At 41.4% G+C, this 72,089-nt stretch overlaps 1 long non-coding RNA gene across 1 annotated transcript; it reads right to left on the reverse strand.

Moving 5' to 3' along the window:
- Positions 1 to 460: 460 nt before the first annotated feature.
- Positions 461 to 58,560, reverse strand: LOC147199494 (uncharacterized). Its single transcript, XR_015102086.1, has 2 exons — positions 58,492 to 58,560; positions 461 to 2,681 (listed from the first exon to the last, which is right to left on the reverse strand). It is a non-coding gene; the product is annotated as an uncharacterized LOC147199494 (long non-coding RNA).
- Positions 58,561 to 72,089: the final 13,529 nt, after the last annotated feature.

The following is a 72,089-nucleotide window of genomic DNA, read 5'->3' on the forward strand; positions in this document are numbered from 1 at the left end:
GATCGTCGTCGTAACCCTGGCGATATTCAGAGCACAATATTGTGGTTTGGAGTTTGAAATCTACCACTAGTGAGTCGTGTGGACAGCTGTACAGCAGGGGAGATCATTTGTGTTTGTCCACGTGCTTTGTACACACCCAACGCACCGGAACATATCGACAAGCCACTGCTGTTGTCTATTGTGGCGTGATTGTCTTTAATCTGTTAGATCATTTTCTTTGATCTCTTAGATACCTTTTCGAACTCTTTTAAAATTCAGTTTACATCTCAGACTTTCATCTTAAAGCTATACAATTTCTCATTGTTCAGTCGGGAATAAAGCCCACATAAAAATTATTTTGTGTCCAGTCTAGTCTTTCCAGAGACTCGGCTACATATATCACATAATGAAGGACAAAGCATAAAACATCATTGCAACTGCATAGCAACTGATACATCAAGATACATCAAGCAACAACCAGTCACAACACATTTTGGGGTTTTATTGAACAGTCAGTCACCATCAGTTATCTCAGGTTCGATAAATCACATCAAGTGTGCTAAATTCATCAAATTACACATACTCCACCCAGAATGACCAAAACAAATTTATGTGTTTGTCCTTTGTGAGCTCAGTGAGTAGATCAGCTTCCACATCTGTTTTCATGAACAATCAAGTTTGAATCCATCTTAGCACAAACAAACCTAAGGACTGGTGCACATGTTACAATTTATAAAATCTTAGAATTATTTTTTTTCTAAATCAGTGACAGACCCGACACATAAAGATAGAATATCATTCATTTCACTGTTTTGGTCATATTACGTGCTGTATGCTCCGATTATCTCAGCCCGGTGCACCGCACACATGAAAAATGTGTCCCACCATTATTCCGTTGACCGCTTCCGAAGAGGACCAAAGGCGAGAAAGTTGAAAGTGGGATTGGGTATCGATAAATGTGAATTGAGTGAAACTGGGACAGTCATTCCGTTTCTCCAAGAATCATGAAGTTCATATTTCAAAATGTCCGTACTAAATATCGATACCTAGTTAGTCACGCGAAATAGGAAAATGTATGGGTGCGGTGCGCAGCCCCACCTGCCGTCAAAGCTGCGGCGTGCGAGCATGCAGCTTGGCCGGCTATCCGCGCCTCTTGGTCGGCCCGGCTGGTCGGGCCGCGGTGGCAATTCTGGATATTCGCCAGGCCATTCCCGCGGATCCACGTTCAGCTGCGCCGTCCGCCAGGACCTCACAATGGCGGCAATCCTTCTGCACCTCTGCACACACACATACAAATATATAAAAATAAACTACCACAACGATATATGCAGTGCGATCCTTTGATATCAAGAGTGGTGTGTGGGTGCCGGTGATTTGTTTATTTATTTATTTCGGTGCGAGACAGTTCAAATGGTTCTTTGAGTATTTCAGTTTGCTGACCTCTGAACAACTGATTCATGTGGATTATTTGTACAGAAAACAGTAATGTCATCATGACATCAATGAAAAGTGTCACAGAAAAATGGAATGTCGTTATTTGACTGTTTGCTTATGTTGAATATGCACATGGTTTAGATGTTCCATCACAAGAGTTGCAGTGATATAAAGTACTTATTTCCTTTTTAATGTTAAGGTCAATAGTTACCAGTGTAGTAGTTATTCCTCCTATGGTCTGGTACATACAAGACCAAATGTACGTACTTTTCTTTCACACTACAGAATGGACGAAAGCTACATTACTGTGACACTGTGAACCTTCCTCTTTGTATTTACTGTTGATGTGTGTGCCTCACTTTGTGCATTTGTCCCATCTTCTCAAAACATTCACAGTTTCTACTAAATGGAGAAATTTGTTAGAAATGAATAAAGGTGAATATGGTGAATGCGCTGACCCAAATGCAATAGTGAGGGCAGCGATGCATTGCCTACAGGGGTCAAACAATATTCTGGTCCTGTACATGCACTGAAAACGTTTTTCTTTTTTTTCTTCTTTTTTTTAATAGCTAGCTAGGTATTTATTGCAGCATTACCTGTTGGACTGAAAGTCATGCAGTAAACGGAAAGAGAGTTTTGCGTTTAAAGGCAATTTGCATTTCCACACAAAGGTTAAACGATATCCATTTAAACATAGCTAAACTGGACTGGATATGAAAGCAAGCCACTGTCAATATCAAACGATGTCAATGAGGAAGCCTTAAGGTAATTTTTCAGGCATTTCCGAAATGATTGGAAAAAAGTATACAGCAGCTGTCATTCCTTTAATGTTATTTGACAAATACAAATTGTGTAAAAACTTGAGTTTGTCTGTTTCAAGTGACTTTTCTCATTTATACTTATGGTTAATTGTATTTTTTTTTAATGTAACGTAAATTTACAGCAGAGCACCAAATTCAATTTTTTTTTTAAAGAGTGTGATTTGCCTGCATCATTTTTAAAACTTTCGATAACACTCTCCAACGGTGTTGCCTACTTAGTGACTTTCTCTCCATGTTTAGCAAGTTTTCAGACCCCTCTAGCGACTCTTTTTCAAAAAAGCTAGTAGTGACAAATCTAGTGAATTTATCTAGTGTTATTGGAGACTCTGATGTGAAAGCACGTATTGTTCTTATTGTTCTCGACATGCAGTGGCTGCTTCCGTCAGTCTCTCCCCTGTCCCAGAGAACTCAGAGACGGCAGCCCTCTCACAGCACTGAAGGGGGTGTCTGAAAAACAAAAAACAAAAAAACAATGAAACTGAATAAGGGCTTAGTATTAGTTACCATCATTTTCTCAACTCCCAATAAGGTGTGTTCTATTGTCTCTTTTTGGTTTGATTGTTCATGTGGACTTTATACAATAAGTAAGGTTAAAATGTTCATGTTTGATTGTGACCAAACCAAACTTAAGAAAGCCAATCTAAAAAATAAATCAATAAAAAATAACTAATAAACAAACAACAACATTAATACAACCCTAAAAATAATCATATTAACAAATAAATAAATAACTCTGCCTGAGTGTCTCTATTGGGTTACTTTTGTCGGGTAGGTAGGTAGCCAATTGACATCCAGTCGTGATAATAGCTGCTGTTATGTTTTTTTTTCTTTATCACACTGTGAGTGTCATGGCTATTATAAAAACTATGAAATGTATTTTGTATTAACACATGAGAAGAAATGAAAACTGTGACTTCTATCCATGCATCCATCCATCCATTTTCTGATCTGCTTTATCCACACAAGGGTCTGGGGAGTGCTGGAGCCTATCCCAGCTGTCTTCGGACAGTAGGCAGGGGACACCCTGAACCGGTTGACAGCCAATAGTGGTGCACACAGAGACGAACAACCATCCGAGCTCACACTAACACCTAGGGACAATTTTGAGTGTTCAATCAGCCTGTCATGCATGTTTTTTGAATGTGGGAAGAAACCGGAGTACCCGGAGAAAACCCATGCAGGCAATGGGAGAACATGCAAACTCCACACAGGAAGGCCGGAGCTGGTATTAAAACACGCCGGAGCTGGAATTGAACCTCTGCACTGTGAGGTCGACGGGCTTGCCACTCGACCACCGGGCCGCCGACTGTGACTTCTAGACATATTTCATTTCCCATTTAACCCTTTGAGGGACAGCAGTTACTACAGTGGACGACTTTTCATGTTATCAGGTTACAGGGTGCTTGAGAGGATTAAATCATTGTCAATAAGTATTTTGTTACACTGCGTTTCCACAAGACAGCTTTCCCCATAAGTTGTAAAAGTTCACTGACAGTGTACTGCATATATTGGATTGGTTCAGGTTTTACTCCTGAATATTTAATCCAAAAGGTATCTGAAAGGGGATTCAGGGGAATTGACCCCAGCATGTGAAGTCACACCAACAAACTCTGTACTAAGTACAATAAAAACACTTATCTCCTGTTGACTTTGTTGCAGAATTCAGGAAAAACTGGAGGCTATATATGTGTTAGTCACATGCACTGAAGACCACACTTCATCTCTCTTCTGCAATTTTAGATGTCATGTGTTAAGAAAAGCACTTGTTGGGAATTTCTTGTGCATCAGCTGAGCCTCACAGAAGGCGGGCAGTCCGGTGGTCAACATTCCCGACTGGAGGACTACTCACAAGTGACCAATTAGGTAAGACCCTGCAAACAGGCACAAGGGCAGATAAAGGCCGATAATTGGCTGTGGAGACCCAGTGTGGCCAGGGTTTTGTTCCTGTAAGGACCTGAGTGGGGACAGCAGGATCATTAATATCAAAGTGTGCCTTGTTTTTTCTCCTCCCCAACTGCTGAACCAAACAAAAATAGAGTAACGAGTTGATAAGTCACAGACAACTCAGATTTGAGCTCTTGGTATACTTAATGCTGTGATATTTAATGTGAAAGTATCATCTAATTTTCGTCATGCAAATGTGCAAATAGTGCAAAGAAAAAAAATACACCCAAGTTGTAATATTTTGCATTGTTATTTGTTCACGCCACACTCCCAAATTCAAGTTTGGGGGCAGAGGGGGGGTCGGTGTTTCAGAACAAATGTAGATTTAATAATGCCTTTTCCATTTAATTTTCATTCGAGATTATTGTCTGTCTTATCAAAGCTATCGTGATAAAAAAGCCATCATGACACCTGTCAGTGTTAATCTAAGATAAAATTGCATGTACATTTAAGGGACTGGGATCATATTTACACCACATTTCATCCCAAATGAGTTTTTATTAAAATGAACGGCTAATTAAATTCCTCAATGAGGCTCTAGTGAACAATGCAAGACAGTGGCTACTTTGATCCCCCCCACCCACACCCTCTTGTTTAAAGTAATTACGTTGGCCTGACATGAGTGAGCACACTGTCTGAGACCCTTCTAATGAGTTAAGCAAGAAAAATCGCCACCGTTGCCTTTGGTGGCAGCAGCTAATTGCCTGGACACATCAAGCCACGACTAACGCTAAAATGTGGATTTCTTTCTCCTAATTTTTATATCATGCCAGTTAATTTCATGTTAGATCGTGCTCCCGTTTGAAATACAGGTAAGAGGTGAAGGCCGCTATATTTTAACTTTTTAAATTCCATTGATGGTCTCAGTTTTTTTTAAACCATGCTGTAGTATGCTGATAATGGCCACAATAGTGGATCAAATAAAAAGCAGCTGCTGACAATACAAGGGATTATTGATTGGATGCTTGAGTTAATTGAAGTAGCCTCCAAAACAAAGTCATACCAATAAATGCATGGGATGGTACGTGAAACTAAAAGCCAATATATATTTCAAAATGTAATATTAATTGTCTGAAAAAAAAGGTAACTTGGCTAATATGCTATGATTCAGCAAGGATATTTCATCTTGCCGATAAATACTTCTAATTTCTATTGAAAAAAAAAACAAACAAAAAAACTGAACAACAGAACACTGAATTGGTTGACTTCTACAGTTCTGTTGAAAGGGGAAGATAAGTGTACTACAATTCATGATGAATGGAGTACTTTGACCCAAGCATGCCAGAGGCTTTTTCGTAACACACACACACACACACACACACACACGCACACACACACGCACGCACACACAACAACATAATAATCAGACTAAAAATGTCACGGCAGCCATGCGTGTCACTCATCCCAACTTGCACACATGCATGCACATAGGCAGTCGATATAGACCTACCCTATTGTATCTACAACTATATCTACATCGAGAAAATGTAGCATTTGAAAATGTTTCTGGACCTCCAAACAAGAAAATCAGTGAGACAGGACATCATTATTCATATGTTTCACTTAACCTTTAACATGCAGTCCCATACAGTGCCCCAGTGGTTGTCTGCATATTGCGAGCAGATTATCATGAGAACGGATAGGCATTTGTCCTTGTTTACGTGCCCTGTTGAAGCATCCTTGGCCACGCTTGCTTACACTCCACATGAATAGCATTCCCTGGACCCCGGAGGCTCCCAACTTCTCCTGAGACCTTTAAGTGTTTGTTGACAGAGTAACAGACTTTGGTTTGTTTAGCCTTCTCCACTGTCTAAAATTTAAAAGGTCATTCACAATTTTGTCTGCCAGTCATACCCCCATGAAAAAGAGAGGGGAAAAAAAAACACGACCTCAGGAAAATGCCCCTTACAAGCGGACACTGAGAGCTCTTAGTGGAAAAAAATAGAATCCCTGCTGCCGCAGTTACCAAGTTTACCAACATGTCTCTATGGCTAGAAATTACAAAATTGCAAGAAATGTGTGCCCTCCTTGGCTAGTGAGGCAAACAAAAAAGTCGTGGCCAAACATGGTTTACCTTGCTGGGTAGATTAAAGCAAGGATAATCACCATAAATGGATTTGGTTGAAATATAAAGAGCCTACAAATTTAAAAAACATTCTCTAGTCTGTATGGTGGCTGATGTCATTATCACACTGTGAGGGTATTGTTACACAATAGAATTAACCTGTACGACATGCATAATTCCCCTTGTTACTGCAATCGAGCAGTGGGCAGCCCTTGATTTGTGGTGCCCATTGTTTCTGTGGTGCTGCTCATTATTATGGGGTGTCTGGTTCAGGCCATCAGAGAGGATCTTGCCACTGGGGTCTCTGTGGAAATCGGCAAGCGCATCTCACTGCTTAGCAACCAAGCCCCTAGGGTCTGCTTTGCAAAGCTTAATTCCGATGAGAGTGGCATGCGCAGGATTGGCTAGACTCGCCGCAGCCTCCCCTTCTCCCCTTTTTTTTTTGATTCACTAAGACAAACATTCACGATGCCACCCTCTTTTGCTGTTGTCTCTGGATTGCTGCGTTACCTGTTTTCTTGATATCGTTATCTGAAATGCCCCTCCACGAAACAGTTATCTTGTATGTCATAAGTTTTTCTAAAACTTTGCGTCCAGTGTTTTCCTGTGAGGAATTTCCTTTTATTACAGTAATTATCTAAACAGGGAAACATTGCTATTGGGCAGTGATCTCTGACGGTATTGATACATGATCATCAAACATTTTCATTGTCCGATGAAATGAATGTAATGATGAATGGATTAATGAATATTGTTTGACTGCTTTTTATTAGGCGGGCCAGTGGGCCACTGGTTAGCGTGTCAACCTCACAGTGCAGAGATCGTGGGTTTGATCCCAGCTCCGGCCTTCCTGTGTGGAGTTTGCATGTTCTCCCCGGGCCTGCGTGGATTTTCTCCGGGTACTCCGGTTTCCTCGCACATTCCAAAAACATGCATGGCAGGCTGATTGAACACTCTAACCTGTCCCTTGGTGTGAGTGTGAGCATGGATGGTTGTTCGTCTGTGTGTGCCCTGTGATTGGCAGGCAACCGGTTCAGGGTGCCCCCTGCCTACTGCCCGAAGACAGTTGGGATAGGCTCCAGCACCTACCACGACCCTTGTGAGCATAAGCAGATTGGAAAATGGATTGATGATATCCTATGTGTGTGTGTGTGTATATATATACTGTATATATATATATATACAATCTCAATTGTGAGACGAATAAACATTTTCTTATCTTATCTTATATAAAATACTTTCCAGCAGACTACTGCATACACAAACAGATTAGTGGAATTAAAAATACTGTTGTTACAGTAACTGTGATGAGCATTTTAATGGGCCAGTCACTTGAATGAACTCGTCTTGTTTGTACTAGACCTGGTGACACTCTGGTGCTCACTGCAAACATATTTTGCATTCGAGTGATAAGGTAGGATTGAAGTGCTTCAGTGAGAAGTCTTTGTTGCACACAACCATGTTCTTCAGCACACTTCCATGAGATAGCTTTTTTTCGAAAATAACCTTTCCATTTAGTGGGCAAAGCAATGCAGCCTTCCCTGATGTTCTGGTGAACTGGAGTCACTTGTGCCTCAATGCTATCAGTGTGCCAGGTGTTAGCTCTTCCTGCTTGAGGCTTCTGACCATAGTTGAGAGCACAACTCCGGCTACTCCGAGGCTGAAGTTAGGGATACCTGGGATTGAGGGATAACAAACATTTTCCCTCCTGTGCGGGAATAAGTAGTCAGACTCCAGTTGTACTTTTCAGTATGAAGTCAACTCTTTTAGTATTCATTTGAAACATGCACACCCTTCATACTTGCGCTCACACTTTGCCCACTCTTTTCCTTCATAAAAGGGCCGTACACACTGAAATAAAGGCAAAAGCATAAATGTGTGTACTTTCTGGACTTCAGAAACAGTCCCTCAATTAAATAAGCGAGAGATTATTTTTGTATGTACCATATTGATCAAAATGTATATGGTAAAGTCCCAGCTGGGGAATGGAGACAAAAAAAACACCATGAAAAAAAATGGGGGGAAAAATGTAATTCTAGAAAAATATATATGTAAAGGAAACAAAAGAAAAATAAATCACGAATATACAAATCAGCAGGTGCCAAATTATTTTCTCCACATTTTTCAGAGGTTGAGTGTAGTTTTAAGTTGATATATCACCACTGACCACTAGAGGTCATGATCCAGTCCTGTTTGTTTTTCCAGTCTTGGGCGGGATTGGAGGGTGTTCCCTCCAGACCCGCACCTGTCTCTTTTTCAAAGACACTCCAATCTGTGTAGTGCATGCAGACGAATGATAAAAAATAATAATAGTGAGAGAAAGACCTCCTTTTGCAAGGCGCTTATAGATAAGATGTATTATTATTATTATTATCCCATGGCTGCTAAAACAGGTATTGGTAGTTTTGGCTTTGTAGGCCAGTGCTACATGATGCTTGAAAATAAAAGCATTTCCTCCAAAAAGCCTGTAGGCAGCAAGAATCATTAGGTGTTCTAAAATGTCCTGGTCGACAGCTGTGTTGACTGTAGTCTTGATAAAAGACAATGGAGCCACACCAGCAAATGACATGGCTCTCCAAACAATTCCGCTGACTTTGGAAACTTCACTCTGGACTTAAAGTTTGAGATTTGCGCTTCTCCAGATTCTGGGATCTTGATTTCCGAATGAAATACAAAATTGACTCATCTGAAACGAGGACTCGGGACCACTGGGCAACAGACCAGTACTTTTCCTACTTAGCCCAGCGCAGACGCTTTTGGTGTTGTTTTTCATTCAGGAATGGCTTGAGTCATGGAATTCTATAGCTGTAGCCCATGTCATGCAGTCTGTATGTGGTGGTTCTTGATGCATTGACACCAGGCTCAGCAGTCTCCTTAAGATGCTGCCTCAGATTTCTGAACCTCTATTGCTTGACAATCCTCTCAAAGCTGCAGTCATCCCTGTCACTTGGGCCCCTTTCTTTTCCCCTTCCACTTAACACTCTGTTCATGTATTTTCTTGTACATGCAGCTTCTTTTGCAATTCCTTTTTCAGACTTTTTTCTCCTTATGGGGCGTGTCAATTATGTTTTTTTTTTTGCACAGCCGTCAAGTCAGCAGTCTTCCATGCTTCTGAAGCAAACTAAACAAGACTGACCATTTAAAGGCTGAGGAAAATCTTTGCAATTTTCTGTTTACTATCTGACAAAATTGGGACACAGGAAGCCTATAATGTTGAATTTTGTCATTCTAATTTTGGGATTTTTTTTTCATTTTTGTGCCTTTCTGCGATAATCATCAAAATTGAAACAAAGGTTTGAAATATTTCATTTTCTGTGTTGTGAAATAATATAACATAAAACATTTTTAAAATAAATTATGAAATAAATGGACTTTCGCACAATGTACAAATTTTCGCGCACCCATCTGTAGTCCTGTAAATCCAGCCTCATTTGTACGTTGCGATTCATCCCAATGGAGGATCAATCCCATCATAAAGGAACCCAGCCAGGGGGAAATAAGTATGTCCATACCTGTTCGCCACCAAGCCGCATGTCAAGGCAAATTCAACTATATCTCGACCCCATACACAACTCGGACTCCTTCCCTGCCAGAGAGGTTCCACATCCCTGGAGACTGCCTCTATGACTGGGGATTGCACCCCAAAAGCCCTTCAACTGCTATCCAACTAACATTGCACCCAACTCCATTGGCCCCTCCACAGGTGGTGAGCCCTTGAGAAGGGGGACCCCTGTCAACTTTTCAGACTCAGGCCCAGCCACCAGTTGGTCATCACTGAACTCCACCTCCAAGTCTGGCTCCAGAAGGCAGCACCGGCGACCCCCCTCCAGGCAAAGAAAAAAAAAAGATCCATGTATAGATACCAACATCGGAGGACATTTGAGCCGTGCTTTGTCTGGTCCCTCATGTCGGACCTGTTTATCCAAAGTTACCCTTCCTGGGGCATAAAGCCACAGACAGCTTAGCTCCTAGAATCAGTGGGGCACACAAACCCCTCCATCACGATAAAGTCAGGGTTTGGGAAGGCAGGCTTTATATTACAAGAGAATTGCCCATTTACTTTTGGCCAAGGATATTTGAGTTTTTCAACTGTCCAAAAAGCTTGAATCTTACGCCCGCTTAAATATATGAATTGACCCAATGCATTTTATTGATTTATTTATTGAAGAAAAAAAAGCTTAATGAAAGGGAACTCATTTACATATTTAATCAAGTCATGTCATTATGTTTACAAAATCCATACTCACCAGTGGCCCGTCATTATATGGATCCGGCCAATCAAACTGACACAGGGCCGCCCTCTCGAAACAGGCTAATTTCAGCAAGACAAAAAAAAAAAAAGTTGGGTGTGTAAAGTATTTTACAAAGAATGCTCCCGTGGGGAAAACAAAGAAATGGAAACAGACTCATGACATGGGCTCCCACTTTAGACACAGCATTTAACATCTTCACCCATGGCAGTTCAATTACCTGAATGTAATTGCAATAACTCCATAGCACTGCAGTCTTGCGTGACAGTTTCCAGACCAGGTTCAGTAATTGCAGGTTGATATATGCAACAGCAAAGAATGCGAGCATAACAGGTAGGCTATGACTTTCACAGCGGAACAGTGAATTGCTAATGCAGTAAAAGGCCGCAGTTATTAGAGGAGTTGTGGATGGCAAATTGGTGTAAATGCCAGCTAGCCAGGCACAGCATTGCATAGTAGATAGTGCATTGAAATGGAAAGAGGGAGTTGAGAAGGGATTACATATTGAACGGAATTCATGTCAGAAATGACAATTTCTCATCATAATAGCAGGATGTAACGATCTATCAAAATACAATTGGTTAAGCCTCTGGCTCAGTCATTATTCTGCCCCCAGTTATTGTAGTACAGTGCAGTGTAGTGCCCCTAGTGGTGGAAATAGTTAAAACCATCCAAAATTGCATGCCAGTGCAGTAAAGTGCCCCGAGTGGTGGAAGTAGTTAAAACCACCCAAAAAGTCAGTGGGGTAGCCATTTTGATTCACAACAGTCAAGAGGTGTGCTCACATCCACTTCCATCCTTTCTTTTGACAAGTTCCGGCACAATCTTTTTACAAGATAGACTTCTATAAAAATACCAAACGGTGGATTTTTGTGTTTTTATTGGAGGATTGTTTTGCTTGCTGTCTACGCCATGCTCTCATGTCAAACACATGGTTAGGGCAGAAGAGTCATCAATATGGCTCCTGGTAATCATCACCAACTAAACATGTCACGGAAACACATCGTTTAATGCTGAACATAAATATTAGAACACTGCCGTAGTCTTTGTTGCTAAGAATGAATGAGTCAGCTTATAAACATGTGGAAATGTCCGGTGGATCTGAATTTTTTATCACCGTTGTCCTTTCAGAAATCTCACGAAAAAGGCAAAGTAAAAAGGCGCAAAAGTGTTTTGACCTTTGGATGATATTTTTCACCAATATTTTGTTTGTATTACATTTGGAGTGTTGGAACTTGGAGACACTAACATAGTTCAATAATTACATGTTTCCTGAGTGTGAGCGATCAACACACTATGCATTATAGCGGCGTGACCTAACCTGTTTTTGGGCGACATGTCCACTTTTTAGAGAGGATAAAAAGTGCTGTGCCGGGATTCTAAAGAAAACTGTGTTTTGTGACCACATTTTTTTCTCTTTTTTCCAAATAAATGAATTTAAAATTGAACTGGGATTTCAGCAGGCTGAATTGATTCCTCTCCAGAAATGACTTTGTAGTCCTGATCTCACTCGGTTTGTGTGTACGTTAATCATTGCCAATTTTATATGAAGTATCTAAGGTATACTTTAATATTGGCTCAGTGAAAAAAGTACGACACCCGTCTGTCTGTTGTTCGTTGGGCTCCCGACTTCTAACATTGCTGGTAACGGACAACAAGTGGGACCCTACAGTGTAACTATCTGCATTCAGCCAAAAGTCTAAAAGTGTTTCTCGCAAATAAAAGTGTAAAATATCCATCTGTATGACCTCTTTCTTTCCATTTTATAACGTGAGGGCCCAAGGCTATTAAAATGAAGAGGCCAATGTGTGTACAAATGTTTTTTTATGGCTAGATTTAGCTGTTGTGGCTTTTAATAAGGTGGGTTTTGTTGTCCGGAAATTACGGTAGGTATAATGTGCACACAAAACTTTAACGTGTGGGATTTTCATCATTCCCATTAACAACTAAGCAAAAGGGGCCTACGTAAGCATCATCTCCTACGTTGTTTAAGAAGCCTGCAGCAGACAGAGCAGGAGCACCCTCGTCACTCCAACACAACAGCACACATCAACAACAACAAAAACCCACACCAAACAAGACTGTACATTTAATATCTTCTGGTTGTACCTGTGCGGTGCATGGCTTTTGGTCTATCCACCTTAAATCCAAACCATATAGTCCCTCTCATTGGAGGCTTTGCTCTACCACCTGCTGAGCTCCATTTAATCAAAACCTCCAGTTTAGAATGTAGGATTGCTCAGTTTGAGGCAGATTTTGAGCTAGAACTGGATCTGTCTTCTTAACATCGCTAAACTTACATCCAGCCCTCCTCACATACCCTCCCTAAATACAGATTATACAGATTTGTCTGTCAAGGGTGCACTACTGCCACAAGACAAGCATGGCAACTTTTGCCTGATTTAACTTTCAAAAACTTCAAACCTGTTGCATTACATTACCGAGGAAGATTCTGAAGGTCAGGACAAGATCACACACAGGAAAAGCAGGTCCCACACACACGCGGTAGCATACAGATGACGTATGTGTTTAATTCTGAAGGCCAAGTTTCCTGCCGGACATTTTTATGTTGTGAGAGTGTACACTCTGTCCATCGGCGGAGTTGTATGGCTGAAGGGGTTTGTCCCTTTTGAAATGATAACTAGAATCTTCGTACAAGGAGGGAGTGTCATTGAAGTCTTTGTTTGCCCCTCGATGGCTCGGAGGTGTCTCTGAACTTGAGGGCTGGCACAGAATAGAAATGACCATGTAACCTATTTCGAGGTCACTTCATAATTGAAACTGTATTCATAAAACTTTCTTCATTGGATTACTTTGTGTAATACATTTTCCTTTGACAGCAAAGGTTGCGGGTTATTTATTTATTTATTTTGTGTTTTCCAACCATCCCTTTGCATTGGATTATTTATTTATTTTAATTATTTATTTTCGTGTTCAGAAACTGGGCTTTACTACTATACTGGTACTGGATACTGTCACAATCCTGTTTTGTTCCTGCTCTGCTTAGTTTTTTTGTTGTTGTTGCTGTTGTTGTTTTTCCTTTCTGTTTGCAGCTCCATGGTGTGTGTCAGTGGGCGGAGTCTCCTGAATGACACCTGCTGGAGATTATTGTTAGCCGGATATCTAGGAGAGACGGAAATGAAGACAATGAGTTTTTTTTCCTTGCTTGTTGCCACTGTCGCAGCAGTTTGACCCTCATTTTTCTTCTTCTGCCAGTCGTCACTTTTTGCTTGTAATTTTACTTGTAATTACCGTATTTTCACGACTATAATGCGCCATAAAAAGTCTTACATTTTCTCCAAAATGGACAGGACGCCTTATAATGCGGAGCGTCTAGGGTATGCGCCAAGTTCCAAAGCCTGACTGAGAGCACTTCTGGCCGACACGCTGTTTATACAGAGAAAAGGCGGACGTGAGTGACGACAGGCAATGTGGACGCTAAAGGCACTTCCCTAGCAGGTACCAGTCGCCAATGAGTGAAGGGTGGGCGTGTAAGAGGACACTAAAGGCACTTCCCTAGCAGGTACCAGTCGCCAATGAGTGAAGGGTGGGCATGTAAGAGGACGCTAAAGGCACGCCCCTAGCAGGTACCAGTCGCCAATGAGTGAAGGGTGGGAGTGTAAGAGGACGCTAAAGGCACCTCCCTAGCAGGTACCAGTCGCCAATGAGTGAAGGGTGGGCGTGTAAGAGGACGCTCAAGGCACGCTCCTGGCTGGTACGAGTCACGTGAGTACATTGTAAAATGGCTAAATAAAGTACAAACGAACTCAGTTTTGCTTCCGTTGCCTTTTTAAAAATGTGTTTTTAGTGTGTGTCCGTATGTCTTAGCTGCTACCGTATGCTTTAAGCTAACATACCTGGTATGTTTTAGCGTGCATGCATGCTACCGTATCTTCAAGCTAACGTGTTTTTAGCGTGTGTGCATGCATGCCGTATGTTTAAGCTGGCGTATGTTTTACCATGCCTGGCTGCGCCCAATAATACAGTGCGTTTTGTGTATGTGTCAAATACAGAAATAGCACCCGTTACTGAGACTGCGCCCAACAATACGGTGCGCTGAATGGTCGTGAAATTACAGTAGTCATGGGTAAATGATGCCTTGTGAAGCGTGTGGCACTTTCTCCCAGTTGTATCGACACCGTGAGTTGGTGTGTCGCTAAATAGTGACATTTGGTGGACCTTTAAAAAATTGTTGAAGGCTGACTGGATAAAGTGGAATGTGGTGTGAGAGTGAACGTGAAATGTATAATCGAAGCGTTTACTGAATGGTATCCAGGTGGATGTATTCCAATTAATTTGAATGAAACGAAAAAGACTAATACAGTGTTCCAAATGCATAATCAACAAACGTATTTTTGCAAAGAAGTTTAAGTGAAAATGTGAAATTAAAGTTGAAGTTTGGTGCAAATCATTTAAAACATTGGAGTGCTTGTGAACATTGGGGTGCTGGTGCGAGGTTTATGTGCAGTGGTGAGTTACCGCTGTGGAAATGTACCGTATTTTCACGACCATTCGGCGCACCGTATTGTTGGGCGCAGTCTCAGTAACGGGTGCTATTTCTGTATTTGACATACACAAAACACACTGTATTATTGGGCGCGGACAGGCATGGTAAAACATACGCCAGCTTAAACATACGGCTTGCATGCACACACGCTAAAAACACGTTAGCTTGAAGATACGGTAGCATGCATGCACGCTAAAACATACCAGGTATGTTAGCTTAAAGCATACGGTAGCAGCTAAGACATACGGACACACACTAAAAACACATTTTTAAAAAGGCAACGGAAGCAAAACTGAGTTCGGTTGTACTTCATTTAGCCATTTTACAATATACTCACTCGACTGGTACCTGCTAGGGACGTGCCTTTAGCGTCCTCTTACACGCCCACCCTTCACTCAATGGCGGACTTCCGCATGCCTGTCGTCACTCACGTCCGCCTTTTCTCTGTATAAACAGCGTGTCGGCCAGAAGTGCTCTCAGTCAGGCTTTGGAACTTGGCGCTTACACTAGACGCTCCGCATTATAAGGCGTCCTGTCTATTTTGGAGAAAATTTAAGACTTTTAATGGCGCCTAATAGTCGTGAAAATACGGTAGTAGGGACTGCGTGACTCGACTTTCAACCTATATAACCATATTTATTTGAGCATTGATACTTGCTCCGCATGCTCCACAACTCTACTTCTGCCACCATGGAAAATTACATCATCACAATGCATGCAGAACAGGACTTTTGAGGGATAAGCCAACAACAAGTCAAAGTGGAGAAGGGGAAAGAAACATTTACCTTATTTGGCATATCAAAATACTCCCAGACTGCAGAAACTTTCCTTCCTGTTGCCATCTTATGCACAAAGTGACAATCGGGATCCAAAAACGGCACACAATCAAAGTCTCCTTTCCTCTGTCTGTGTGCCACAAGTTCCACATTCTGATGAACACAGCCACTGTGTGGGTCACGTGATTTTTTTCCCCCTTTTTTTTAAGCGATACACGCACTGACATGGGGTTTTGCTCTATGAGCTCGACAAATGCGCTGATGGATCAGTGTTGCCGACCCCACCACAACATGTAATGACTGTAAATTTCTTTTTCTCGTACTATATAGGTTTTTAGGTCAGGGTTCTAGTGGTAGCAGTTGTCTTCCTTCCATTGTACTGAATCCACCACTTTTGGTGTTTTACCAAGTTAGGTTTCCATGTCAGTCTTTTGTTACATCGCTTTTTGTTAATTGAATTTTCCTCATGTTTGTGTGTTCTTTCGGTTGAAGTACCTTCAAAACAAAAAGTGGTGTTTGTTCGCTTTGGGATTCACTATGAGCATCCTTATTCACTGTATTACTTTCTGGGAATTATATTTGTAGAAATGTTTCATAGTCGACCGTTTACAAAGAATGCAATATTTCTTTGAAGTGTCATAGCACAGAACTGCTTTATTGTCCATAAAGGGCAAAAAATCCCAAGGAATTAATATAAACTATATATGTATGGATAGCACAGATGCCGCTGAACATTTTGAGTGTTTGAAAAAAAAAATAGTTTGTATAACACGACATACATAATTTACGAAATTGTAAAACGCGTAGGTTCGGTATCAGTTTTATTCGAAGGGCATAAGGGTTAACCTGAGCAGTAATACAATGCCCTTCTGACTTACAAGTGCACCTGTACCAACATGGCTTATATTACAGACCCAGTTCATGCTTCGGGTGGCACGGTTTGTCCGGACATGCTACATCGAGTTACCACAAGCAATTTTTTCCTCCATCATCACCTGTATTAAACACTCTCACACACCCCACCCCATCCCAATGACATGGCACCCCCGATGTCCTGCCACTATCCGCAGCACCCCTACCACCCTCCGCCTCTCCCCAGCACAGAGCCATTTCATCAGATTTTGAAGGCTCATCCTGGCTGGACCCCCTGTTTGGACTCACAGCAGGACTCCCTCCAGCCCGTCAAAGAAGTAATTCACACTCTACCTCATTTGAGTTATTTACTCTATTACCACCCTGGCTGGCCCATTCCCCATTGCTACCCACTGAGACTGGGGGCTCTGGATGGGTACCTAGGCTTTTTAGTAGATTTGGCAATGCCCTCCAACTCCCCTGTTCTTTCCCTTCTTTCACCACATTATAATGGTTCTGATGGGCGTTGCCACCTCAATCTGCAGCTGACACAGATTTTTGGATGGTTGGGGACAGGATGAGTGCGGGGATCGGACAGTTTTCTTTGAGTGGAGAGGTGTGGATAGCACACCAATGAATGTGTACGCGTACGGCTGAATGTGTGTCATTGGTTCGCTCCTGTAAGTCATTATCACACCCAAAGCCTGTGCTTCTCTCAGATGACTTGCTGGATTTACATGAGACTGTCTGGGGATCTGTGAAAAAGGCAGAGTCCAGTGAAGAGATGAGAGAGGGGACCACTCTATCATCCACTCAAAATAAGGAACGGGACGACAAAGTCACACCTTAATAAAAGATGTCCTTTTTTGGTGAGAGAGAAGGGATGGCACTCCACATACATCACACAATAGCTACATGTATCCATCTCTTCCATTGTAAAATTGAAATCATATTTTCATCAAAGTTTCTCTTCAGCTCATATGCAAGGGCAAAAAAAAAAGAGGAATTTTACTTTGTTATCTAATTTCTACCACAAATCATGTTACTTGACGTACTTCTATCCTCTATTATTCGGCCTGTGAAGGATTTACTTTTATTTTGCGTGAATCATTGAATACCATGTTTGGAAGCAGTCTCAGAAACAAAGCATATTCACGGATGGTCATCTGGCTACATTCTGAGTAGTTCCTGGACTAAATGCTCCCCAATATTTTTTTTTGGGGGGGGGGGGGGGGTTAAAAGCCCAAATAAATTCTTCAGAAGACACAGATTTCATATACAAATCTTATTGACCAACCCTCTTTAAAGTCTGAAATATGTAAGTGTGCTGTTGAAATTGGTGACTTTGCATGGTGTGATCAAGGTCTTAATCTTGTCAATAGATGATGTAAATGCGCAGAAAGTGCAAGTTTATGTCGCTTTTGCAAATTAAAAATACCGGTACTTATTTCCCAGCAGTAAGTGTCATTTATTATCTTGTGCTTTGTAACAGCCATTCAGCAGAGCAAAAACATGTCAGGAAGGCTCTCCCAAGCCTCGTTCAATGCAACTCCTCCATATTTTGCTTCCCCCCAAGGTTTGAAGTTCATATTCTCTACATTGATATTTCACTTTAACTTACTTCCTGTAATGCTACTTACTACTTTGCTATCATCCATTGGTATGCTGGCATACCAGAAATGGAAAGAATAGAAAGGTGCAAGCTGAAAGGAAAATATCATGACCATCCTGAAATGGTGATTTTTTTATGAGCTAAGAATACATACTGATATGCAAAAACACTAATAGGTGGATTCATAACGAGCAAATCTCAATCAGGCGCCATTCACTGTACGTTGAAAATATTAGTGAGTAAACCAGTATGTAGAAAAGCTTGAACTTAAATGTTTCTATTGATTGTCATTTATGTACTTGCATACCTCAACAAAAAAATAGGTTTAGTGGATTATTATTTTGCAGGATTACTTTCTGACTTCTCAGAATTTGGCTATGAATATCCAGCCATCAATTTTCTGATCCGCTTGATCCTCACCAGGGTCGCGGGGGGTGCTGGAGCCTATCCCAGGTGTCTTCGGGCAGTAGGCGGGGGACACCCTGAACCGGTTGCCAGCCAATCGCAGAGCACACAGAAACGTGCAACCATTCGCGCTCACACTCACAACGAGGGACAATCTAGAGTGTTCATTCAGTCTGCCATGCATGTTTTTGGAATGTGGGAGGAAACCGGACTACCCGGAGAAAACCCACGCAGGCCCGGGGGAGAACATGCAAACTCCACACAGGGAGGCCGGAGCTGGAATTGAACCCGGCCGGTACCTCTGCACTGTGAGGTCGACGCGCTAACCACTGGACCACGGGGCCACTATGACACTATGACACGGGGCCACTAATTTTACTTCATTAAATTACAAATCAAGTGCTGAGGAAACACGGCAAACAAATTCAAACACTTGTACTCTATGCAGACTTCTCATTTGTATGACAGGTGGTCACTAACATTTTGTAAGTACTGTCTATTTTTTAAAAATCTGTAATTCATTCCATAACTTCATTCTTTTTACACTTACAAATATCCACTGTATAGTTATGTCCTCCGTCAGCAGTTACTCTTCTTCAAAGAGGGTGAGAAATCACAAATGATAAACGGGATTTTCAACAAAACAAAAGGGATGTCATGTTTGAAATGACAATTGAAGAGCTCTGACCTCGAAAAAGACACAGGTGATATTTACAACCAAGATTATTGGAAGAGTGTGTGTGTGTGTGTGTGTTTGGGTGCTACAATTGATGTTTGCCATTTTGACTCCCCATCTCTCCTTGGTCGAAATGCAGCAGAAGGTGTTGATGCTGCCTCTATTCAAAGTGTCGGTCACACCATTTAAAAAGTGAGGACACACTTGGCTGTTTTGCGTGTATTGAGGTTTCAGTTCTGTGCGCACTATTTGACCTGTCATATTGCCTCCCTGCATGTTTTTTTTTTTGTCTCTGCATGGTTTTTTTTCTGTATCAATAATGAAGCCAATGCCGTGAATCCCTGAGGGAAAAAAATGCAGGGACACATTTAGGCATGCACACTAACGTGACTCAAGCATAAGCCAAGAATGACTTCCTTAAGACAAAGTTGATCACAGTCGGCCTGATTTTACACGATTCTAAATAGCGGGGGCACAGCGTGATCACGGAAATGCGGTGAAAATAACGATGATGGATTGACGATAACAGATTGGTTTGCCTTTAAATAACGAATTGACGATGACGGATGGAGCGGGAAAGAAACAAACTCAATTGTCCAGGTACAAATGTGAATCTTGTGAATGAGTGGTGACCACTAATTAGGCTGAATGGTCTCACACCCAAATGTCAGCTGGGGTAAGCTCCACTTACCCATCACCTTGACAAGCGGCAAAGAAAAGTCTTCAACTAAAGTCAAGTTATTAAGGTGGGAGAGTAGCTCTGTGCTGTGTTTAGGCATTGATATTCAAAGACACACACACACACACACACACACACACACACACACACACACACACACGCACACGCACACGCACACACACAGAGCCAGGGATATACAGCCATTGACACTTCAATACAAATACTCATGGTTTACACTCACTCAGGCCAAGACATATATGACATACAGTATATGATCTGCAAAACACACTTGCATTTCCGCAAGTAAATAATAATCACGGACACAGAAGAACAGCAGTAGCATGCATTTACATTATAAAATGGGCATGACACAAATCACCACACACATTCACTCCGTGATACTGTAAGCTATTGAGACAGACGAGTCAAAGAATTTCAAAGTTAGTATGTGTGTCTGTGACTGTGTGTAATAATCCATTGGTTCTGTTCTGTGCTGATTCCAGGCACTAAGCCCTGCCACAATTATTCAAATCCAGGCTTTTAGTTGCAGCACACCTCTCTCCATGGGTCTATGAGCCGGTAATCTTGCCTTTGGCCCTGCATATCAAATGGCCTTAACTCCCATAAGGAATGCATATGAAGAGGAACCACTAGTGGCTTAATCCGCCCTGTTTAAGTTGCTGAAACGTACACCTGTCACGCCGTCTCGCACCGAAGCTTGTGGCTACTGATAGCTGGGATGTAATTCCAAAGCCGTGTAGCTTTTTAGTCATTTATAAAAGTATTATCACACTGTTTAGAGTGAGAGGTGTGGTGGGGGGAAGGGGGGTGTTGAAGACCTCCCTCCTGTCCTGACTTGATGTCATCTTTTCTTCGTACTTTCTGATGGCTGCTCTCTCCCAGCCCTTGCTGTAGTTGTGGCTTGTTCAGCTCTTTATATCAGCTTGCTCATATTGTTTCTGTTGTGTCATGTCAAAGTTGAAAATTAATCATGACTCATTAAGTCAAGTCAAGTCAAGTCAACAGTATTTATAGAGCACTTTCAAACAGCCATCGCTGCATACAAAGTGCTGTACATGGAGCAATTTAACATGCACAATAAACAGTAAGACAAATCGGTAATAAAGGCGGTAGAAAGCACCAAACAGTAAAACCAAGAACAAATCTAAGTCATGCTGAGTCGAATGCCAAAGAATACAAGTGAGTTTTGAGGAGGGTTTTGAAGATGGGCAGCGAGGAGGCTTGCCGAATGTTCAGTGGGAGGTCATTCCAGAGAGAGGGACCAGCAACAGAAAAGGCTCGATCCCCTCTGAGCCTCAGTTTAGTTCTTGGTACTTCTAATAAAGTCTGGTCCACAGACCTGAGGCGCCGGGCAGGTGTGTAGGGGCGGATGAGCTCAGAGAGGTAAGGTGGCGCGAGATTATTCAGAGATTTGAAAACAAATAAGAGGATCTTGAAAACAACTCTAAAATGAATGGGGAGCCAGTGAAGGGATGCCAGAGTAGGAGTTATGTGCTCCCTCTTACGAGTACCAGTCAAGAGGCGAGCGGCGGCATTCTGGACCAGCTGAAGGCGCTTAATGGAGGACTGGCTGACTCCAAAGTAAAGGGCATTGCAGTAATCGAGCCGGGATGTTATTAGTTGAATTGTATTCAAGTAAAAAATTGCACAGCTGTTGGTTTTTTTTTCCATATACTATATACCCTTAGTCCATCTTAACCCTTTCAGGGACAGTGGTTACAACAGTTGACAGCCTATCAGGTGACAGGTTATCATTATTTGTGCATGAAAGAGTTAATTTTCATCTTTTATACCACTGATTGTGACTAGTGAACATATAACAACCAACTTCCGGTAAGAGACGGGGTACACTAAGGGCCAGTTGCAGGGTACATACGGGCAAGCAACCATTCACACGCACCAGAACAGGAATAAAGAGTCTTCACTGAAATCAAAATGCATGTTTTTGGCATACGGGAGGAAGCAAGATGACATGAAGAAAAAATGTTCAATCAAAACATGAAACATGAAAAAAATTCATGGTTAAAACATGTTTTCTCCCTGGGAAATAAGAATGCATAATATATTGTTGATTTTATTTTTATTTTTATATAAAACGGTGTTGTTTGTGGTACACAATTTTCTGTATGTTTTTGTCAGCTTTTGATAATGTGTTTGAAACAATGGTGTTATTTATAATTGAATCCGTTGGTAAAGATACAGTATTTCAGTCAATAAATGTCATGATCCTGTCCTGTTTTTGTTTCAGTCTCTGGCGGGGTTCGAGGGCGTTCCCTCCAGAGCCACACCTGTCTTGAATCATCATCATCATTATCCAGCTGCCTTTAAAAGACAACTGGCTGTCAGACTAGTCAGCCTTAATCACGACTCTCCTTTCAAAGTGCCTGTATTTTCTAGATGGTTTTACCTCCTTCTCTCGCCACGTGTTTCTACTATTTACATGTCACTAGTTCTTGTATATGTTATTCTCGGTTGGTATTATACGTGTATTGGATTTTCTTGTCCGTTGTGTGACAAGCGATTTAAGTTTATTGTTCTTTGCCTTTTGCAAACGTTTTTTTTTGTTGTTCCCGTTTTATCCTGGGCCTTTGTGAACCAGCGTCTTTCGCTGTATTGTCGTTCTTGCGTTTTTGAGAATAAACATTTAGTCAAACTTTTATCTGTGTCTACGCTTTTGTAATCTGATTCTCTTCCAGAGCACTCCACAACTCTTGACAATAACCATGTTAGAAATAATTGTAAAGTAGGAAAAAAGGATGTGTTATCTTTACAGAGATGCCAGACATGATTTAAATGACCCATCATCTCCTCCACAAGGAACTTGGTTTGTATAAGAAGTAAAAATAGATGCAGACACACGATGCCTTCACACTCACAAACAAATATACGTGGTATCTGTGGATGAGAGAGTGATCAGCTTAAGGGACATCTGCACGGCAGCCTCAGGTAAAACAGATACTCGAAACCACTTTCTCAAGGGACTAGCATACGCTCGACATCTGTCGACACATACACTTTTTTGGGCCAGCAGCAAGCTTTTGTTTTGAGCTGGGCATGCATGTGATGCTTTGTCGAGGATTTTTCTACTCTCACAAGCACCGATTGAGCATGTGGTGCCCAAAGTAAGGAGAGACCTCACACAAGCCGAGTGCAACAACACTACCGCATAGACAACAACACACGCACACTCCCTTTCAGGCTCCCACAGCTCTTCAGCTGGCATCTGTGAGGCCCCAACAGCCACATGCTGGCAGGCTGTCTGAGCCTGGACCTTCACCCAAAGAGGGACATTGCCAGCGGGGCAAATGTTCTACCAGTGGCCCAGGACTGAAATAAGGCCTGCAGAGGTTTAGTCCCACTAAAGTGTGTCTGTTTGTGTGTGTGTGTGTGTGTGTGTACTGTATATTAACTGTGTTGACGTGGATGCCATCTGGTTATTTGGTCAGTCTTGCACCACACATAACATTATCGTGAGTCTGTCAAATGTATTTACAGCAAGGATCAGGAGAAACACACACATGCTGTCGACTGATTTGTCTTGTCGATGGTTTCCTTTGCCCATTAGGCCAATACACTTGGGTTCACACACACACACACACACACACACACACACACACACACACACACACACACACACACACACGCCTACAAGCATACTTACTGGACAATTCATAAGGTAGCCTTGTGCACAATCCATATATCCAACATCCTTCCATTTTCTATAACGCCGGAACTCATTCGGGGTAAGGTGAAGTGCCATCCCAGCAGACTTTGAATGAGACGTGGGGTACACTCTGGTCAACAGAAATGATGCAGGTACTGTATGGACAGCGAAGCATTCCCACTCACCGTCACAATTTACAGTCCTCAATTGAACCAACATGTCTGTTTTTCAATTGGGGATGAAGCCGGGGTATGCAGTGAAAACCTCTCATGAGCACGGCAAGAGCATGCAAACTTTATACATGAACGCCAGTTTCTGCTGTGCAAAGTGCACTGAATCACAATGCGCAGTTAATATTTTGAGCGCCGCGTTTATCAACATACCAGAGGAGAAATATTTGTTATGCCTTTCCAAAATTAAAGTATCATGAAATGCAATCAGTTTAAATGCAACTCTTGTGTTGGATCTGGCTAGACTGCAGGTGTAAGTGTGAAAGTGTAGAGAGCATGTACTCGAGACTGGATATAAAAACACAGATGCAAGCAGACTGAGTTCCTGACACTCCACATAATCACACATTCTGTTCATTTTGTCCATGTTCTTGTGTAATTCATGAAACCGTAATGTACCATGTGTGCTGCTCTGCGATCTATGGCCACCCAATGTTCCTTGCCACCTGCTTGGTGTTTGGGCAACCCTGGACAAGCTAAGAGAAAAACAGCCTTCTCTCATCAGGCCTCAAAAAAAGCAAACTGAAGAAAACATTATTTAAGATTATAGCTACCTGCAGCAGTATTTCATGGCTCACTTTGTTGATATTTTTCTCTTTTGTGTCAAGTAACTTTATTCCAACTTATCATTCGAAGAGATGATGCTCTCACAACCGCATTGGGCAGTGACTCTGGGCTCTATTCCAGTGTGCGTAAATCAGAAAAATTGCGCAACTGACTGCTTTTGTGGCTGCGCCCATTCTCCCATCCACTCAAATCTGTTATTCACGCTTCCTCGTACCAAATGTGGATGCTGTCAGTCAGATCTGACCCTGCATGCAAAGTATGCGCATTCCCCTTCCATTTTTCCTCTTCTGCACTTTCACAGGAAAAGTCCAGCGCCCCATGAAGATGGGACATCTTGTGTTTTGATGAAGGCCCATGCGATGGCTAACTCTTGCTGACAGTGTGGGACACACCTGGCCCATAACTCTCACCGTTGGTCACTGACTGACTGCCCACCGGCCGATATGTGTCAATGGCAAAATGTATGATATTAAATGCAGAAGATATATATATATATAAATAATAAAAAATTTAACAAATCCTCGGCTCACCTCTTGGATGGTGCCGTCCCCCACATTCAGCTCGGGTCCTCTACCAGAGGCCAGGAAGCTTGTGGGTTCTGCACAGTATCCTTGCTGTTCCCAGCACTGCGTTTTTTCTGGATTGAGATGTCCGATGTTCCCCGGATCTCTTGCAGCCATTCATCCAGTTTGGGGGTCACTGCTCCGAATGCTCCAACCACCACAGGCACGACTGTCACCTTTACCTTCCAGGCTCTCTCCAGCTCCTCACTGTGCCCTTGGTATTTCTCTAGTTTCTTCACCATTACCATCTTGTCAGTCTGTGTATATATATATCTATCTATATATATATATTTTTTTCTTTTTATATTTACTGTATATATTTATATATATATATGTGTGTGTGTGTGTATGGATGGATGTATGGATGTGTTTTTTCACCCCAAAATGGTGCCTTGGAGTTTTTTTGTTTGCTTTTTGAAAGTGAGGGGCTTCCACTATTATCTTGTAAAAGAAACACGCTCATCATAATACAGCGGCGAGTTGTACACTGAATCATTTCTTTGATTTGCTTCTATGTGGGTTGTCGGGTATCCAACAATTTAAGTGACTCGGTTAGGCACCATTAATCTATAGAATGGCAGGCACATCTACTTTTTTTTTTTTATCGATGGAGCTCCAAACATGAGTTCAACCCTAAACACATATTTCTGATTAGATAACTTTTGTTGAATTCATTTCATAGAGACTAAAAAAACACACATACTTTCCTTCGAAGTGGAGTGTAGTGGCTGAGCCAAACACGCAACTGTCAACTACACATTCACATGTAAGATATTTTCATTTTTAAACTGCGCTATATTTATCAAATGGATTTGTATGAAATTCACACGTTTCATACAAATTCCACACTCCATGACTTACAGCCAAGCCTCACACCTCAATAAGTCACGCGTTTTTTGGTGGTTGCACACAAATTCTCAGCTTAAGCACGGTGAGTTTGTCAGACGTGTGTGTGTGTGTAGGCTTAAACGGGAGAATATGGCCATATGTGAAAAGTAACCTCAATTGCATATTTTAGGATGAGATTGATTGTGATTTAGTCATTTCGAGAAAACTAATATTTAACATTTATTCGGCGGAAGTGTACATATGGTCACACGCTGGATCCGGGCCAGGCAGGGGATTCTCATTCGACTGTTCAGGGTTATTTTGAAGTACCTGTATATATCAAGCTTAATTTTGCCATGAATTAACGTGTTCTGTGACACACTTATTTTCTGACCCTTGACTCAGAGTATAATACAACTTTTAAGGCCTTCCTTCTTGCTCAAATGCTTTGCCTCTCTGTAATGTGGTGTGCTGTACAATTAAAATGTGACAAGCCCTACACTCATCTTACTGTGGACACTGAATTTAGGCATTGTCAATTTCACAGTTGAAATTGGCAAACCTCTTTACACATCCTTCCGTGATACTAGAATGCCAGTGCCTTAAATCAGTCTTTGTTTTTGTAGCTGTGGTTCGTCGCCAACTGCATGTACGATGTTGCCACAATGAAATTTTACATGATGGTTGCACCCTCGCATCATGACTGAACACCCAAGTGACTCAATCGTCACTCTTCCCAAGGATAAACATCTCCATGATGAGAGTAGGAATGCATGCTGACCGGAGAATAACAAGCTAAACAAGGGATTCCGCATACTAAATAAAATGCAACATCTCATGTGCTCTGTTATAAGAAATGCAATGGCCCTATGGATTTTTCCCATATCATATCCCTAAATCTTTTTTTTTTTTTTTTCCTTGCTCCAAAGCTGTCAAATGTCTTCCAGGTCCATAAACAGCAGTCTCTAGAATCATCCCCCAATCTATCCATCCATATATGCTAATAACAAACAGTACTATCCATATGCTTATTTTCACACCAACTATCGAGCCAGTCGGATTTGTGGATTTCAAACCTCCCCCACGGTCCTCGCAACACACACTTACAGGCACACATGCCACACTTCTCTGTCCATACTATTATCTATTTTTCACGTACAATTGCTCTGTTATGGTAATCGCTGAAGACTCGCCATGGGCTGATTACTCACAGCTGACTTCAGAAGCTTCTCCCTCCGCTCTCCTGCCATTCCCCTGCTGGCTCTTAATGCACTATTAACCCATTCCTTCTTATTAATTCCTTCCCAGTCATTGCGAGTATTCCACTCCATGATATCTGTCATCATTTCATGCCTATTAGCTGCATGGACAACAGTTACTGCGAGCGCACTGCCATCCACACACCCTCTTCTTTTAACAGCGCAGTTTTATGAAGCACAATCGTCATGTTGAGAAGAATTTTAGGATAACATTATATTCACGCGGCTGCGGTTGTCTGAACAGTTGATTTATTTTTTCTTTGTTTCATAAAATGAAACAAAAATCAACATTTAAAACCAACATTTCTAAAACAGAGTGCCGGGTCAACTTCATATGGGTTTTGGCCTTTATAGAACAGTTGTCTCAGAGCACTTTCCTATGCTCGAAATCCTAGTGGAACACACTTGGATTGAAAACAGAAATATTGCTCACGTTGGATCTTGGCAGTCAGCTTTGGAACTGACGCTTATGTCAAGGCCTGCGGTTTTGGACCATCCCAAGACATACGGAGCGATGCCGAATTACACAAAGCCCCTCAGCTCTCCGGGCTCAACCAGACATCGGCTTGGGTTTCCTTAAACCCACATTAAAGTGCAGCGGTAGCACTAAGTGTGGTCTTTTTGATGGAACTTTTACTGATATTTCTGCAGGCTGCTTACATAAGATTCCGCATGTGTCAATCAATCAAAAGCAGTGTTTATTCTATATTTTTCATTTAAATGCAACGTGTCCAAAGCTCACTTAATCATGAATGGCCAAAGAAAGGAAAATATGTTTTGAAGACAGCTGTTTCAGCAAATGATCCCAGAAAAGGAAAAAAAACGCAGCTATGGCACAATGACTAATTGTGTGTTGAACCAAATAATAAGAATAATAATACTGCTGCTGTTTGACCTCATAAAAGAAAAAAAAACATGGCCAAAGGGAAAGATCCAAACGCCAACTTAAGGCAGCAAAATAATCTTTGGGCAAGATTTTATGTTTTGGATAAATCTTTAACATTTTAATAAAATCATACTTAGAAGAAACAAGGCGTCCTCCCATTGCTCGTCTCATTAGTTTGGCACAATCATCAGAAAACATTGTGTATATGATATCATAGTATATTTTGTAGTCTACACTACTATCAAAGATTTAGGTGTATTCTGCTTTGGGGTGATGTTACAGGTTGAACATAAAATGCACAATGAACTTAATTTGAACATTTTTACAAAATCTATAAAATGCATATACATGTCCAACTGTTCAATGTTTGAGCACTTTTTGCACATAGTGCAGCTCTCTAACTAGAAAGTGAATGCAAAATTCACAAGAGGTGTTTGATTGAAGAATTGATGTATTGGGGAGGGGTTACATCTTCATTTTGTGATGTTATGGCGTTATTAAGAGGTGGATTAGATCACTAAATACCCACTGAAGGCCCATTCTTGTACGTTTGTGTGAATGAATATGCAAGATGCAGTATTTCCACACTATTTGCCACAATACTAGGAAGGGAGAATATGTTAACAGATAAAAACAGCCCACGAGCAGTGATCTTTCTAAACCTGGAGATTACACCTGTTTTTCATCAATTAAATTAAAGGTTAAAAGTCAAAGAAATGAATGTATCAGTTTATTGAGAAAGTATTAATGATATCACTCTCAACATACAACATTTCCCAAGGAAATACACAATCCCACACATTTTTGCACTGCTCAATTTCTGTTCCGCTGCTGTGCAGATATGCGCGCTTAATTAAATGAGCAACTTCAAACTTTCGACAATCTTTTTTTTTTTCATAACACAGTAGAAAAACTCAATGTTGGTGGTATTAGTGTGGTTGAACTCCCTTTTTTTATCACGGCATTCAAGTCTGGCGTTAGTTTTGTTGTGGCAATTCTCAGGATAGATCTGAGATTTTGGTCAGTTAAGTTGGAAATGTGATGGGTTTTGTTGGTGTTCAGGACGTTGAATGTCTGATCACATATGTAAGTCGAGCCAAGCAACCACCAGCATCTTCTGTGCCGTTTTCGGGAGATTTGAAAACGTGGCTACGTGAAGTGATGTGTAAAAGTCATTCAGAGACTTTAAGGTCTCCTTTGAGGCAGAGTCAGACGAGAGATCGATCGGTTCCAATTGCAGCTATGGCGGTGCAGTTTCAGAGTCTTATGATGGGGACACAGGATATCAGCTCAAGTGACTTGAAGTTTTTTGCGTTTTTTTTTTCGAAATCAGAGAACCAACGGCAGAATTCTCTGTTATGGTTGTCCAGTTCTTCATGTTTCAAGTGGCTTCTTTCCACAAGCCTCTTTCACGAAAAAACTTTTTAGAACTGGTTCTACGTCTTGAGTTGGCTGCAATGCAGACTTACACAGAAACTCCTGATGGATGATGCAGTGAAGGAAAATCCTCCTCAGGATTTTGTTCTTTCATTTTATTCTAGATTATTTTCAGCAGTGTGGCACTTTTTTTTTTTCGAGTTTAAATTGATGATCCATCTGTGGTGACACTGGCATGTTTACAGCAAGGTAGCTTCATTCTCTCGATGGCAGAGGACGCCTGTTCATACAACTCCTCAAGTCCTCTCCTTGCATTTTCCCCTTCAGGGACTCCGTGTTTAAAAGCTACTCAGGTATATCAAAACTGTCGCTTGTCCCTCGGATAAAAATTAGGAGCTGAACGGTGTCCTTTATACCTTATTTTCATCTAATGCCGGTGAATATAACTTACAGGACTCCACCTTTTTGTTTAACCGCTAAATATATCTTCATCAATCAGTTCCTCATGGCAAGGCACTGTCCTGCATTCTAAATAATTTTTTTCAAACTTGCCCTTGCTCTCTGGACAAAAGAGTCTTGCTGTCTTTACCATGTGTTCTTTCAAAAACTCATATTCGGAGAATGGCTTTCAATTTAAACACCAACAAAGTATGTTTGTCGGTGGGAAAAAAAAATCTGCTCTGTAAATTAGCCGCCAACCTCTGTGTCGCTGCCCATTCTCAGCACTCATTGTCCACTTTCCTTTTCGTTGGTTCGCTCATTTTTACATGAGGGCTCATATGGTAATAGATAGATCAAAGCGGATTAAAGATCATCTTCTTTATACAAGGCAAAGAGAACATGAAAGAAGGAAGGGACACGTCGAAGATGAAAGAAGTAACAGCAATTGAGCCCGTTTGCCGCCGAAGAGTGATGTCACCCATGACAAATTCGTCAAATTGTACGTATTTGTCTGCACTGTTCGTTGTGAACCGGCCCGAGCCGCGGTCGTGGGCGGGCTGAGAAGACCCATTTCTTTCGTGCAGAATGACAGTGGGTGTGGCTTGCCAGACTAATACACTGTGCACCCACAAATGATCCACCAATGGTCATTGTACCATCTATTTGGTAAACACGGGTATTTTAGGGAAAAGATGAAATGATTGTCTTCAAAAGACGGCTCATGTCTAACATCCTTGATGCAATTTTTTGTTTGATCGGGTTCCCTGCTTATAAATACAATGTAGCTAACTAAATGTATTGAAGTAGTGAAATTTCCCCTCACTGGTGTACAGAGGGGGCATTTTCTATTTAAACGTTTCAGTTGGGCGGTCTGTCTCATGTCAAGGCAAAAGGAAATGAAAAAGTAACAAGTTTCCACATGACAGGGCTGCCTTGGAGAAAAGGACATTCATCAAGGACACAGGTATACAATCAGTCCCACTTTTTTTTTTCCATGAAGCGAAAGGTCACATGTGGACTGTATTTACCGACCAACACTCCCTCGAAATGGCTGCCTCTCTAATGAATTTGCAGTTGTTTGCTCACCATTGTATCTGTGTGAAATGTCGACTTGTGACTGGTGCTTTCTGTGCACACTAACGCCAAATATCCTCTGCTTAATGGTGATTGAAATAGGGATGCTGCCTGTCTTGGAAACCACTTAATGTCAACATGTCAGAGGTATCAGGGGGGAACTAAGTCCAAAACTACTGGACTGTCAAATCATAAACGCCGTGGGGAACAGATTTCTCAGGGATCTGCAGGCGATGAAAAGAAGCAGCAGAGGTTTTGACAGGGATTTCATTTGGCATGGCTCATGTCTCCAAATTAATCCCGTGACAAAATTATGGTTTTCTTTTATCCCCATAGTCCCATTTCGTGGGCTTCAATGTTGCAGATCTCAGGGAGGGACCGGTGATCAAAATTAACGAGCAACAGAAAGGGGTTGGGGAAGGATTCATTTTTATTTGATTTCGTGGATTGAGTTGGAAACAGGTTTGCCATATTGGTTGGACTGTTTTATGCAGAGTACCAAATTAAACGTATTCTCACAATGCTGCAAATTAAAAAATGTGAAATGTGCGCCTGGTTTGTGTTGTTTTTGTTGTTCCACAAAATTCATTAGTTGCCATCTGAACACAAGCTCAGAGAGACATAATAAGACTGTCCCTCTTGTCCACAAAAAATAAAAAACAACTCAACCTTTGGCCAGAGTTGGGGGACAGCCTGCCCTCTCCATCAGTTAATCTCAGGGCACATATAAACAATCATTGACTCAGATTCAAACTTCTGCACAAAGTGGGAAAAAAAGGCAATGATATCTCGATACAGAGTTTGGGAATGTAGTCATTTAGGATCCCAAACATAAATCTTTTTGTGCAGTAAAGTCCTGTTTGTTAGTATCCACACACACGTTCTCTGCCATAAATGCACAAAAGCCTACACCTGCCTGAGTCTCTTCCCCAGAATAAAGTCAACGACTCGCGCAGGGGAGGCAAGGCAAGCAGACGGGAACAAACACAATGGGGAAAGGGTGACAAATAGAACATTGAGAAAAAGATAGAGCATAAGATATGATATGCGCTGTGATGCATACTAATAACATCATTATATTCCCCTCTTAAAATGTTTACTTCCCAGATAGTTTCCCCTCGTCACCCAAACAGCACCCTGACCAACTTCTGCCATCACTCCATGTGCATGGATCTTTTTGTTTCCACGAGCCCTTCTTCTGCAATTGAAATGCAAAATGAGGCTAATTTTAGTACATTTACCCAAAATCCTGAGGCAGACAGTGATTCATGCTCTTTCTACTGCATTGTGGCATGTGTGTGATTGTGTGCACGAGTGTGTTTGTGTTTTGCTTGAGTGTTTGTCTGGTGCTCCCTTCAGAGTAAGCGCTCTTTTTCACTGGCATTGAACTTGACCCTGCGCAACCCCTCTATAATGAGTGGATTGAAAACATCTCACTTTGGAATGCTGTGTGAGGAAGCGGGAGACCATAGTTGCCCTCACTCCCTGAGCATGGACTGTGTGTGTGTGTGTGCGTGTGCGCTGGAGCCAAACCACCTCTCTTAGGACATTGGCGGGGGACACCCTGAACTGGTTGCCAGACAATTGCAGGGCACAAACAACCATTCACACTCATAATCACAGCGAGGGACACTGTACAGTGTTACCTCTACTTTCAAACGTCTCTTCAGACGAAATGTTCAAGTTACGAAACATCTCAACAGGTCAATATTGCCTCTTGTTAGGAAAGAATTTCAAATACTGTACACGAAAGGTAAAAATACAGTATGGCTATGCTAGTCGCAGCTCCGAGTTTCCTCAACGCAACATACGTATACCTGCTCTGCCATTGGCTATTACCGAGCATCATCCTGGCATCCCATTTGCTAAGAGGGACCTCTACAGAATGTGTTTTTGTGTGTCGATAGATAAATAGGTAGATATGTGTCTATGCAGTGTCCTCGTCATTCGCCCCACGGGTCATGAGGTGTTCCGTTAGTTTTACGTACATGTGAATCACCCAGTTCTTTCCAAAACGCCATGCAAAAACCACTTCTGAGAGAGAACATGAACTAAAGAGGGCAAAAAACGATGAGGATCCACTTAAAAATTAAATGACCATCATTTTTATTTTTTTACTCGATTCTTTGTTTTTTTACATTATGCAGAACTCTCATTTATTGTGCAATAATGTCATTGTAATATGTATTTGTTACACATGTTGATGCATTTTTATGCTTTTGGAAACATTTATGTCTGAATTTTGGGGCGTGGGGGGCTTGGAACGAATTACGGCATTTACATGGAAAACGCGTCTTTACTTACATTTTTTCGTTAAGAAATTTTGTAAGTAGAGTTACTGTAGAGTGTTCATTTAACCGACCGTGCAAGTTTTTGGAATATATATAAAATATGGTTTTGGAAACCGGAGTACCTGTCGAAAACCCACACAGGCATGGGGAAAACACGCAAATTCAGGACAGAAAGGCCAGAGCCCAGAATCAAATCAATTCTTCCAGGGTATCTCAAGGACTTGGTCTTGGTTTTTGGTCTTCTCTGTGACTTTTGCCAATGGAATGTGTCCAGAACACCTCACCGTTAATGTTATGTGAAAAAAATTGACATCAAGTACCTAGTACTGCATTCAACAGCAAAAATAAATATTTTTATGAGGTCCAACAGCGTGACTGTGATCACCGTGCGCTATAGCCAGCCATGGTTGAATTGTGAATCTCTATCGGCAGTCTCACAAAGGAGTTTTTGAGCTGGTTGGTGAAGCAGGTCACCGATTGAAGCCTGGTGCTGAACATACCCATTGCTTGATTGAAAGTCTGTGACAGAGGGTGCTGTCTGGTGGGATTTCAGTTTTTGAACTTTCTTCTTTTTTTAAGCCCAGCTACACAGTACCTTTGTTTGCCTTTTTTGGTAAGAATTTCTGATTTTTTTTGTCTTGGGACCTTGAACTCCTCCCTTGCTTTGCCTGGTTCCTTGTGCTTGGATCTACCCTTGTACCGCCTTTTACCTGCATTCCACCACGACAAACAGCCATCGTGACAGAATGATCAAAGCAATCTAAGACCCAGTGGGAAATGCGCGGCATCAGCCTGCATACCGTCGCTCGGCTTGCCTTCATCATCAGCCTGCCGAGCAAGCCACTCCTCAGCCAGTAAGGTCTCTTATCAATTTCTCTCTGTTTTACATCTTCCTTGTGATACTTTTTCCGTCCGTCCATCCATGTCAGCTTCCACTTGACACATTTTAGTAGACTGATTATCCAGATTTTGTACACGATGGCCCCAAATTATAACACCAGATTCTAACGTGACTCAGATGTGGATTTCCCTTTCACTCTCCTGTGGTTTGTCTGGATCAGAGGTACTCATTTTTTGACCCATAATATGTTATTTTTCAAGCAGCCAGCCTCCCACTGTCAATATATAGTTTGTTTGTCGACGGGGGTTCTGGTGGATCGAATCCTGCAGATGCACATTTGTACAATCTCGGTGGTGCATATGTTTAACCGGTGGTGTTTTACTTTTTTTTACTCTTGAGGCATCCATCCAACTCTAGGATCAAACCTGGCGACCTACAGAGATGTCCAAGTGAAGGTCATTGACGTTCTGTTGTGTTCTTTACAAATGGCATGATGAATCAATTAATTATGTAACTGCAGCATCCATCCACTGGCTTCACTGTGTTTGTTTGTTTTGTTTTGTTTTGTTTTTTTCCTGACATCAGCACTTTTTGTTTTCGCTACAGCTGCATATACCGCCCCCAAAACACAGTGCTGCTTTGTGATTGGTCCTTCTCACCAGTGGTGCCGCTCAGAGATAATCAGTGGGCTACAGACAAGATGGATTTCTGGGATGGGGTATCAGCAATGCATTTGCACCAATGAAGCAGGGTTGAAAGGTGGCCAGAGGACATGTGCCACCGGAAAGTGGAAAGGTGACTGGTGCAACAGTGTAGGTCTGCCTTTTCAAAATGAGAAAAGGTGACTGTTGTGATAGTTCCAAACGCTCTTTCTGTACTGTAGCCATGACCAGCTGTGAAGGTAGTTCTCAAGCACCGTTGGGCCGGTATAGTGTCAGTGAGAAGCCACGCACAAACATGAACGTTGAGCTGCCGCAGAGCCAAAGATGGGAGCCAGAAGTGAGACCTTGAGCTGCCACAGAGATGGAAATGGTGCTGCATCAGTCCGATCGGCTTGACACCATAGTTCATGGTCACCAGAAACAAAGAGGGCAGGCACTACAAAAATTGAAGTAGAATTAACGGTTGAGCACACTTCATCCGTTGTCATGATTGCTCAAAACAAAAGTTTCATAGGCGTGTACAAGTTGCCGCATTTCCCAATCAACTCAAAGTATTGAACTGAATGCTCTGCCTTTCCCAAGCACATCACAATGGAGCAGTTCCAGATTGATACTGTGGAGAACTCCTAAGTGATTTACATATCAATCTTGCCAGATTGATAGGGGATTATTGATTTACTGTTTCCTGGGCGGTGCACGCAGCAATTGCCTTAAGGGTGACGTAATGAAAGGGACATGGCAGCCACACGGGGAGGGAGGAGGTTTTAGTGAGCCAGGTGTCTTACTTCCGGGTTGGAAAAATAGCCACCAAAATAACTCCCATTTCAAAAGAAATTAGATCGCAATTTTGCCAGTCATATATCATCATGTATATGCCAATAGTTAATGGCTAGGTTTAAAATCTTAAAATAGCATGAATATTCCCTTCAATTCACGAAGTGCAGTATATCATGAAAACATTGTTGTAATATTATATAAATTGGGGTTTTAATAGGATCCCTATTCCCTTGTGATAAACAATAGTGCTTGCTCTTTTACCATGACCTGAATCACTGACATGAAAATGCATGAAATGGTTTGCAAAGCAAACTGAAACGGGGCTTGGTGTGTTTCTCAAATCATTTCATTTGATCTCGACAAGGGCCAAAATTAGTTGGCACAGCGCCTTCTTATCTGCTTTCCTGTGTGTACTTGTCTCCTGATGTCTTTGTCTCCACCTGGTCCCGTCATCTGTGGTAGCAAGTGTAGCCTGTGTTTGGTCCCTTTGTTTCTTTGTTTTGGAACTTGTAAATTAGGGTTCTAAATATATTATTGAGCTTTGCCTGCTTCCCTGAGCTTTTGTCCCTCAGCCTTTCACCTGCTCTCTGCCACAACAAACCCTGATATTGACATTATAGGTGATAAACATATGTAGAAACTACAGAATTAAATTCAAACATTGGGATCGTCAAGTTTCTTTATTCTGCTACTTATATTTTTTCTTATTTGTGTTAGATAAAACAGAATATGATAAAACATTGAAATGGCAATAATGGAGATTGTGATTGTGTGTGGGCAAACATGTCCAGTGGACCTGGCAGAGTATGACGTTGAGCTGTGTTTGATCTTAATCCTGATCTAGCTGTCACCATCCATCACACAAACAACACACAAGCACGCACACACATGAACTCTCATATCAGAGGGAGGGGCTAGTGACAGCTTTCTGAGGGGAGGGCTCATGAATAATAAAGAAATACGGACTGGTCCAGGTAGGGCGGTACACACACACGGACACACACGCACGCTTCCCATGTAACCTCACCCCAGTGCTACCCCTCACCCTTCTTTTCCTGCAGCCGCCATGTTTATGCATCACACGCTGTTTCATATGTATTGACCGCATTATTCCCTCTGTTGTCACGGGAACTGATGACACAGGCTGCATTAAGAATCATGGTACTCCTTCAGTTTACTGTGCTTTTGGTGTGTGTATACAAAAACATTCCTGCTTACAGAAACAACCCAGTCACTAGTCTCTTTCACTCACACATGCATACATATGTAAAAAGTGAGGGATGTTACGCACATTTCCCTTTGGGAATTAATATCATAAGCAGCCTGACACAGAAGATGTGAGAAAAAAAAAATCTAACATACAGTGACCAATTCACCGACTCAATGGGACAATGCAGGTTTGTGAAAACTACACACATATCTAAAATAGCGGGTGTCCGTCAGCAAACCCCCCCCCCCAAAAAAAAGAACTCGCTATGGTCACTAATATGACCTTCAACTCAACTACATTATACAGCACTTTAAAACAACCACCCTTTGATACAAAATGCTATTTATGTAGCAAAAATTGGTTACTTAACAACAAACAATAAAACAATGAATTTACAAAAAAGCCTAACTTTTGCATCACCTAAAATGAACTCTAAAATGCACAGGCAGAGAGTGAAAAGACACCAGAGTAGGAGTTACAGTATATGCTTTCTCTTACAAATACCAGTCAAAAGGCGAAAATAATTTTATATTTTGTTGCAGAAGCTAAAAAGGAATGCTGCAATCAAATAAATAAAATGTATTATTATTATTATTATTATTATTATTATAATAAATGATCATCATCTGCTGTGGAGACACCAGGTCAAGCCAATGACCGGCAGAAGAATGGGGTGGGGGGCGCTTGAGAGAGGGCATGCCAATAGATAATTCACCACCAATAACCCCGGGACCCATGGCTGCCGTGTACTTGACCGATACCCTGAACTGCTCCCCGGGCGCTTAGGTAGCCCCGTGAGCCATTGTGTGCCACTAACTGTTTGCTGTGTCGTGACTGTGATGGCTTAAATGCAAAGTAAAGACGTTGTGTTCTGTATGCACATGACAAGGAAGATGATTGTTTTCCTTTTTAAAATTATTTTTGAAAAGATTTGGTCAATGAATTGTTTAGTATTTCGTGATTCCGTCCACATTCAATCGACAACACTTTGACTTACAGAGGGCCATAGTGTTTTTACAGACCATTGTGCACAGTCATTCGTGACTCTTAAGTCTTTGAGGCAATACATGCGTACTTCACGGTGAACGTGAGTCCTCTTGATTTAATACTATGCCGTTTACTGAATATTGTAAATTTGTAAAGGTGGGAACATGTAAAACTAACACTTAGCCTCTTTCAACATACCTGTAGAAATCAAACAATTATTTTGGGGGAATCTGAGTCACCCTTCACCCGGTCGTCCTCAAACGCAGAGTATGACATTTTGGCTTGCATTACCATAGTGAGTAGGGGGTGAGCTATTCTAGGCCCCGAATCTGAATTTAACTTTTGAAGAAGTGTGTCCACATGAAGCCGCATCAACATGGTAAAAGCAGCGATGATATTTTTACTCGTGGAAGCAGCACTTCAAGCAGCAAGCTGCCACATTGCATGTCAGCGTGCAGATCCAAGAATGTGGCACATGCAGCTGAGGCGAGAATCTGATGAGTTGCTTCCAGACACGTTTTCAGAAAGCAAAAGCTGACGTAAAAAAAAAAATAATAATTTTAGTTCACGTCAATAATTTTACACTTGGTGTTTGGATACTGCAGAGTCCCACAAATGTACAGAAATTCAAGTCAGTTGTTTTTCGTTGATGCCGCTGTGATATGGAAGTATCTTTGTTATGTTTCTTGTCTGTGAGTTACAAAAAAATGGAGTGTACAATGAATCTACTCTTCAAATGTGTTTTGTTTCTGTATTCAAAACCTGAAGCTGTTTTGCATAAATGCATCAATCACTCATGAACGACAACACAGTCGAACCTGGGATGTCGAATTTTCAGTTTGATTGCATTATTTTCACATTTTGCAAACACAGATGAGTGCAATGCTCGCAGACGCCACACAGAGACTTGTTTGTGTGAAATATCCCCTTAAATGAGTCTGATTGCAGCAGATATAAATGAAACAAAAGAAAATTTTGTCACAAGACGGCAACACACACAATTTTAAATCACCAGCTCGATGCAAGTACAGATTTTGATGTAATTTAAATTTGTGCCGCATCATTTTCTTTCTCAAAAATGTAAACATTGATGAAAGGTGGCCATTACCTTATTTGCATATAAATGTATTAGTCTATTCCTGACTGATGCTCAAATATGAGAACTCAGGCAGAACAAAGATTCAACCTTCATTGTTCCCACAACATATTCTCTTCCATGCCTGTATTTTTTCTCGTTTTCACCTTCTCCGTGTTGCCTTCTCAAAGCCATCAAAAGTGGATGCTGGAAATCAAACTGCCCCACTTCAAGTGTCTCCTGGATGCTTTTTACTTTGTGTCCAGCCTCGCTCAAACTGATGTATTTCACTCGCTCCGCTACAGTCATTACAGTTCTTCTACGTTTCGATGCTATGATCTACAGGACGCAAGTGAATAAAGTTAAAATCTTTCGCAATTAGAGTAAAACGCACGGCAATAAAAAGTCACTTACACGTCGTCGTTTCGGATCTGATGATAGAAAAAGGCAAAGTGAAAACGTGTCTTCCGTCGTGTCTTTCCGTCGCATCGGGTGGCCGTTGTGTGTATTTAAGCTGCCGCGGCCTTCTGTCTCCATCCGGGTTACGGCTAGTGGAATTTCCGCTTACGGAAGTTCCGATAACATGTAATATCGTAGACAAAATGTTAATGCATAGGTTTTTATTCCGGGTGAAGGGAATTCCTTTTCATAGAATTCCGGGGATGGGAATGTTTACTGTACATTCACATCACAGTGGCTTGCTTCAAGGCCTTCTTTGAAGGCCTAAACCGACCTGGATATATACATTTATTTTCACCAATCTTTTGTCTTCATTCAATATTGTATGTCTTGGCAGCGCAGTTGTTGGTGGGATATTATTAGTATTGATTCGTAACTTTATTTATTTATTTTTTTAAGGATCTGATCAATTCCAAATTTAGTACAGGACGGCCTGCAGAAGATAAGATAAGAAACCCTTTATTTGTCTCACAATGAAGAAATTCGCAATTTACAGCAGCAAAATTTGGAGGGAAAAAAGTTGAAAAAACAAAGTATTTGCATGCACAAAATGAATTTAAAAATGAACTGTACACAGTACAGAATGCAACATAAAATATAAGATATAAGCATATGTGCTGCATAAGGTGTCTCCTTCTTGCAGTGCGGGTGTATCAGTCTCTGGCTGAAGGAGCTTCCCAATGCTGTAAGGGTGGCCTGGAGGGTGACGAGCTCATCAGCAGTTGCAGGTAGGTGAGGACGAGTCTCTCTAGTGTCTTCATCAGGTAAGACATCAGCGCCACCCGTCTGTCACTGTTGAGCTCTTTTGGGTGGGGAGTCTTGGGCACTGTGACCAGGCACAAAGTTTTCCACAGCTGTGGAACTCTGCCCAGCCTCAGGCTCAGGTTGACATGTGCTGGACAATGTCACACAGCTGGTCGGAGCAGGTCCATGATTCCCAGGTACGTAGGTCAGCACTTTTCCATCCTCTGAATGAAGCCAGGAGTACATGAAAATTCATTTTCAAGCCGTACTTTAAAAAGAAAAGAAAAAAAAAAACCTTGACATTGTGAGGCTAAGTTGGAGAACGCATGTAGCTGGCTAACTTGGTGGTAAAGGATTTATTTATTTGCCACTTTCACCATGTCTCTCCCTATCAACACTGCTACTTACAAAAGATGGTGGAATTTATCGATATAATAAGCATCGATAGTGACTGATGTATTTTATTTAAAGTTTTACATTTTGAAGACGTTACTGTTTTTGATCGAGTAAGAGTGAACCATGTTCTGTGCTGTTTTCTTGTCAGCATTCATTCAAGGTCGCATATGTTTGCCAGATGTTAGTGTGTACTTTTTTTGTCCCAAGGCAAGTTTGAACATGTTCAAAATTTCCGTGCAACGACAAAAACTGGTGGCGAATGTCTAGCGACCGTTTGGCGAACATTTGCGACCTTGAACGAAGACCGTCGAGAATGCAATATTGGCAGCCCTATTTAAGTACAGAAAGCTGATAGCTATACATAGAGTAGAGTAAGAAAGTACAATAATTTACTCATACTTATTTGATTCCCATCACAATCTAAAATGTGTTCAGTGGACAAAATCATACCATCTCAATTCACTCAGGTAGTGGAATACATAAAATATCACCGTTCAACCTTTGAGCTTGTGACAGAATCTTCACGACTTGGATGAGTAATGGCTGTGTTTTATCTATTTTTGAAGAGAATGATAAGCAAGGTTCTCAAAGTCGCCAAATTGACTTTTAGTTTTCAATCCACCTGATAAGCACATCCAACACACATCTTTCCTCGGATGGACTTTTTCTGCGAAGTGACCCTCCCAATCATAAATAAAATCAATCAAGTGTATTGTAACGGTGAGGAACCTAGCCACTGAAGTGAACTATTAAAGAGTCATCAAAAGCAATGTATGTTTAGAAAAGGAGTGTTTTTCGTCACGTGGTTACTGTTGGGGGAAGAGTGGCCTCCTCATCCCCGCGTGTTCGTTGAATTTCGGACGAGGAGAATGTTGGTAATCCAAATAAAGGCTGGAGGCGATGAACAGTTCCTTCGAAGGGTTAACTTTATTTTTCTGCAGTTTACGAATCGATTCAGGCTCCTGAGGGGACCAGATTTGAATCAGGAAGCGTAAAAGAAACACATTCATGAGATTATATAGAGACAATATGATAATGAGAGCCGGGGAGGTACCCCTCTCATGCAAATCCCACAAACAAAGAAAGTAACATGTCATCTGACCCGGTGTGGCTGAAAGAAGTTGGGAGTGGTGAGGTGAGACCAGACCACCACTACCGACCATTTGGTGTGATGGCAGGAACACAGATACTTGAGATAACAGTTCCTCTTTTGATGTTAAACATGTCCTGTGGAGGGGGGCCCTAAAAGTGGTGGGGGTCGAGGGGCACTAAAGGTGATTGTAAACCCAGTGAGCAGGAAATACCTTCAACAACATTCTACATTACTTTCAAGTGTCTGAACAAACACAACTAACAGAGAGGAATAACACCGTAACCATCAAACCTAACTAAGAAGAGAGGAATAATACAAGGCTATTCCATTTCTAGGAGATGATTGTTACAAGGACGCCAAGCTACGCTGTGGGCATGGGAAGGTTATACAGCATGACTAAATATGAGCAGAATACAGACATCATTACCTACTATACTATTCATTCATTTTCCGATCCGCTTTATCCTCATAAGGTTCGCGGGGTGCTGGAGCCTATCCCAGCCCTGTTTTTGGACTGTGAGAGGAAACCGGAGTACCCGGAGAAAACCCACGCAAGCCAGGGGAGAACATGCAAACGCCACTCAGGGAGGCCAGAGCGGGGATTGAAACAAAGACCTCTGCACTGTGAGGTCGACTTGCTAACTACTGGACCCATCGGGCCACACCTACTATACTATATAACTGTAAATATCCATGAAGTGTAAGCCACCATAATGACATTATTTTACTACTTTATTCTAATTCAATTCATAGCCTTGTTGAATGAAAGTGATGAAGTTGTGCTGTGTGTGTGCTGTGTGTTTTTTTTTTATCTGTCTCTGTCTGTGAGAGATTTTTATTTTTTACCCCCTCAAAATCTTTTACTGCTTCAGCCACTCCCCCCCTTTTCTCTGCAAGCCGACAACCCAGCAGTAATTCTTTGTTTATCAACTCTTTATTATGGCCCCTCGCATCATCATTTACAATGCAAGCATCTGCTCATTGCCGAGCCCAAGCATGGGGCAAATTGCTTTTATAGGGAAAAAACAGCTCGTGAGAGAACACACATGGACACCCTCAGCAGCAACTGTGCACAAATCAAGACATCAAGCCATGTACGATTTACAGTGGTCGTTAACTCTCCTGGCAGAAAGACACACAAGCATACAAACACTACACAAGTAATAACAGAAATAAATGATTATCTGGCCACTATCAACACACTCACATTGTGTCCCAAATCCAATAAAGGAGCTTTTTCTAATTTTGATGTATTTTAGTTTTCCAGCAACTTGATGCTGCAATGAGAGAAAGAAACACTTTCTTCGCGTGGCTCGCTCCGACTCAGCCACCATTGCAATGTGAGATCAGTGGGGAATAAGAAAATATCAAGACAGCCAGCAGTTGTTTTCATGTTGAAGACATAAACATTCACGAAATGACAAGGACCAGTTGATGAATTGAACTTGTAGATATGGCGAAATGAAAACTTGTTCAAGTTTTCATCCTGTGGGGCATGAGAAGGTCACCACATATATTTTGTATCACTGGTGCTATGACTAAAAATGGCAGTTTCTTTTTAGCTTCATTGATTTTTAAACCGTTCTCTCATTTGTTTATTATAGGGTAAGGACATGGGCATGGATATATATGTAAATCCATCCATCCATCCATTTTCAACACTCCTGAACAGGGCCACGGGGAGTTGCTGGAGCTTATCCCAGCTGACTTCGGACGGAAGGCAGACCACACCCTGAAATGGTTGCCAGCCAGTCACAGGGCACATAGAGACAAATGATCATCCACACCCACATGCATATTGTCACTGAGTGGGAACCAATCCCACACTGTCTGTCGAGCATACCACTATACCATATATGTCCATCCATTTTCTGATCTGCTTTATCCTCGCAAGGGTTGCGGGGCATGCTGGAGCCTATCCCAGTTGTCAACGGGCTATAGGCGGGGGAACACCCTGAACCGGTTGCCAGCCAGTCGCAGGGCACTCATTGACAAACAGCCATTTACACTCACAATCACACCTAGGGACAATTTAGAGTGTTCAATCAACCTGCCATGCATGTTTTTGGAATGTGGGAGGAAACCGGAGTACCCGGAGAAAACCCACGCAGGCCCGGGGAGAACATGCAAACTCCACACAGGGAGGCCGGAGCTGGAATTGAACCCGGTACCTCTGCACTGTGAGGTCAACACGCTAACCACTGGACACCGGGCTGCCCGATACCATATATGTAAATAATTGAATATTAAAGTGAATGAAAGATTATTCAGCTGACCTTGCTGTGCCCCTTAATTGCATATTTATTGTTCCTGCTCGGTAGCAATAAGTTCCATTTCTCTGGCTCCACAGTCTTTATCAGACATTTCCTTTCCTCATGCATCATTGCTATCTAATGGTGTGGTGGCAAATAAAATAAAATAGAAATAAGTCTGTAAATGTTCACATGATATGCTGTACTCTGAGGTTTTGTAAGCACAATGACTGATTCGGATCTACGGTACTCTTGTGCAACTCCAGTTTCGTATTTTTCAAGTACCGGTAAATGTTGGTCAGTTCCAAATTGTACACCTTCAGGGCCATTTCACTTTAGCATGATCACTGAATACTCTTGAAGTTGTCTTCACTGCTATGCCAATATCCATAATGTAATATAATAATTTACTTAAATTTATGGTAATTTATATTAAATTCCACTGCTTAAGTCTTGATTGTCAGGGAATGGGCAAATATTCTATGTGTACATATAAAGAGCTATTACAGTGATCAGATCAAAATTTAGAAGCTAATATTTAGGGCTATACTTTCATGACCAGCGCAAGTCAAGCGCAAAGCATCATCCGTATTTGCGCTATTGTGGGCGTGAACACAGCCGACTAGCTGCCGAGGCAAAATCGTTTTTAAAAAGTCAGTGCACGAGAGGTCTTTGACATTACAGAAGCAGAAATAGGCTCACTGGAGTCCATGCTGAAGATCGGAGCAAGCAAAGTCAGCTTCTTAGGAACTGGAAGCAGACCCCCATGGGTGGATGATGTAAAGTTGAGCAGGGTGATCACAGATCACCCCTGTGAAGGAGGCACTTCAAGACTGCCTTCCAAGCCGATCGTTCTGTCCATTTGTGAACCCCCTCTTGCCTCCACCAGTTGCTGTGGCGTGGCCGAGAGTGATTTTAAAAATATATTTGACACAATGCAGTGAAATGATCCAGAATTGCAGAGTTGAAAGAGTTTTGCCACAGGTCATTTAGCATAATTAACTCAGCACTTAGAATTAGAAAAACTGCATTGCTGAATCAACGAAAGGTTGTGATAGGTTGTGTTTATAAATGTTTCCACGAGGGGAAAAGTTCTCCCACCTGCTCTCATTTTGCCTGTGCTACGTTGGCACTGCTTTGCTTGCTGGTTCGCAATTGCCTATAAAGATGTAAAATCCACCAATGCAATTTGTCTCAGGTTTGATCCAATCATATCTTTTGAGCTAAATCCATCTATTTACCTATATACATCTATTTAGCATGGTTGGTAGATGCAATCCTGAGTGCAGCCACTCTGCAGATCAGCTTCCACCTCTGTTTGCATGTGCAAGCCTTTTGTGAATCAGGCCCTGTGTTTGTCTCAATCATGTCTGTGTGCTGATGGTGGCAAAAATATCTGACATTTCTAGTAAGCATGGAGACACACATACACCTTACAGTGTTGTTGTTATGCTGTCCTCAATCAAGCCATTGAGTACAAGCACACACACACACACACACACACACACACACACACACACACACACACTCACACACACGCACACACGCGCGCACAGCGGTCACTGTCATGTCAGGAGGCAAATTAGTAGTGTCACCTTGTATTATACGTCCACAGACACAACACAGTAAAGGCTCTACAGTAAGTTATCTCTCTTTCATTGACATTTCAGACACCATCCTGTACTTCATCATGTAACATAGAAGCAAGCCCCAGTTTAATGTCGGAATATAGTGCCCAAATAAACCTGCGTGAGATTTACTGTGCATCAATAAAGTCTTTTGACCTCTCAGGTGATATATACTGCTAGCTTTACTTATGACTAGCCTGCATCATATTCATAAAAGCAATCTCTGAATGGTGTGTATTTTCACATTGAGGCTTACCTTTACAGCAGGAGGCTCTGTGTTGTGGATATTACTTTTGAGACTCCATCTGTTGTATGGGCCAGATTTTCCAGGTACCAGCCCGCATGTCTCTATTATGTGCTTTAAAGAAAATGGTTTCCGAATGCAAAAAAATGAAAATCTATGAAGGCAAGCCATAGCAACATAACATTAGTTATACTCTCTTGCAAGGATATTTATTGATCTGGGAGGGGGAAACAAACCTTATATCACTTAGATAGATATTTCTTATCTATCTATCGATAGATAGATAGATAGATAGATAGATAGAGAAATAGATAGATAGATAGATAGATCAGAAATGGTGGATCCAGCTGAAGGGAGTTAGTTATAACTTAATAGTTAATGGCCATGCATGGCTGATAAACACTCTTACTGGTATTTATTGAAGACGTGAAGTCAGAAAGTAACTGTGAGGTGTAAATGACTTAATTCTCTGTTCCCCTTCAGCCAAATGCTACAAAATTGATGCCAAGTTTAAATGCATCACCATTTACACTGCAAAGGGCACTGTCATGTTCCGTATTTGGCAGCAGGTGGCAGACGTTAATTTCTGCCGCCTGCACACCTGCTGCCTATTTGTCGGTGATTGCAGCTGCTATATCTAGGCGCTCCGGCGGTCGACTCATTGCCGGAGTATTGCATGCCGTGCCACTGCTGTTGCCCATGCTTCGTAAATATCATTCGATAACTATTTGCTGTTGGTTGCATTTTCTTCTTCCCAAGGGGATTATTATAAGCGCATACGTGAACTAGTAATTGTTTAGACATATTTTCCTTGCCGTTTTTAGCAAGCGTTTTCTGTTGTCGCGTTTCCTTATTTCCTGGTTCTCGTTTTTTCCAGCGCTTTCTGTTGTTTAGTTGGCGGGGTTTTGTTTGTAATAAATATTTTTGTTTTGACGAAGTCCTTGTCGGTATCTGCTATTTCGGGGATCCACTTATTCTCGTTTGCTCTGTTATGTACCAAGCAGTTCCTTTTCCTGCTTCGTGCGTAACGTGACAGGCACGATAATTGTCAGGATGTCCAGAAGGTTCAGGACAGAATTGGGCTCTACAAACGTCGACTCAGATAAAGGTATTGATCAAAAAATGCATTTACAGAAAAATCCGCGAGGCCGACAAATTATGACGTTGGGACAATAAACAAGGATAAAATGAGAGGAACAAAAAGTTTTTGCAAAAGGCAAGGAGAATATAAATGGAAATCGCTTGTCTCAAGAGAACAAGAGGACCCAAAACGTGTATGGTACAAATCGTGAATAAAAGTAATATTACAAATTATCATTGCATAATTTACTGGAGGGTACGGTTGATTCTGGGATGGCAAGCTATCTTGGAACTGTGCCCCCACTGTAATACCTCCCAAGAGCACTTGGCCAGAACCAAAGTCTCTTCCTGAGGCTCCTTAATTCTTTGCTCTATCTCCCACCTTGGCGCCCCCACGATGCAAAGGTCTGGTAGGATGGTGTCTGAGGTATCCTTTACTTCGTTCGGATCGTAAATTCGTGACCGCAGAGCCCTGCTGTCACACCACTTGTCCTTGGCTGGCCAGTGCATTCAAAACTTTATCTGAGTCTATTCGAGTCCATGGTTAGATAATTCTGTTATTGTAGACTCAGATAAATACTGTATATACAAAAAATATTTATTTTCCGGCAAAAATGGCGCTGTACAAATAATGACGCTGGTAGGAAACACCAGGAGAAAATGAGAGAAACCAAAAGCGCTTGCAGAAGGCAAGGAAAAAATACAAACGAAAATAGCTTTTCAACAAAGGACAAGACGACCCAATCGCAAAAATACCAAAACCGAGAGTCATATCAAGCACAACCAAACTACTTTCAGAAAAATACTGAGAACTAAGAACGGAGAACGAAAATACGGATCAATATCGAGAACGTCTAGAAAACTGTACTCGAACAAATGGCATGAGCAAGGTGATTTATCCGACAGTCAGTTGTCTTCTAGGCTGTACTTAAATAGTTCAGGAACAACCGGATCACCTCTGCCACCTGCTGGAGACTAAACAGAACAGAATCATGACACATGCCAGCCACAACCATCTGCTTGTTGATGTAAACGACTCGCATTCTACTGTACATTTCACGTTTGTGCATGTTTTGTGTGTCTGACCATGACATTGTTAATTGCATGCCACAATGACAGTCCAGACTCTGGGGAGTGCCCTCATATGGTCTTCATCATAGACAAAGGAGAGAGGAGTCCAGGGAAACCAAGAATGGCTGAGAAAGCAGGACCAACGCAATAGCACACATTCTGGTATACAAATTCATAAACACTGTATGTATCCTTTTGGAAATGGTAGCTAAACCATCTCCCACTCAGTTTTTTTATTTTATTTTGTTTTTTACCGAGAGCAGGGTCCTCCTATGAAATTATTCAAACCCCAAACGAGGTTCCATCCACTACATCTTGTACAAGTATTACATATACTGTATTGGAATTGTGTGAGCGGTAAAGTTACAATCAACAGCATTTCATGGTCCCTGAGCACTTTCACTGAGTTTCACTACCGCTCGCAAGTTAAAGAACATATTTGAGATGACAGGTTGAATATTTCACACAGTTTTTCCCCACAGTATAACTAACGTGACTGGCAACACAGATGGCAAAGTCCTGTAGATTTGATTAAAGATTCACAAATAAATGATCCTTTGTCAAGATTTGATCTAAGTGTCCCAAAACTATTGCAGACAACATTTCAGCATTATTGTTTTGTGTATATTTGTGTGTGTGTGTGTGTGTGTGTGTTTTTACCTTTAATGTCAATTAATGCAGAGATTAAAATATACACGAGCTTGAAGTGTTTTGCTGCTTATTATGATATATTTTAAAGCTGCGCACCACTCCGTTAATCAGATTAGCCATGTAACATGCACCTGACACACGGAGATCAATGTAAACATTGCAGGATTTTTCAAATTGGAGTTCATTCATCTATTTAGCACAGTAGTTGTGATCGTATTTCCATTTTTTCAAAGCAACATCTTGATAAAACAAATTACAAGTGCAGTACTTCAAAACATGCACGGCATGTGCATTTACGTCATGAGCTTGGCTATTCTGATTGAAGTGTTGACATGACGCTCGTACGGATCGGCATATAATGTTTCAACCTTGTGAATGCGAATAAAATTGCATTGGGATTCAGCCTTTTTAATTCTGATTGAGCTGTTTTTATGGAGCATTTTCATTCATGTGGTCATTTGGATTCATTCTAATTGGAATACTCACATTGGCTCAATGCAAACCCGGTCACTGACTGATTGATTTTAAAAGTCAGTGCTTGTGTTTGTTGTCTTTGGTAGAAAAAGTTTGTACTCCTCTGATCAACCTGTGCCAAACTTTGGTTTTGACAGGAAGTTCATGATGCAGGTACAGTAGATAGATACAGTAGCTACTGTTATGTTTTGGTCTTGTTACATTTGGTTTTGATTGCTCATGTCCCCTTTTTTTTTTCTCGCCACCTGTTCTCGTTATCAGTGTTCCTTGTGTGTAACCAATTAGCTCCCTCAACCCTTTGTGTGTTGTCCAGGTGTTTCTCGTTGTCTTGTCACTTAGCTTGTATTTAGTTCCCTGAGTTTCTGTCAGTCTTTGTTGGGTCACTGTGAGCTGTGATTATGTGAGCATACGTGTGCTCCTGTCATGTTTTGTTTCCTGTTATAGTTTGGTTTGATACTTGTGATTTCCAGGCATTTTTTTTTTGAATATTTCGACTTAGTGTTTTTTCCATTGTACTCCTGTGTGTATTTTTTGTTCATTACATTTTGGTCAATCCACCCTGCTCCTCCCTGCCTCCCTGCTTTTAGGGGTCCTCCAACTACCACCACGCAAAACGTGACAGCTACAGTATGTAGGTAAGTGGACAATTACCTTCAGCGATGCTTGCAGGGCTGTCAAACTTATTTGTATGAAATAATTGATTGTAAATATTTGTAGGATTTTGACAGTTTGCAGCTTTTTCACTGAACGACAGTGTTATACAACCTAAATAATTATGCTTTATGTAAATATTCATTGCTGTCTTAATTCATGATACACATTTGTGTGTCTCCTGGTCGGCTTCCATAATTTCTTAGCCATCCATATGACTTGAAGGAAGCCAGACATACTTCACGTCAACAACTATCTCGCTATCATACGTTGAATTATATTTAGATAATTTATAGACTTTGAAAACAAACCATTACAATCCCGTCATTGCTTTGAAGCAGTTTTTGACCTAGATGCAATGGAATTTTGTCACAGGAGGTAATCAGAAATTTGGCTCTCTTGCATGCCAGTGGAAAAGGGAATATATTCATCCAGGCATTAGCATTAGAAAGGAAGAAACGGTAGAAGTGAGAGGAGAGATTGTTTGGCTGCCATCTTAACTGAGTGTGCCTAGCCAAGCCCGGCCTGGAGAAAATATAAACCCCTGAGAATAAGGCTCATTTTGACTGGTGGCCAGTTCGCGGATAAGCTACGGAGGTGTGCATGTATGCATGAATATTTATACACGTGTGACTGAGCATGCCTGCCATTTAACTGGCCAATCGTTTGATGTCTTGCCAGTCCAAGACAGTGTATCTATATATCTTCCTCTGAATGTACATGTATTTGTATCCAAATGTGAATCAGAAGCCTGCTCCCTCTCCTACTTTTCCAATTGTTTCCAAATGTCATTAGCCAAACAGCAAGCGGCAAGACACTTCTTTCACTCGGCACATATGCAAAGGGTGACTTTGTATTAGTAAGTGAGAGAGGGTCTGATACATGGACCAGACAGAAATCCTCTTAGCAAAAAGAGAGAGAGAGAGAGAGAGAGAGAGAAGGGGAAAAAAAAGGAATTCGGATGGCAGCTTAAATCTTCGGATGCTTTTTTCCTGAATACTAAATGTAAATAAATGAGCCTCAGTGAGAAATGAGTCAGGAAAAGAAGGCCATCGGTAGTTCACCATGATGATAGCTGCATATCTTTTCATGGGTGAGATGGGTTAGTTACGAGGTGGTTGGTCTCTATTGGGTGTCAATGGAGAAAGACAAATAAGAAAGATATGTTTGCATTTGGATTGGGAAAAAAAAATCTGATCAGTGAAAGAAAATTTATATGGCACTCCCTTCTGTCTCCAAGTGGTCGCGCAGATAATGTGACACTTGACTAGGCCTTGGCCATCCTTGAGCTGGATGGGCGAACTGGTCCGCCTTAATAAATACCCTAAAAGTAATTCCATCAAAATCCTGTGCTTGTGACTGAATGCGTGTGCATCAGTAGTGAGCCAGCATTGCCTAGCAAAGCGTCACGTTACACACGACGGTGAGCCGCTCCTATGATTTCATGATTGGTTTGAATGATACATCCATCCATTTTTTTATCCGCATATCCTCACAAGGGCCGCGGGCGTGCTGGAGCCTATTCCAGCTGTCTTTGGGCAGTAGGCGGGAGACACCCTGAACTGGTTGCCAGCCAATTGCAGGGCACACGTAGACAAACAACCATTCGCGCTCACAATCACACGGGGACAATTTAGAGTGTTTTATTAACCTTCCACACGTATTTGGAATGTGGGAGGAAAGAGGAATACCCGGAGAAAACCCACACAGGCACAAGGAGAACATGCAAACTCCACACAGGAAGGCCGGAGCTGGAATCAAACCCTGCACCTCTGCACTGTGAGGCCGATGTGCTCAGCAGTCAACCACCCTGGCTTAGATAAAATAAAATATAATGTTTACGAAATGTACGGTAACTCACAATGACTGCAGTTGTTGCGAACTGCAAGCTGCCGGCATGAGTCAGCAGCCGCGTTGTCCGTCACCAGCGGAGCACGGAAGCAGGTAATTGAATCAAAAGGTGCATTATGATGTTTCACCTTCAAGGAGCACTGGACTTCACTCTCAGGAGTGCACCTTTGGAGAATGCACGCTCCACCAGATTTGACAGGAAACGTCCTCAGTTCAGGGTCGCTCCACCCATAATTCGTCCATTTTCATGAAAGTGGCAAAGAGTCAGTGGTGGGATTCATAATCATTTATTTTGAAAATAATCTCGTATTTTGCATCATTAACCTAGTTCAAAACAATTATTTGGAAACTCTGAGTTGATTTTCTCCCAACCTTTTTGCCTCTTGAACATATACAATTACATACAGTTTAAAAAAAAATATATTAGTGAGTCAATATTGACAAAGATTGCGAGAACACTGGGTCTATTCGTACTGAACATGAAACACCAGATGCCGAAGGATGAGGGTGGGCAGACCAAGAGTGCAGTTATTTCACACTGTTATGCAAATAGAAAAACCAAATCACTGTCATGTTGATTCAGTGTAAACAATGGCAGAAAGAGAGGGGGTTTTTTTTTCAAATCAAAACTACAATAATTGTAATTTCAAAATCCCCCAAAAATGTGATAATTCCAAACTACTGAATGCACACATCATGCCATCCTTCCATGCCTACAATGTAATAATTGAAGATGACTAAGAGCAAATGTCTGTGTGCTCATTAAGTGATGCAACATGATACTGTCCACTGCAGTGACCGAATCAGATCATACGGTATTCATTTGGAAGACATTTCTGCTTATCCTTTGGTGCAATTGCCACATAAACAGACCAATCAGAACCACAGTCAACATAACTGTAGCTGGAGGGGCTACCTCGGCGAACACACACAGATACCATAATGTCGTGTAATCATACCATATTCATATTACAGACACATACACTGATCCACTATGATCAGCCACATGCCGCAGACAGGGAGCGAGGATCAATGATCATAATAGAAAGTGACAGAAAACAATACCAGATGGCCAATCAGCATTCCGAGAGGTTGAAATGTTACCGTGGGAACCCTGCAGAACACTGCTGTCTTCATTTGTGCTACATTGTATATTAGCTCATACTAGCTGAACCATTAAAAAGCCATCGCACGACACCTAAAACGTATGCCTTCCAGTGAACAACAGATCATTTGAATAATGTTACCCAGTAATGCCGTTTCTCTCCAAAATGGGCCGGTTTGTAGTCGCCTCACCTCTTACCCCCACTGAGCTGCAGCCCATTGTGTGTGTGTTGCCTACTATTGGGGCTCTCTCTGAGGCACATAGATGAGACAGTAACATTGAAACAATTAACACTTTTTCTAAATATATTATGTTGTCTGGTGGAGATTAAAAAAAAAATCATGCATATCTAATCTTGTTATTAGCTGGCAGCCAGTAGGGTGAAACATTGAGAAATTCATGATTTAATTCAGTTTTTAAAATAATTATAATAACAAATAATGTTGACTGGTTTGCTGAATTTAAAGTCTGAAGACATTTTACATCATTTAATTGGATAACCATATTTATGTGTTTCAGCATTCACATTTCATTAACTATTTATATATAATTTTGTATTGCATTCTTCTTTTATGCTTTAATATTACATGCTGTAGAAAAATGTGATGTGGTTCTATAAAATACATTTTAAATGTCTTTTAAGAAAGTTTAAAAGACATTCAAAATGTTGGGGGGGTTTTGTTGGATTTTTTATTTTTTATTTTCCACTAATAGATGCTCATGCATGTTCTCTCCGTATCTGCCTCCATCAAACTCCATTTTCCTCTAACATTCCAAAAGCATGCCTGTTAGGTTGACTGGACACTCTAAATCAGTGATTCTTAACCTTGTTTGAGGTACTGAACCCAACCAGTTCATATCCACCGAACCCTGAGTGAAAATAAAAATATTATTCGAGAAGTGTTCCTTTTGTTTTGCCTGTGCGAGATGAGAGTTGCTCAACTTGGCATGACAAATCATGCAGATAAGATGCTGAGTCCCATCATGTTTCATGATGCATGTTGTACATATTCGTCTGACCACATGCTGACAACTGAGCAAACTAAATATCCCGCAGCACCGATTGGACAAGCAATGCAATGTGATCATCCGCAGCCACTGATGGCCAAGTGGGTGTGTCATAACTAATTGACATGTTGGGTGGGCTGTGTCTAAACCTCAATGGCAGAGGCTCCGTCGAACCCCTGAGACCGATTCAGCGAACCCCTAGGGGTCAATCGAACCCAGGTTAAGAACCACTGCTCTAAATTGTCCCTTGGTGTGACTGTGGGTGTGAATAGTTGTTCATCTTGGTATGCTCCGCCATTGGCTGTCAGCAGGGATGGGCTCCAGCATACTTTGGATCCAAGTGAGGATAAGCAGAGAAATGGATGGGCATTATAGATGCTTGATGAATGCTTTTGAGAACAGATGTCGAATTCAAGCCCTGAGGTCCAGAACCGGCCCGCCACGTCATTTCATGTGGCCCGCAAAAGCAAATCAAGTGTGTCAACATGCATGATTCTTGCTAAAATTTGTACCGAAATTGTCATGTGTAATAAATAACGTTGATATTTTGCAGGAATTTTGTAACCCTCTTTACACTCACTTAAACAATAATCGAACAAACTATTATTGTAGACTTGACTGTTTTCCAAACTATCAATCTATTCATTTGTTTTGTACAAGTAATAATGCCATGAGACGATTAAACATTTTAGTTGTTTCACTGTCATAACGCCCCTCCGAGGGAAGACGTAATTCCAAAGTGGCCGGCGATAAAAATGAGTTTGACACACCTGCTGTGGAGGATTCTGAGAATGTATTTGTATCTGATTCATTGTTTTGTGCCTATAAGAGATTTGAAAAAGATTTCCAAGGGTGTCCTTCAAGTGTCAAAATTATTTGGGCTATGGTATTCAAACATTCAGAGTGCATGAACTTTTCCCTTATTTGATGTGGTGGAAATAAATGCAAACAGGCCGCTAACGCTGAGCTACACAGTGATCATTCTGCGTGGCAAAGCCCCTTCACTATTCTTAACCCTGCGGAATGTATCCTCTTACAGCTTATTGCTAAAGTACGCATCAAGAAGAGGAGGTGCCAAGCGATACGGCTGCGAGGCAGGTGGGACTTGGTGTTACTGAAGATGTGTGCCACATGAATGCCATCGGATGAGCCAAAGTTTCTCCGAGATTTTCCACGTTCATAAAATAGCCTGTCTCAACCCCAACACCACTTCTTAGCAGTGTATCACATTTGCTTTCTGCAGTTTCTCTTTGGGATGCAGATGCTATTCTGAATGAGGGGATTCATTGGCCTTTCAGAAATTCTGACAAACGAATACTTTACATTACAGGTAAGGATGCCTTTGGCTAATTGGAAAACAACTTCATAGCCTGTATACCACGAGAGCTATTAATTTCCACGTTTGCTGGCTTGCCATAGCTCTCGCTCTCTCTTTCCAGCCTCCTCATGTCAGCGAGGTTCACATCATCCTCGTTAAGCGTTTGTCTGCAGTCTAACTCACAGATGATTATTCATTTAGCTGCTTTAGACAGCTCCTGTCAGCCACAAGGACTCGCACCCATCCACCAAGGGACAAATCAACTGAAGTTTATTTTTTTCCACCCTCCTTCTCTCCACCTCCTCAGTTCTTTCACCACTTCTCGTCTCTCTTGGGCTATTACACTGAGTGTTATGTTTACTATAACCTGCATGCTTGTTAATTATAAATCACCGTGTGCTCTTACATTCTATTAATTGGTACTTCCTCCCTCGGTCGATGCTGAAGTGTGGGCAAATAAATTCAGGTATGGCTTCATTAAGGGGCACTCTCACAACAGGTCTTGACACACGCTACAAAGGTAATAAACTGAGGAAGGAGGAGAGTAGATTGGAGAAAACGAACAGCCTTAATCTTGCGCTACAGAAGCCTTTGGCGTGATCTGACTCTGGCCAGGCAGTTTTACTGCAGCAAGGGGGTGTTAGCAGAAAGGAAAGAATTCTGCTTGGTTTGAATCTAGATCATGTAATGAGCATCACTATAAAAAAGAGAGATGCGTGAGAATAATATGCTCCATCCATTTTTGAAAGGTGTAGAAGTGAACTATAGGGAGGTAATTTAAGTGGATTCCTCAAAGTTAAGTAATGAGCAACGCTTAGCAAAGCATTATCTTAGCGTTCCCATTGAATATTGTTTAACTTGTCTTCACTGCTGTGTCAATACCTATGTTGAAGATAATTTACTTGAATGGAATTTAGATGAAACTCCACGACCTAAGTCTTGAACTTCAGGGAATGGACAATTATTTCTGAATGAAGTGCTATGACAATGATCGGCTCTTTTCAAGTCGGGCACAAAGCGCATTCGAACTGCGCGCGTGGGTGAAGTTTTATTTCTTTTAATGTTTTTGCTGACGCGCGCAGTGAGAGTTATAATGTGTTCATTTACTGCGAAAAGGAATGATGAAAGTAAAATACACGTCTAAGCAAAATTCACTATTCAGTATTTGTCAAGATTAATTCATTAAAAACAATGAATATTTTGTATTGTTTTGAGCGGGAGTAAATGAGGACATACAATATTTTTTTAACATTAACAGTGGCACAAGTATAAAATAAAATGGACTCCTAAGGCCATGTCAAATATTGAAACATACAAAAAAATAAAATAAATAAACCAATCCCTTCATGGACGGGGAAATGCAGAGTGGTGTCAATGACAGCGTTGAACTTGTCAAAGTTCGCTCGCATTCTATTGCTACAGTTACACAAGTAATGGCGAATTGATCAAAAAAACAATTCAAAAGCCACTTGAAGCGAATTTGTCAAGTGGCACATTAAAGAGAACTTACCGAACGTAACGAATGCAGGATTTTCGTCAGGGTTCGCTAAAGGTTTGCAAACCGTTTTTCTTTTTGCCAAGAAATTTGAAAATGTTCATGTACGTGGATTTTTAACATGTTCAGAATTTCTTGGCAGTGAAAAAAAACCTGTGTGCGACAATGACAACTTTTTGTGACTGTCTTTGCAACCTTTTAATGAACCCAACATGCGCTACATTCGCAATAACTTGCAAGCATTCCTCATTCATTGAGCCACCAGGATAATGTTGCGAGTGGCCACTGCTGCCCGGTCCACCTTTAAACCTCCAAAGCTTCAAGGTTCTGCCCACAGTTTACCACATATACGATAAGATAACCTTTATTTGTCCCACACTGGGGAAATTTGCAGTCTACAGCAGCAAAATTGGGGAGAGGGAAGAAAAAAAAAAAGCAAAGTGTTTCATTGCACAAAATAAATATTACACACACACACAATGCACAAAATATTGCCAACATGTTCCATCCTGGCCTGTCAATTAGTACACTGGATAGCTTTGGAGCAGGTTTGTCACTACGACAGATTCAAATGAAGCCTCTTCCGGTGCCATAAAAAAATGATTGACATCATTCATTTTCTGTCAAAAACTAATACACTTAATCATCTCTTGTACCAAAATATGACAAAAATTTTAGTCCCATATACACTGCACAATGTGCTCTCTCCTTCCATTGAACTGAAGTACAGTACACCGGACCGGGGGCTCTCACTATATTTGCTTTGGGGCTCCAAATGACTAGCTACAGCCCTGGACGGAGCCAGCCAAAATGTGATCCCTCACGGCTTGTTAAGGCAGCTCGGAGCTGCAAGAATTCACATAAATTGCGCGACACATCGGCCACTACACTTCCAATGTACGTTGGGGTAATATTCTCACTTATCATCGGGGGGGTAGTACTCCCCACTCGGTTGAGGGTTTTGGTGAGATGGCGAGTGGACAGCACGAACGCTGGACAACACCGTGTTTCGAACTGACGTGCTCCTGAACACTTCACAACTGTCTAACATCTATTTTTTTTTGCTCGTTTTCCATCTGTCAGAGGCCCACGCTTATTGTATGTCCAGTACATTTCGGTGCAATTATTGTGTTATCAAGTCACACATGAGCTGTTCCAAACATTCCTACAAAGTCATTCTCAAACGTTTGGACCTGAAATGATGGCGTACTGTATCACGTCAGAAAGCTCCATGAGTGATGATTGGATGGATCTCCTATGAATATATATTCTGTCATTTTAGCAATGCACACAGACTTAACATCATCCCCTGTTAGGTCTTGCAATCCAAGACTTCAGAAGGATGATCATGATTGTATTACCATATTCAACCGAATATGGAGTGAAATGATATAGAAAGAAATGAAAATAAGGGTGATACAACAGAAAGTATATTCCTATTGTATAATATTTCCAATTTACACCTGAATAAGCATAGAAGCGAAATGTTTGTGTCCTTTTTATTCGGGCCAAAGAACCTGCTCCGCTGCATTAAAAAAAAAGAAAAACTGGTGCATGCGTTTTCTTAAATGGCATACATTTTTAGCTTACAGCATATTTCTAGCCTTGTAATGTTGACAATATATTTAGGATACCTTGTGATAGTGCCTCTAGTTTAAGTAAACTTCTTTGAGGGGTTTTATGGCGAGATTTCAGTGTGTCTCGTTAGACGGCAATAGAAATATTTTCATAATTCCAGTTGTTTGGATTTCTGTGGCTGTAACTAATTATAGTCAACACAACATGTGCAATTATTTGATACAAACAACTCGAAATTATACAAAAAAACACTCAGCCAGTTGTGTTGTTGCATTGTGATTAAAAAAAAAGGAAAAAGTCAATCGCATTTCAAGTTGAAATGTGAAGAAAGCGTTGAAAGATCACATAATTTTACTTGTGCTTGTTATTGATGATTTTGGTTGAAACATTAAAAAAAAAAAGAAACAAAATGCAGCTGAAAATTTGTACTGCAAAGAGAGAAAGAGTGAGAGATGCTGTTGGCACAGCTGGAGCTCACAGCATGCGCTTGTCGCTACTGTTTACTGCACCATTATCATCCAGAGTGGACGGACGACGACATCATTGTTATTTTTTTCTTGGTTTGGAGGCTTTTAACAATTACTAGCTTTTGTCACAAATATCACATGCAGTTCATGTTGCCAAAGCCTGCCGTTTGTACCTTTGCAGCATCCAGGATTGTGTCCACAGCACATTGATAATCCAGTAGCACTCTTCTTAAATTGGCAGGGGCTATGTTGGGCACAACAGAAATAGGAAAAACAATTTCAAAGAGTAGCATCACCTATTCACTTTTTTTTTCTTTTCCCTCTCCATCATCTTCCTCCTGTTTTGCTCATCAGAGGGAAATTTCTTTCAACTAGCTGAGGAGGGTTAGGACAACTGTGGAGTTGGGTATAATTATCAGTGGTTCGTCTTTAATCTCCCACTCCCCCTGACTCACCAGTGAACATTATCTGACATCAAACATAGACAGTTCCCTGACTGAGACAGGCCAATTTAGCCTGCAAACGCCAGTCAGAAAACCAGCTGTCACACACAACTAAAGATGGACACATGAAGGGAACAGAATGACAGAGCAAAGAATACTCGATGCAATAAATGTCTCATTATTATTTTTTTATTTTATTCTTCTTTATTCCTTGCCGCATATTTAATAAATCTGAGAAAGCAGCGGTGTAATTTGGTTAAACAAAGCTTTGGGTGATTTATGTCAAGATGTTGCCAGAGACACAAGACTGGAGAAAGATTTAGAAGACATTTTTTTATGGTACCAGAGTTTCGATTAACCCGAATTACCTGCGCGGGATATGATTTAAATGACTGCTGAATTAATATCCCCCCACCCCCCTTTTTTTTAATCTCTTGGAATATGTGAAATGTTAAAATACATCAAATGGAATTAAATTCAAGGAGCTGAAAGGAACAGCATTTCAGTTGTTGCAAGCTAAGACTTTTTACGTGTCAGAATTTCAGTTATGTATTTTGGTCGCTATAGGTATGGTTGCGGTTGTTGTCATCAACTCACAAAATGTAAGAATAATAATAATAATTTACTATTAGTCGAAAAGTGGAATGTCTATAATTAAATGCTTTACTACACACCACATGAGAAGATCGAAAGAAAGTAAAAACTCCACAGGTCTGGAGCGAACATATTGATTGAAATAGGTGTTTTGGCCCATGTAAATCAATATATCAATTATTATTTTATTATCATTCATTCATCCATTTTCTTATCCTCTCAAGGTCCGCAGGCATGCTAGAGCTTATCCCAGCTGTCTTCGGCAATAGGCGGGGTACAGCCATTTGTGCTCATAATCACACCTAGGGGTAATTTAGAGTCTTCATTAACCTGCCACGCATGTTTTTGGAATACGGGAGGAAGCCGGAGTACCCGGAGAAAACCCAAGCAGACACGAAGAGAACATGCAAACTCCACACAGAAAGGCCGGAGCACCGAACCCCGCACCTCTGCACTGTGAGGCCAACGTGCTAACCAGTTGACCTGCCCTATTATTATTATTATTATTATTGTTATTATCCGTATAATGATTATCCTTATTATTATTGTTTTTATTATTATTATTGAAGAAGTAGTAAATTCGAAATATTTCCGTGACTGTCATAAATTGAAGATTGAATTACTAAACTCACGCTGAAAGCGATTGACAAACACGTGGTTAATGCAGAATCAAGGTAATGAATATAGTCCATGTTCAACAATACGGGTTTTTTTGGCTGTTCAGTATAATCAATTAAGTCTTGAGGAAAATCCCTATTTTAGCAGTGTAAATCCCCCTGCAAAATTTGGTTGACTGCTGAACTGTACGTCATAAGCTTTTCATTGTGTTTGAAAGTAAAATAATTGTGATATATGGTAAAGTGTTTTAGAGGTGAAAGACTCGACATAAAAATGTAATTAGCCAAATTCAACAAATGAGACCTTTAAAATAGGTTGAGTGTTCTGCTTTATTCATTCAGAACACTCTTCTGTTTGTCATGGAGACTGTAGACTTCCGTTCAGTCTGATGCAGGAAGTTATTTTTTTTACAGGAAACAATTTAATGAATGAATAAGAAGAATGCTTAAAAAAACCAACACAAAAACAGAGGAAAAAAGTAGCAACTGAAAGGGGCCAGAGATTGTTTTCAACCTCTGTGGCGGTGGTGAGAACTCTGCCAGCGTGAACCACATCAGTTTGAGGAGGTCAAGTCAGTGCTTGGCAGCCTGTGTCTGGCCTTATTTCACAGCAAGAAAAGTGTCAGTGCCTGGCCGAGCCTGGCCGAGCCCAGAGGCCTGCAGCTCACATTCAGCAGTGTGACCCAGACTTGCCTGCACTTCAACTGCCTACTCGCTGGGGGCGAGTCAAGCAGCCGCTGGGGCGTGGGGCCTCCAGCTCCAAAGCTACACCCTTCAAATCCCTGGGAAGTGTGGGAGGTAACCCTGACTGGCTCGAACTGTCAAGTAGCCAGCCAGAGGAGAGGAAGGAGGGGTGGCAGAGGCCAGGAGTAGAGTCGAGGAGAAAAGAGAGGAGGAAGATGACAAGGAGGTTAGGTGTGAGCTATCTGGGGAGATGCTTGTCCAGCGATTTATTGCGGGCAGCTGAGTGGGAGCTCACTGAATGTTACCTTTATCTTACCAAGACCTTCTGCACAATTATTGGCTTTCAAGTTGGTGGGAATACTTTTCTTGGATGGGTTTTTTGTGGAAGAACTTGCACAGAACCCTTACATCAGGGGTGTCCAAAGTTTTTTTGGTATGGGCCAAAAACAGAAAAATAAGCAAAGGCTCGGGCCACACACAAGAGGCGACATATTGACACATGCTCGTTCGGCACCTGTGTACGATGCGTAGCTCTGATGCTTAGTCTCATAGTGCCGACGGTCATGATACTACTTCACGGCAAAATCTTCATCGTAAATCAAACAGACACACTTTCCTTTGATTTCTTTGAATAAATATTCATTTTCCCACCGTGTTTGAAATCTTTTGCACTCACTTGCTATCTTTCGTTTCTTTGGTGCTGCCATTTCTGGTGAATCCTAGTAAATGTTTTTCTTTGCTTAATTTTGTTTAGTGGAGAAGCACCTTTTCCGTTACTGGATCCATTTAGCGTTGAAACTGAGAAGTTCAACAGAGTTGAGGTCAAGCGCCATGTGCGGGCCATATTCAACTATATTTTCAGAATTTGCTGCGGGCCAATAAAAACAGACCACTGGGCCGCAGTTGGCCCGCGGGTCGTAGTTTGGACACCAGCCTTACATGATCAAGCACCTTTGGGATAAACAACAATATGGTGTGCCTGGAGGCCCTCTCTCAGGTCAAATATCAGTGTCCTATAACTTCATAAATGTAATTCTCGATGAAAGGAGAAATATTCTCACAGGCACACCCAAACAGAAAGTCTCGGACAGAAGAGTGGTCGCTGTAATCACTCAAAAAGAGGACCTGAGTACCTTCTTCCATTTTCACTTCCTGTATGTATGGCGATCTTGAGGCGGAATACTTTTGTCTTCATTATGTCATAGCTCACACTCACATGTGTGCACGCTCAATTATGGAGCCCAATGAAGGGACATTGCAATCATTCTGCCTGTTGTTCAAAACACGTATGCCGTGAACTAACAGTATTATTCGTATAACTGTAGCCGTCATTGCAAGGATGTCAACAGTACACACAGCATCAGTGACATCTCCAACGCACTTCAAACAAAAACAGAAAGTCCAACGGACGCGCAACGATTTGTTTTAATGTTACATGTCAGCATTACTATTTGGGTGTTTGCCTGTGATATTTGTATGCAGAAAGATGTGTGATTGCACACGGTGTGTATATCCCCATGCCAGAAGTGTCACACACACTTGTACATCTCTATTAGTGAGATGGTGTCACTGAGTTCCTGCCCAGTGATGGCAGCCCATTATTGAGCCTTTGAGAGGCAAAGCGGCTGATAAATTCCAATTCTTTGTGTAATTGTCTCATGGAACTGAATACAAATCCCTGCTGTTTACGATTCATCATGTTTTATTTATTTATTTTTATTTCCTTTCTGCAACATCTTTTATTAGTTTTGCACTCAGTGGCAAGATTTAATTTCTGCAGGAGGGGACAGTGTCAGCTTGATGATCATTATTGAGAATGTGATATTACATGAGACGAAATAAAATCGATAGTGCATTAAAGAGACAGATTAGGAGGGGCGGAAGGTTCATTTACAAGTGTAAAGACATCAGCAGCTAATGCTCTGCATCTCCATATAACAATATAATACTGCCCCCGCTTTGCACAAGAGTGCTTCAGGAGGGTGTTAAGAAAAAGTGCATGGAGCCAAAGGAATATGTGACCATGAATAAGTTGCATTGAACAGCAGGACTCTAAGGCAGGAGTTATGAAACGTAAAACCTACAGGCTAAATTTGGGACTACACCTGAGCACTCAAAGAAAAATAAAAAAATAATACAGGTACCCTGCAGTTATGTGTTGTCTCGAGTGCTGCCAGTGTTGCTCTGACTGTGTATAGGCTAAGTCCTTACAGAACACTGCAGCTTGAGTTCCAACCAGAAGAAAACAGAGCATATAAATTTCCCCAGTGTGGGACAAATAAAGGATATCTTATCTTATCTTATATTCCTCCAATACAAGTCATCAAATAGGTTCGGAATAAATTAAACAACGGCAGGCGGGTGATCCAATGGCTAGCGCATCGACCTCACAGTGCAGAGTTTGTAGGTTCGATCCTAGCTCCGGCCTCACTGTGTGAAGTTTGCGTGTTCTCCCCAGGCCTGCGTGGGTTTTCTCCGGGTACTCCGTTTTCCTACCACATTCCAAAAACATGCATGGCAGGCTGATTGAACACTCAAAAATTGTCCCTTGGTGTGAGTGTGAGCGTGGATCGTTGTTCATCTTTGTGTGCCCTGCGATTGGCTGGCAACCGGTTCAGGGTGTACCCCGCCTACTGCCCGAAGACAGCTGGGATAAGCTTCAGCACCCCCGCGACCCTTGTGAGGATTAAGCGGATCAGAAAATGAATTCATGAATGAATACATTAATCAAATAGAACTGGAATATAAACCTTGTAGGTATTTATGAAAAAATATGAAGCTTCAAATTTCACTTTTTACTTCATGAACCAGAATTGCAGATTGCACCACAAACTGTTTTCCAGCCATTCGCAGGGCACACTTTGAGACGAACAACCCCACTTTCCCACATCCATACTGAGGGGGAACCGATCCCATGCTGCCTGCACACAAGTCAAGCAAGTGTACCACTACACCAACAGCTTGATAGCTGTATGCTAAACTAAACGGTACATGTTTTTTTGGGGGGCACAATAGAGAGAGAGAAAAACAAAACAAAACAAGGAAACAAACCTCAGTGGAAACAACATAAAGTCAAACAATGACCAAAAAACAAACAAACAAAAAAACATCTAAGATCTTAGAATTTCATTCCCCTCAACTTGTCACATTGCAGGTGATGCATTGTAGATTTGATTGAAATAGTCAATCAAAAAAAAAAAAAACGATGAACAATCAACTCATAGATGATGCTCCTTCATCCGGAAAACTGTGTGATAGTGTTCAAACTAGAGCCTTTAAAGCTTGGTTTGAGATATATAAAAAGTGTTAGCTTGGTTAGCTTGTTTTTACACATGTAAAACCTTAAAGTTTGTGAAAATATTGCTTGTAAAATTAGTTTTGAGGCTGAAACTGATTTATAAAAAATAAAGTCTATGTTTTTTCACCTCCTTGGAGCCAATTGTGTTTGACTTTAAAGGTTTCACTGTAATTAATAAACAGCTGTGCAGTATCCTACATTTCTGATCATGATGATGTTTCAATATATCCAACATGCTGAGCTATGTATTACATATCGCCTTGGATTAATTTGGTCACTGACTCTACTGTATATGTAACCGTTGCATGCACAAAAACAGAAATTGTTTGCGTTGTAAATCACTCTATGAATAAATGACAAAGAAAACCATCCACTTTCGTTGCCTCAAGCCACCAATGTTGGTGCTTGAAAATAATTTTGATTTATGATAATGGACAGTCAAGAATATGAACATCCCCACAAAATGAGTGACTAACAGCAGAGACGAAAGGGCGGAAGATGAAATTAGCTCTAATGATAATAATGGCTTGTCTATTTGGAGTTGACATGTTGAGTCACTCTGTGACCTGTCAAGTTGCATCCGTTTTCATCAGTGCAAGAAACGTGATCTAGACTTCATTCCCTTTTCATTTTTCATTGCCCCCAGTTATTTACAGTACATCCCATGTCTGATTCTGACAATATCTTAATCGCATCCAGGGTGCGTTGCCTCAGCACAAAGCTACAGTGAAATGAAGGCAGTAGTTTGATTGTGTTAGAAGGTACATAACGGAAGAGAGGTCCAGTACAGGTGGGTGCCGAGTCCCTAACATCTGACTTATGAACATTCGTATATACGAGCAAACACTGAGTGATGTCTATAAATATCATAAATGTGAGTAAAATTATGAGTGTGTGTGTGTGGGGGGGGGTTGTTTTGTAGGTTATTCACTTGAGAAAAAATCGTGATATGTGGGTTACAGGTATGGATTGTTTTTGACAAATTTACACAGTGGGACCTTGAGTTACGTACCATTTTCGATATGCGAACAGTCTTGGCATGGGCAAGCGGATGGATCTTTGTTGTAATTCTTCTCTTGCTGCGTAACCATCATTGGCAACATGCATAATGCATTGCTTTGATCTGAAAACTATCCCTCTGCGCCTTAAGGCAGAATATGTTGCATAAGTCGGCGGAAGTTCCAATTCCACATGTATGATCATCCATCCATCCAACCATTATCCAAACTGCTTATTCTAATTAGGATAGTGGGCGTGCTGGAGCCTATCCCACCTGTCTTCAGGCAGTAGGCATGGTACACCTAGAACTGGTTGCCAGCCAATCGCAGGGCACACAGAGACCAACAACCATTCACACTCACAATCGCACTGATGGACTATTTTGTACATTCAATTGACCTACCATGCACATATTTGGAATGTGACAGGTACCCAGAGAAAAACTCATGTGAGCACGAAGAGAACATGCTAACTCCATGCAGGAAGGTGGCAGATTCGAAACCTGGATCACTATACTGTGACGCGGTTGTGCTAACGCTAACCAGTCGGCACCATGCCGCCCCATTAAGATAAGATAATAGGACAAGAAAATATTTTTTTGTCTCACAATGGACAAATTCGCAATTTACAGCAGCATAATTTTGAAAAGAAGAAAGCAGAAAAGCAAAAAGTATTTGCATGCACGAAATAAAAAAAACTAACTGTACACATTACAGAGTGAAATATAAAATATAAAATAATCACAATCATTCAGTCATAAATCACTGTTGCGTTTCTGACGTACGAAAATCATCTAATTTCCGTCACAGAAAAATATCAGGATGTCCATAGTTCACCAGACAGAATCGAATTCCAGATGAGAATTGACAAAATGTTTATTGTCACAAAAACGCAAGACCGACAAAGTACAAAAAAGATGATGGTGACAATACACCAGGCCAAAATGAGACAAACCAAAAATACTTGCAAAAGGCAAGGCCAACTATAAATGAAAATGGATCACAAAAAGACAAGAAAGTCCAAAACGCACATAATATAAACGGAGAATATCGCTCGAAGCAAAAACACTACTTACCTAAGGAAAAAGCAAAAACGTGACGAGAGACTATGAGGTAGGAACAAGAAGTGTCTAGAAAATAAAATCACTTGGTACGAGTCATGAGTAAGGCTGAATAACCCGACATCGAGCTGTCCGTGTGGAGTGCTTCAGCTGTCAGCTGATTCCAGTGCGTGACAGGTGCGCCTCTGAAGGGAACGCCCTCCACTCCAGCCGGAACTGAAACGTAAACAACACGGAAACATGACCAAAAAAATCTTGTTGTTATGTCACGTAATAAAATGAGGCAACATCTCTAACACAATTAGATAAATGACTTGAGCTAGGTCATTGTGTCGCTGTGACATTTCTCAGAGCACTGCATTTTTGGATCCATCTGCACCCTTGCACACATATCAGTTCACAACAGTTAAGAATATGAAGTCAAATGTGGAAAGATACCAACGTGTTGTTCAGGTTCGGTGGTGGTCCTATGTGGGCAGGGCTAAATAGGGTATGTTTTGGAAAGGACAGACCTAATTCTGCATCTGGCAAAAACGAGCTCCACACGGCTGTCTGGCATTCATGAAATAGTTACACTGAGAATATACAGTCGTCTAGTAGTTACTGATAATATTGTGGGCATTAAAGATAAAAAGACCTGGTGAAAGTTTTCAATTCTGTAAATTGCTATTACTTCATTGTTGAATCAAACATCCTGAAAAAAGAGGCGCTAAGTTTGCAGTGACTCGGCCAAACAAGTCTGTGTACAGCAAAGAGAGGGTCAATTATACAGGAATTACTCAAATAATGACAATGTTTAGAATGGATTGAAATCCACATAGTTCTCTCCACAATACGTAAACGTCAAAATAAAGTGATGTGTGAGACAGATATCAGACAAGCTTATTGAACGAGTAAGTATCGGTGAGTGCCGACGGTTTTCCTGTCAAATGTGATTTATTCTGGATGAAGGGAACGGCACTAAAAACCATCAAGCTATCACTATTAAAATGCCTGATGATGAAACGACGTCACATTCCTTCCTCAGCCCACTTGCACCTTTATAATTAAGTTCACATTCAAGCAACTGTTCACGTGAGCACAGTTGTGTCTATTCATTATGCATCATTTCCTTTTATATTTATATCTCATGAGTAATGTTTTGTGATTTGGATCAAAACTGCATCTAACTAAGGCATGATGAACTTCTGGCAATAATTTTTGAGATTTGAGTCGGAGTGGAGATAATAATTCCGTAGATAATATATGAATTTGGACCCCTTTGTCATTGGCATACCGGGTTGTAAATATTGGTGTACTTTGCTCCAGTTGGCACCTGATTTACGGTACCCCATGGCAGAACCTTGAGTGCATGCAGTGCGAGTTGGTATTTAGCAGAGCCTTCGGTGCATTTACAACAGCAGCAGGTGTCGGCTCTCACGTCTGATCCCTCTAAATCAGACAACCGCGGATGAGAAGCGAAGGGAGGGATGGCGTAAGAGGGAGAGAATCATCTGGAGGGAATCCAGAAGAGATGAGCTGACTGACAATCGTGTGGCATGACTTGTGCATAGAAGTTGTAGGGACTGAAAAGACACAGCTGTGAAACAGCTTGAACACACTTATCATATACGGTTAGTCCTTTGTCATCACCTTCTCGTGTAAGTTACTGGGGAAATCTGTTTCACAGCCGCAGCCAGTCTCTCACATCAATTACTTTAAATAATAGAAAATACAGCCAACATAATAAAAAATCACTATGTGAGCCCCCTGTTGTCCCCGGAGACACAAGCTCTCAGATCTACTTTGTCAGTTCTGGGTTTGAGAAGCCACTGGGCCTGTGGAGGTCACAGAGCTCAGGCCTCATCAGCGGGGCTAATTTGATTGTGGCAGAACAATGTAGTTGAGCCCTATCCGGGCTGACTGACGAGTTGCATACTAATGCTTCTGGAGACACGCGCAGCTCGAAGCATAAAATAAGGGAGAAAGGGGTGTTCTGGCCTTTGCTTTACGCATAAAATCAGCTCGTTTCTGTATTCTGTTTTCAGAAGGTTCTGCAATGGATTTAGTCAGTTTTGCTCCGCTAGGCTGTAACGACTTGGCTAAGAAATTGGATGGTGGACCAGATAATATGGAAAACAGCATTGGTGTAACTTGCATTGGTGTTTAACTCTGACTTATGCATCGCTGAGATGATTCACACAGGGTTGCTTCTCAGTTTCCTCTCAGTACCTGACAAAGTCAACACAAAGTAATTCATAATGCGTCACTCTCAAGATCAGCAGCAAAAGGGGAATAATAAAGGCACACAGTTTTAACTTGTAGGGGGAAGCGTCACGTTGATAGTTGTCAGGATAAAATATCAAAGTTAGTTTGCAACCAGGTTCAGCGTCTTGACGCCTGATTGGGGTTGACGAATAATGAACACAACAGCACATCATGATTGCACATTGCTGGCTGAGAAGTGTGCATACTAATGGTTCGTGTAGCTTAGCATAACCCCCACAGTCCCACAGCGAGGCATACTAATGTTGCAGAGGCCAAATCTAGCCCTGCTGCACCAAAGAGCATACTAATTGCCAGGGCTGCCCTTTTTCTGTGACCTTGACAGGTCACTTAGCAGTGTGATCAGTCCCTGACTCTTAATAAAGACAATTTAACAGGATGAGACATGAGGGCACGGAGCTTTCTCCTGCTTCTCACTCACTTTTAGGAGAAGAGAATAGTAGCGGCCTGCAGAGTATGCTTTACTGGTACAATTAAATCTAGACATAAAAATTACGCATACAGAGATAATGTATACAGTATTCATATACCGTATTTTTCGGATTATACGTCGCTCCGGATTATAAATCGCACCAGCCAAAAAATGCATAATTAAGAAGGAAAAAACATATATAAGTCACACTGGAGTATAAGTCGCATTTTGGAGGTAATTTATTTCATCAAATCCAATACCAAGAACATAGATGCCATCTTGAAAGTCAATTTAAAATAAAAATAAAATAAACAACACGCTGAATAAGTGTACGATATGCTAACGTTACATGACACATACACCACGAGCTGAAAACATGCCTGTTACGTTCAAGTAACATATTAAGAGTTATTCAGATAACTATAGCATAAAGAACATGCTAACAAGTTCACCAAACCATCAATGTCACTCCAAATCACTAAATCCAATGAAATCTTCTTCCTCTGTGTCACTTTAAAACAACTCCACCAACTCCGGAGGTAGAAGATGCAGCGCTTCCTCTTCTACGTCGCTTACGTCAGACTCATCGTGGTTTTATCAATACAGGTCTAGAGCAACCTATTGTGGTTTAATGTGAAAATAACATGTGAAATGATATAATAATGTGATAATAATTTCACCCATAAATTGCTCCAGAGTATAAGTCGCACCCCCAGCCAAACTACGAAAAAAACTGTCACTTATAGTCCGGAAAATACGGTATATATAAAAAGCATTTTGTTATTTACAAATACGTAACTATATTAGTAAAATGTTCATGCCTTGCATACACACACACACAAACTTATTTCTGATACACTCTCCATTTCTATCGCTCTCTTTCCTACAATGGCGTTGAACACAGGGTGGTATAGCAGGTGGGAAAACGTTGGATAATTACCTCATGTTTGGAGCTCCCCAGGAGTCGGTGTGTTACAGGTGTTAAAGAGAACAGTTGGAAGGATAACAACAACACTTATTATGCTGGCATGTCCGCAATGATATCTTGCTTTTTCTGTTTACCCTCCATCATTTACCTTTAGATTCCTCTAGCAAATAAAGTAGAACAAATATTCATTGTTTGGCTGTGTTCATGCAAATCAAGGAACAAAATGTGTGACAAAATTCCTCAGCAAAACAAACAAAAGAAAGCACTAGACCACCCTGCTCTTGACCTCTAACAGTAGATTAGTGCAAAAGGGCTGAACTGAGCCAACAGTAACATCCGGTTGCCCATCCGTCCAGGTCTATAACCAGGGAAGAGCATCCATGGTGGATTAGCTGGTAACCTCAGTCAATCCCCATGCAGAACAACAAGAACCCACATCACCACCACCTCCTTACACCCCCATCCCTCTTTACACCAATCTCTCTGTGCCAGAGCCAGGCTTTTCTGACTGGGCTGCAAGCTTGGCCAGAGCCCTCAAGTCTCAGGAGCCTCCACCACGCTCCGCTTTAGCCTCAGCTGTTGGAGATGTTGTCCCTAATTAACAGGGGATTAAGACATCATCTCGGCTTGTAATACAGCCTGGTTGGGAATTCCAATATGGGACACTGAGGGCAGAACAAAAGGGGGGGGGGGGTGACTGGATTGGACTGGGTAGGAAGGTTGGGAGGGAGAAAACTAGTGCCATTTAGCAGCTCAGTAAATTACTCTTGACCCGAAGGGCTGAGGGGAGTCTATCGGCATGGCAAACCTGCTGCCAATTACAGCTCAGCCCTGCCAAAAGTATTATTGGATGGAGGGCAGGGGCAAGTTGGAGGGTGAACTCATTTGTCTGTGTGTGTGTGTGTGTGGGGGGGGGGGGTGCAAACATAACATGGAAGTGGGGCTAATTTTAATGACCTTGCGCCATGTTATTTTGTGTCAGCACATGTTTGCACATTTGTCATTAAACTATTAAAATGATTCTTTGGAGCCTAAATTCTAAATTTAAGATTTTCCCCTGAAGAGTCACTCATGCCTCTTTGTCTGCTAATGCTTTGCATGAATTGACAACTGCTCATTGACTGTACTGAAAGTGACCAGAATCAGTAGCAACACACATGTGTCACACACACACACACACACACACACACACACACACACACACACACACACACACACACACACACACACACACAGAGTGTTTGATGGCAGGTTGAACTGTACAGTAGTTACATAAACCAGACTTCTAAGTATCAAGTGTGCATGTTGAGTCTCTGCAAGCAAACATGCAACAATCAAAAACTGAGATGTCAAAATAAAAACTCTTGCATACAAGATAGAATTTGAAAAAAAGTGGAAAAGCCAATGTTTCTGTGTTTGTGTGCCCGTGTTTGTGAGGGAGGAATAGTTGGCTATCACTTTGTGCCCTGCTATCAACTGAAAACCAATCTGCCCTTTGCCTCTGGTCAGATAGGAAAGGCTCCCGCAAGCCTGTGACCCTGAACAGGGTTTGGCTGGGTTTGCTAATGGTTCACTTCGCATTCACAGTGGCATTATTGTATCCAACTAAACGTTACCCAGTAAAGAGATTCTGCATGAAATAGTGTTTGTTTAAAATCAAATCATTGTAAACAATGATGCTATCTGCTGAGTTGCTTCCATTCATCCTTTTTTGAATCCGTTTATCCTTATGAGGGTCGGGGGCGTGCAGGAACCTATCCCAGCTGTCATCGGGCAGTTGACGGGATACTGACCACCATGTCCCCCTCTGAGTTTCATAATTATGCTAATATAATATGATGGAACTTAATCTTAACTTTCTAAAACGTTATCATGATGCGTAACCACGATCACACACAGGGTTATACAGAGATTTTGAATGACTAAACTGTTATGAAAATTTGTGTTCCTGTCCACGCTCATTTTGACAGTTTGGGGTTCCTTTGAAAAATGGTCCAGAATGTAACTCTTAAAATTATTTTTGGTCTGCTGTTTAACACACACCAGTGTTCGGGTGTGAGCATTCATACTTAATCAAGCAAACTCTTGTAAGAGAGCAATCAGACTGTTTTTACAGAACCAGAAGTGTCAAGTATAAACATGGGCTGAATTCTGCTATTCAGAGGTGATTGTCCGTTACATTGAAGAATGTTTTTTTTTTCCGTTACCTAAAAAAACCCAATACAGTACAAAAATATTGTTTTATACTTTTGTCATAGCTTAAAATTCCCAGTACCGTAAAATTCATTGTAAATAAATATAAAAAAAGAAAATAAGCTTGAAGCTGTTCATCCAAATTTACCTTGTAGGTGTTTGGGAGGGAGGGATTAATGTGTGCATCGAGGCTCGTTCATGAGCCACAACATTTATGATTCCTTTTCTCACCTCCGATAAGATTAGATGCCATAGATAAGAGCTTTACGAAAAAAAAA

Source organism: Hippocampus guttulatus, chromosome 10, assembly GCF_054856545.1.
Source record: "Hippocampus guttulatus isolate MCC_2025c chromosome 10, RoL_Hgut_1.0, whole genome shotgun sequence".
Classification (NCBI taxonomy): domain Eukaryota; kingdom Metazoa; phylum Chordata; class Actinopteri; order Syngnathiformes; family Syngnathidae; genus Hippocampus; species Hippocampus guttulatus.